Source organism: Pristiophorus japonicus, chromosome 26 (assembly GCF_044704955.1).
Source record: "Pristiophorus japonicus isolate sPriJap1 chromosome 26, sPriJap1.hap1, whole genome shotgun sequence".
NCBI lineage: Eukaryota > Metazoa > Chordata > Chondrichthyes > Pristiophoridae > Pristiophorus > Pristiophorus japonicus.
The window spans coordinates 22,793,992-22,866,080 of NC_092002.1; the positions used below are offsets into that span (position 1 = coordinate 22,793,992).

General features: G+C 48.6%; 1 protein-coding gene across 1 annotated transcript; it reads left to right on the forward strand.

Moving 5' to 3' along the window:
• The first annotated feature begins 18,757 nt into the window (after positions 1-18,757).
• On the forward strand, positions 18,758-52,850 carry LOC139239244 (cdc42 effector protein 2). Its single transcript, XM_070867939.1, has 2 exons — positions 18,758-18,979; positions 47,129-52,850. Exon 2 carries the CDS (start codon positions 47,376-47,378, stop codon positions 48,120-48,122), a length of 747 nt encoding a protein of 248 aa, XP_070724040.1. The 5' UTR covers positions 18,758-18,979; positions 47,129-47,375; the 3' UTR covers positions 48,123-52,850.
• The last annotated feature ends 19,239 nt before the right edge of the window (positions 52,851-72,089 follow it).

Consider the following 72,089-nt stretch of genomic DNA (forward strand, 5'->3'; position numbering starts at 1 on the left):
AGATGGGGGATGATCCACTGTTCAGTGAGGAGCAGGCAGAAGAAGATGAGGGGTTGGGACTGTATACGTGCACCGACGATTCGCTCCCAGTGATAATTGAAGTAAAAATTGACGGAGTCCCAGTGAGTATGGCAGTGGATACGGGATCGGGTCCGTCGTTGATGAGTCAGAGAACTTTTGAGAAACTGTGGGGTAACCCGGCTGCACGACCCGAGCTGGTCCCGGTCACGGTGAAGCTGCGTACCTACACCAAGGAACTGATACCTGTTCTCGGCAGAGCGGATGTGCAGGTATCTCACGGGGGCGAGACGCACGGTTTACCCTTATGGGTCATTGCAGGCGATGGGCCAACACTCCTCGGCAGAAGATGGACGGGAAAGGTCCGTGGGAGCTGGGAAGACTTCTTCACTCCTCCACAGACTGATGCACCCCGGGTTCCCAAAGAGCAGCGCCAACCGAGCTGGAGCTGCAGCCTAGATCCACACACAGGCGATAGCAGCCCAGAACTCCTGACCCCAAGCAATCCTGCAGCCTCAGCCTCCACAGACGAGCAGATCCTGGAAGAACAGGTTTGCAGGTCAGCCTCCACTCAAAGGTGCGGGCCTATTGCTGGGGTGCGGGCTGGCGGGGAGCTGCGGGCGAGAAGCGGGAGGCCCTTTGATGGCCGGCGGATCCGGGGGGCCCAAGCAGCGGAATAGTTGGGCGGCGACAGCGGCTGTGATGGTGGCGGCCACGGTGGCCGCAGGAGAGGCGGCCACGGCGGGAGCGGAGGTTGCGGCGGGCGCAACTCGGAGGGACGTGAGGCAGAGCGGCGGATGCGGCAGCAAGCACGGAGCGACTCACTGTGACTGATCGAGTCCAGGGAGCCATTGCTGCAAAAGGGATGGATCTGGGCCGTTTTGCTTTTGCCCTTTCCCTCCTTCCTTGTTTCTTCTTCTTTCTAGGCCAGCAGAACTCCTAAGATGGCGGCGCCCAAAGGAAGTCTCGTGGGAGCCACAAGATGGCGTCTTAAAAGGGAAATTCTCCCGGGAGTCTTACAAGGGCCTCACACCACCTCGGTCCCCACATAAAGACTTTTGGACTTTTGTAAGGCTAGAGCGAGTCTAAGTGTGCTATGTGAATGTAGGATGATGGATTTATGACAAGAAATAATATTTTAATGCTGGGTGGTCACTGTGTTTAAAATAATGGACATGAATTGCGAATTACGACAAGAGTTAATATTTCAATGCTGAATGGTCACTGTGTTTAAATTCAGGGATGTGGATCCGTGACCAACATTACCAATGGGTTAATGCGTTTTTCGATTTAGGGGATTCAAGCAACGGCTTTTTGAACTGAGGGGGTAGTGATGTTGTGTATTGCTCTGGTACATTAAATGTATGATAAGTACAATGGTGCACCACAGAGGGCGCTGTGGTGGGAGACCTGAAAGTACCTGCACGACGCAGTATAAAAGGCTACCCACCACACCTGTGGAGCACTCTGGAGCTGTTCAATAAAGGACTAAGGTCACAGCAGTTAGATCAACACCAGACTGTGTGGAGTCAGTGATTTGTATGTTACATACACGACAGGTTTTATGGAGCGTCTTGAAGGAGGAAAGAGAGGTAGAGAGGCGGAGAGGTTTAGTCAGAGAGTTCCAGAGCTTGGGGCCCAGGCAACAGAAGGCACGGCCACCGATGGTTGAGTGATTATAATCAGGGATGCTCAAGAGGGCAGAATTAGAGGAGTGCAGACATCTCAGGGGGGTTGTGGGGCTGGAGGAGATTACAGAGATAGGGAGGGGCAAGGCCATCGAGGGACTTGAAAACAAGGAATGAGAATTTTGAAATCGAGGCGCTTAACCGGGGAGCCAATGTAGGTCAGCGAGCACAGGGGTGATGGGTGAACGGAACTTGGTGCAAGTTAGGACACGGGCAGCCAAGTTATGGATCACCTCTAGTTTACGTAGGATAGAATGTGGGAGGCCAGCCAGGATTACGTTGGAATAGTCAAGTGTAGAGGTAACAAAGGCATGGATGAGGACTTGAGCAGTGGATGAGCTGAGGCAAAGGCGGAGACAGGCGATGTTATGGATATTATGATATAATTGGGATTACAGAGACATGGCTCCAGGGTGACCAAGGCTGGGAACTCAACATCCAGGGGTATTCAACATTGAGGAAGGATAGAAAGAAAGACAGAAAGGAAAAGGAGGTGAGGTAGCGTTGCTGGTTAAAGAGAAAATTAACACAATAGTAAGGAAGAACATTAGCTTGGATGATGTGGAATCTGTATGGGTTGAGCTGCAGAATATCAAAGGGCAGAAAACGCTAGTGGGAGTTGTGTACAGACCACCAAACAGTAGTAGTGAGGTTGGGGACAACATCAAATAAGAAATTAGGGATGCGTGCAATAAAGGTACAGCAGTTATCATGGGCGACTTTAATCTACATATTGATTGGGTTAACCAAACTGGTAGCAATACGATGGAGGAGGATTTCCTGGAGTGTATTAGTGATGGTTTTCTAGACTATTATGTCGAGGAACCAACTAGAGGGCTGGCCATCCTAGACTGGGTGATGTGTAATGAGAAAGGATTAATTAGCAATCTTGGTGTGTGAGGCCCCTTGGGGAAGAGTGACCATAATATGGTAGAATTCTTTATTAAGATGGAGAGTGACACAGTTAATTCAGAGACTAGGGTCCTGAACTTAAGGAAAGGTAACTTCGATGGTATGAGGCGTGAATTGGCTAAAATAGATTGGCGAATTATACTTAAAGGGTTGACAGTGGATAGGCAATGGCAGACATTTAAATATCACATGGATGAACTTCAACAATTGTACATCCCTCTCTGGAGTAAAAATAAAATGGGGAAGGTGGCTCAACCATGGCTAACAAGGGAAATTAGGGATAATGTTAAATCCAAGGAGAGGCATATAAATTGGCCAGAAAAAATGGCAAACCTGAGGACTGGGAGAAATTTAGAATCCAGCAGAGGAGGACAAAGTGTTTAATTAGGAGGGGGAAAATAGAGTATGAGAGGAAGCTTGCTGGCAACATTAAAAACTGACTGGAAAAGCTTCTATAGATATGTGAAGAGAAAGAGATTAGTGGAGACAAACATAGGTTCCATGCAGTCAGAATCAGGTGAATTTATAATGGAGAACAGAGAAATGGCAGACCAATTGAACAAATACTTTGGTTCTGTCTTCACGAAGGAAGAAACGAATAACCTTCCAGAAATACTAAGGGACAGAGGATCAAGCGAGAAGGAAGAACTGAAGGAAATCCTTATTAGTCAGGAAATTGGGTTAGGGAAATTGATGGGATTGAAGGCCAATAAATCCCCAGGGCCTGATAGTCTGCATCCCAGAGTATTTAAGGAAGTGGCCCTAGAAATAGTGAATGCATTGGTGATCATTTTCCAACAGTCTATTGACTCTGGATCAGTTCCTATGGACTGGAGGGTAGCTAATGTAACTCCACTTTTTAAAAAAGGAGGGAGAGAGAAAATGGGGAACTATAGACTGGTTAGCCTGACATTGGTAGTGGGGAAAATGTTGTAATCAATTATTAAAGATGCAATAGCAGCGCATTTGGAAAGCAGTGACAGGATCGGTCCAAGTCAGCATGGATTTATGAAAGAGAAATCATTCTTGATAAATCTTCTAGAATTTTTTGAGGATGTAACTAGTAGAGTGGACAAGGGAGAACCAGTGTATGTGGTGTATTTGGACTTTCAAAAAGCTTTTGACAAGGTCCCACACAAGAGATTGTTGTGCAAAATTAAAGCACATGGTATTGGGGGTAATGTATTGACGTGGACAGAAAACTGGTTGGCAGACAGGAAGCAGAGAGTCGGGATAAACGGGTCCTTTTCAGAATGGCAGGCAGTGATTAGTGGGGTGCCGCAGGGCTCAGACAATTACAATATACATTAACGATTTAGATGAAGGAATTGAATGTAATATCTCCAAGTTTGCAGATGACACTAAGCTGGGTGGTGGTGTGAGCTGTGAGGAGGATGCTAAGAGACTGCAGGTTAACTTGGACAGGTTAGGTGAGTGGGCAAATGCATAGCAGATGCACTATAATGTGGATAAATGTGAGGTTATCCACTTTGGTGGCAAAAACAGGAAGGCAGAATATTATCTGAATGGCGGCAGATTAGGAAAAGGGGAGGTGCAACGAGACCTGGGTGTCATGGTTCATCAGTCATTGAAGGTTGGCATGCAGGTACAGCAGGCAGTGAAGAAGGCAAATGACATGTTGGCCTTCATAACTAGGGGATTTGAGTATAGGAGCAGGGAGGTCTTACTGCAGTTGTACAGGGCCTTGGTGAGGCCTCACCTGGAATATTGTGTTAGTTTTGGTATCCTAATCTGAGGAAGGACGTTCTTGCTATTGAGGGAGTGCAGCGAAGGTTCACCAGACTGATTCCCGGGATGGCAGGACTGACATATAAGGAGAGACTGGGCCTGTATTCACTGGAGTTTAGAAGAATGAGAGGGGATCTCATAGAAACAAATACAATTCTGACGGGACTGGACAGGTTAGGTACAGGAAGAATGTTCCCAATGTTGGGGAAGTCCAGAACCAGGGGTCACAGTCTAAGGGTAAAGGCTAAGCCATTTAGGACTGAGATGAGGAGAAACTTCTTCACTCAGAGAGTTGTGAACCTGTGGAATTCCCTGCCACAGAAAGTTGTTGATGCCAGTTCATTTGCATATATTCAAGAGGGAGTTAGATATGGCTCTTATGGCTAAAGGGATCAAGGGGTATGGAGAGAAAGCAGGAAAGGGGTACTGAGGTGAATGATCAGCCATTATCTTATTGAATGGTGGTGCAGTTTCGAAGGGCCAAATGGCCTACTCCTGCACCTATTTTCTATGTTTCTATGTTTCTAGGTTGAAATAGGCGGTCTTAGTTATGCTGTGGAGCTCCATTTACAAGGTCAATGATAGATGCTATTTTAAAATGGGCATCTCGTAATAACGTATAGTTATGCAAAAGAACCAGAGGGGCCATGAGGAATTTTTTTAAGATAATGAGTTGTTATGATGTGGAATGTAAAATTGGATAGCTCTTTCAAAGGAGCTGACATAGGTACGATGGGCTGAATGGTCTGCTCCTGTGGTGTATGATTCTATGATTCTATGATAGAGGTTTTGCACCACAACCCATTCTGTTTGGCTTCTCTATATTAAATGAAAGATATATTTTTGTTCTGAATGTGCTTTGCATTTACTATTTTATATAAATTATGAAACTATTTCTACTTATCACAACCGTCAATTACAATATGCTGTAATGTATTTGCTTCATGGATTCTTTGCTTAAGAAATCATAGGAACACATTGTTATTACGAGCTCGTTGGTTTATTAGTAACAGGTTTAGCAATCACATGACACATTACAAGTTCCTCCACTGGGCTCACAACTGCATACCTCATCATGGATGACCCAACTGGCTGGGGTTTTATTGAGTCTTGTGAACATCGCGTGACTGGCTAAGCCACTCTCACTAACCTGTGAGCATACATTACATATGCCTTCTCACCAGACTCACTCTCAGCTTATTCTCGTACTCAGTATATTGCACACTGCTGTGATCTCATCGCAAAGCTCGGGATAGATTAGGACCCATTGAACTTATCCTTCCGTCGAAACCGCAGGTCCACACAACGCAGCATCGTTAGAATTGCCCCAAAGTATTAGCTTTAATTGCCTCCGCAGGTATTAATCACGTTGGCCCTGTGCTTCCTGGCGTCAATCCTGACTTTGCTTGTGACTAATTTCTAACAACCGGCCCTTGTCCCGCAGCGATGGTTTAATTTAAAACAGCTCTCTGGATAACTTTTTCCCGTTTTGCTACTTGTCTTGTGAGCCTTTTATAAAGCCCCCTCTTGGGTGGGCAGCATGTACCAAGGAATGGACCTGAGATTCTCCAATCATCCAGCTACTTATGGCTTGCTGAGCCATTGGGGGAGAGGGTTCTGACACTCAGCTGTGGCTCAGTGGGTAGCACACTTGCCTCTGAGCCAGAAGGCTATGGGTTCTAGGCTGACACTCTCATCATCAACATAGGCAGTCCCTCGAAATCGAGGAAGACTTGCTTCCACTCTAAAAGTGAGTTCTCAGGTGACTGAACAGTCCAATACGGGAATTACAGTCTCTGTCACAGGTGGGGCAGATAGTCGTTGAAGGAAAAGGTGGGTGGGGAGTCTGGTTGGCCGCACGCTCCTTGCGCTGCCTGTGCTTGCTTTCTGCATGCTCTCGGTGATGAGACTCGAGGTGCTCAGCATCCTCCCGGATGCTCTTCCTCCACTTAAGGCGGTCTTTGGCCATGGACTCCCAGGTGTCAGTGGGGATGTTGCACTTTATCAGGGAGGCTTTGAGGGTGCCCTTGAAATGTTTCCTCTGCCCACCTGGGGCTCGTTTGCTGTGTAGGAGTTCCGAGTAGAGTGCTTGCTTTGGGAGTCTTGTGCCAGGCATGCAAACAATGTGGCCTGCCCAATGGAGCAGGTCAAGTGTGGTCAGTGCTTCGATGCTAGGGATGTTGGCCGGATCGAGAACACTGATGTTGGTGCGTCTATCCTCCCAGGGGATTTGCAGGATCTTGTGGAGATGTCGTTGCCGGTATTTCTCCAGTGATTTGGGGTGTCTACGTCTCTGAGCCATATAGGAGGGTGGGTATCACTATAGCCCTGTAGACCATAAGCTTGGTGCGAGATTTGAGGTCCTGGTCTTCGAACACTCTCTTCCTCAGGCATTCTAGTGCAGGACTGAGGGAGTGCTGCACTATCGGAAGTGCCGTCTTTTGGATGAGACATTAAACTGAGACCCTGTCTGCTCTCTCAGGTGGACGTAAAAGATTCCATGGCACTATTTTTGAAGAAGAGCAGGGGAGTTATCCCCAGTGTCCTGGGGCCAATATTTATCCCTCAATCAACATAACAAAAACAGATTATCTGGTCATTATCACATTGCTGTTTGTGGGAGCTTGCTGTGCGCAAATTGGCTGCCACGTTTCCCACATTACAACAGCGACTACACACCAAAAGTACTTCATTGGCTGTAAGATGCTTTGCGACGTCCAGTGGTCATGAAAGGCGCTATAGAAATCTAAGTCTTTCTTTCTACAGGCCCCACAAGCCAGTTGTTTGTGTCTCTGGGCGTCTTGAAACCCACTCTCGTGGTGCTGATTAATATTGAACTGTATTAACAAGGGGCAATTGCGAAGTGTGGGGGAGGATAGTGTGTAAATCGGCCAGCTACATGTCTCAGTAAGCTTGGCCATTGTGTCCAACCTGTGGGCAGGGAGATGTTGGCATTACACACTGGCCCAGAATTTGCTGCCAAAATAACGGCGAGTTTAACGGTAAATCGTCCAGCAGCATGTGGCGAGGGGGCGATCCCCAGTGAATTGCGAATCGCCTCAAGCAGCTCGTTGATTCGTGTCGCTCCTCCGTTAGCCACGCGAGAACGGCACCTTGCCCTCGAACTGCTCGGGAACTTCAAGAAATTGCTGAATTCGTGTTTTGATTACCAATTCAACTGGCCGGAGAAAGTCAAGTCTAGTAATTATCAGTGTAAGTACTCTGTTAATGATGGCGTTAATGACTGCCAATCAACCCCTCTGGTCCAGAAAATGAACAACTATAAGTGAGTCTCATTCTTTCAGCTTGTGAATTGATTTAGGAAATTTTTAAATATCAAATTTTAAATTAATATTTTTTCTTACTTTTCCTTTCTCTCCCTTAATCTTTCCCTCTCTTTATTTCTCTTTCAGTTCCTGATTTGACTCTAATTCACTCTCCTTCTCAGTCCTTCCTCTGTTTATTTCCAAATTCATTAATCTCATTGGTCATGGAGATACCTGCTTTGTCCCATCATTCACGCAGGTCTCAGGTGCCCCGTTGCCCTCGCAGCGCCGTTACCAGTTTGCACATCCAGCAACTTTGTAATTTGTGTCAGCCGTGGCTCAGTGGGCAGCACTCTCGCCTCTGAGTCAGAAGGTTGTGGGTTCAAGTCCCACTCCAGAGACATGAACACAAAAATCTCGGCTGACACTCCCAGTGCAGTGCTGAGGGAGTGCTACACTGTCGGAGGTGCTGTCTTTCAGATGAGATGTTAAATCGAGGCCCTGTCTGCCCTCTCAGTTGGATGTAAAAGATCCCATGGCACTATTTTGAAGAAGAGCAGGGGAGTTATCCCTCGTGTCCTGGACCAATATTTATCCCTCAATCAACATAACAAAAACAGATTATCTGGTCATTATCATATTGCTGTGCGCACATTGGCTGCCGCGTTTCCCACATTACAACAGTGACTACACTCCAAAGAGTACTTCATTGGCTGTAAAGCGCTTTGGGCTGTGTGCTGGCTCTGAAAAGTGCTATATAAATGCAAGACTTCCTTTTTTTCTTTTTACGATTTAGGATGCTTTAGTACTACACATCGTAGAAAGAAAGCAACATATCTGTTATGTATGTAACCCTTGGCAACCTGTATCACACCACCAGCAGAGGGCCCACCTGTTGGAGTCCCAAGGGATCCCAGCATCCCTTGGGAGCACTATATATAAACAGGCCACTCATGCGGTACCTGCACTCTGGAGTCTAACTAAAGGAGCTAAGGTCACACTTACTCATTGCTCACAGTACTCAGTTTCATTCTTTATATATGAGCATAATAATTGGCGATGAGGTAACGAACAACCACGCGAAAATGAAAAGAACTGTTGGTATCCTGGAGAAGTTCTCAGAAGGAGACGATTGGGAGGCCTTCATGGAGAGATTCGACCAATACTTCGTGGCCAACGAGCTGGAAGGGGACGAGAAAGCTGCCAAACGAAGGGCGATCCTCCTTACCGTCTGTGGGGCAACAAACTATGGCCTCGTGAAGAATCTTCTACCTCCGGTAAAACCAACAACCAAATCCTATGAAGAATTGTGTACGCTGGTCTGGGAGCACCTAAATCCGAAGGAAAGCGTTTTGATGGTGAGGTATCGATTCTATACGTGTCAACGGTCAGAGGGCCAGGAAATGGCGAGCTACGTCGCCGAACTAAGGCGCCTTGCAGGACATTGAGAATTTGATGGATTCCTTGAACAAATGCTCAGAGACTTTTTTGAGCTTGCCTTGGCCATGAGGTAATCCTTCGCAAACTATTGACTGTTGAAACACCGAATCTGAGCAAAGACATAATGATAGCCAAGGCATTTATGTCCACCAGCGATAACACCAAACAAATTTCGCAGCATAAAGAGGTTTCGGCTAGTACTGTGCACAAAGTAACGTCATTTTCGAATATACATGGCAGAACGTACACGCCGGCTGCTGCATGACCTCAGATGACCTAGAGTCTGCCATCAATCGTTAATGCGAGGCAGTTAACACCTTGTTGGCGTTGTGGAAGTGATCACCGGGCCTATCAATGCCGCTTCAAGCACTATGTGTGCAACTGCTGCAGAACATTGGGACACCGCCAGCGAATGTGCAGGCGAGCTGCAAATCCTGCAAACCACCGTGTTGCAGAGGAAAATCGATCCATGCTGGATCAGGCTGAACTAGAGACTCGAACCGAGGAGACAGAAGTGTACACACCTTCACCACGAAATGTCCACCGATTATGTTAAAAGTTGAACTGAACGGATTTCCAGTATCTATGGAACTGGACACAGTGCGAGTCAGTCCATAATGAGCAAAAAGGCCTTTGACAGGCTGTGGTGCAACAAGGCACTCAGGCCCAAGCTCAGCCCCATTCACACCAAGCTCCGAACTTACACCAAAGAGCTGATCCCTGTAATTGGCAGTGCAAAAATCAAAGTCTCCTATGATGGAGCAGTGCATGAACTCCCACTATGGATTGCGCCAGGGGATGGCCCCACACTGTTCGGCAGAAGCTGGCTGGGAAAAATCCGTTGGAACTGGGACGACATCCGAGCGCTTTTGTTCATCGGCGATGCCTCATGTACCCAGGTTCTGAGCAGATTTCCATCATTGTTCGAGCCAGGCATCAGCAGTTTCTCGAGGGCGAAAGTGCACGGTACACGACCCATCCACCACAAGGCACGGGCGGTACCGTACATGATGCGTGAGAAAGTGGAAATTGAGCTGGACAGGCTGCAGTGAGAAGGCATCATCGCGCCGGTGGAATTCAATGAGTGGGCCAGTCCGATTGTCCCGGTACTCAAAGGTGATGGCATGGTCAGAATTTATGGGGACTATAAAGTAACGATTAACCGTTTTTCGCTACAGGACCAGTACCCGCTACCCAAGGCAGAAGACCTATTTGCAACCCTGGCTGGAGGAAAGACGATCACCAAGTTGGACCTGACCTTGTCCTACATGACGCAGGAGCTGGAGGAAAGCCTCACCTGCATCAACACGCACAAAGGTCTGTTCATCTATAACAGATGCCCGTTCGGGATTCGTTCAGCCGCGGCAATTTTCCAACGGAACATGAAGAGCCTACTAAAGTCGGTTCCACACACCGTGGTTTTCCAGGACAACATATTGATCACAGGTTGGGACACCATCGAACACTTGCAGAACCTGGAAGAGGTTCCAAGTCAGCTAGATCGCGTGGAACTCAGGTTGAAACGCTCAAAGTGTGGTTTCCTGGCGCCAGAGGTCGAGTTCTTGGGAAGAAGAATCGCAGCAGACGGCATCAGACCCACCGACGCCAAGACGGAGGCCATCAAGAATGTGCCGAGATCACAGAACGTGATGGAGCTGCGGTTGTTCCTGGGACTCCTCAACTATTTTGGTAATTTCCTACCGGGGTTAAGCACCTTGCTAGAACCCCTACATGTGCTACTGCACAAGGGAGACGACTGGGTATGGGGGAATTCACAAGAGGCTGCCTTTGAGAAAGACAAAAATCTGTTATGTCCAAACTGCTTGTTCTGTATAACCCATGTAAACAATAAGTGTTAGCTTGCAATGCATTGTCATACGGGGTTGGGTGTGTGTTACAACAGGCTAACGAATCGGGGATTTTGCAACAGGTCGCCTATACATCCAGGAGTCTGTCCAAGGCCGAAAGAGCCTACAGCATGATTGAAAAAGAAGCTCTGGCGTGCGTTTACGGGGTGAAAAAAATGCACCAGTATTTGTTTGGTCTCAAGTTTGAGCTAGAAACTGACCATAAACCACTCATATCGCTATTCTCAGAGAGCAAAAGAATTAACTCATATGCCTCTGCCCGCATCCAAAGATGGGCGCTCATGCTGTTGGCATGCAACTATGTAATCCGCCACAGACCGGGCACAGAGAACTTCGTTGATGCTCTCAGTCGACTACCATTGCCCACCACCGGGGTGGAAATGGCACAGCCTGCAGACTTGCTCTTGGTGATTGATGCATTCAAAAACGAAAAGTCACCCATTACGGCCCGCCAGAACAGGACCAGCCAGGATCCTTTACTGTCCCTGGTAAAAAAACTGTGTCCTCCATGGGAGCTGGTCCAATGTTATAGCGGAGATGCAGGAAGAGATTAAGCCATTCCACAGGCGCAAAGATGAAATGTCCTTACAGCCGGACTGTCTTTTGTGGGGTAATCGCGTGGTCTTGCCTAAGAAAGGCAGAGAAACGTTCATACGCGACCTACACATCACCCACCCAAGCATTGTAATGATGAAAGCCATAGCCAGATCCCATGTGTGGTGGCCCGGCATCGACTCAGATTTAGAGTCATGCGTGCACCAGTGCAACACTTGCTCTCAGCTGAGCAATGCACCCAGAGAGGCACCGCTAAGTTTGTGGTCATGGCCTCCAAACCGTGGTCTAGGAGCCACGTTGACTATGAGGGCCCATTTCTCGGCAAAATGTTCTTGGTTGTTGTGGATGCTTATTCAAAATGGATTGAATGTGTAATAATGTCTGTAAGCACATCCATGGCCACCATTGAAAGCCTACGAGCCATGTTTGCCACACATGGCCTGCCTGATGTCCTGGTGAATCGGCCGTGTTTCACCAGTGCTGAATTCAAGGAATTCATGACCCGCAATGGGATCAAGCACATCACATCTGCCCCGTTCAAGCCCGCATCCAACGGCCAGGCAGAACAGGCAGTTCAAACCATCAAGCAAAGCTTGAAATGCATGCCGGAAGGCTCCCTGCAGACCTGACTGTCCCGAGTCCTGCTCAGCTACCACACCAGACCCCACTTGCTCATCGGGTTTCCTCCAGCTGAGCTGCTCATGAAAAGGGCACTCAAAACAAGGCTCTCTCTTGTCCACCCTGACCTCCATGATCACGTCGAGGGCAGGCGGCATCGACAAAGCATGTACCCTAATCGTGCAAACTTGTCACGCGATACTGAGGTCAATGGCCCTGTGCTTGTACTCACTTATGGACATGGTCCCAAATGGCTTGCTGGCACGGTCATAGCCAAAGAAGGGAGTAGGGTGTTTCAGGCCAAATTGGCCAATGGATTAACGTGCAGAAAGCATTTGGACCAAACCAAGTTGTGGTTCACTAACAGCTACGAACAACCTGAAGAGGACACCGCCAACTTTGACCCTCCAACACACACACAAGTGGCAACCGACATTACGGTTGACCACGAAGCCGAACTCATCACCCCCAGCAGCCTGGCAAGGCCGGTGGCCAGCAGCCCAGTGAAGAACCAAACAACTCACCCACACCCGCATTTGTATCGAGACGATCGACAAGGGAGCGAAAAGCCCCAGATCGTCTCACCCTGTAAATAAGTGTACTATTGACTTTATGAGGGAGTGAGGTTATGTATGTAACCCTTGGCAACCTGTATCACATCACCACCAGAGGGCCTACCTGTTGGAGTCCCAAGGGGTCCCAGCATCCCTTGGGAGGACTGTATATTAGCAGGCCTCCCACGCTGTACTTGCACTCTGGAGTCTAATTAAAGGAGTTAAGGTCACACTTACTCATTGCATACAGTACTCAGTTTCATCCTTGAGATATGAGCATAATAATATCAATCTATGAAATTTATACTGTTGCTTTAAAGGTTGAAAGAGAGATTTGTTTGTAGGTGAGATTCCTTCTAAAGTACTTTATTTCCTGCCTGTGATAAGCAGCAATGTGATAATGACCACCTCATCTGGCTTAGTGAGGTGGGTTGAGGGATAAATATTGTCCCAGGATACCGGGGAGAACTCCCTTGCTCTTTTCCCAATTTGACGTTCACCTCGCTTTAACTTCTCATCCGAAAGATGGTGCAGCGCTCCCTCAGTACTGCACTGGAGTGTCAGCCTAGATTATGTGCTCAAGTTCCTATGAACCCACAGCCTGCTCAGAGGCGAGAGTGCTGTCCACTGAGTCAAGGCTGACACCTCCCAGTACCAGAGCTGGCTCCAAGCAGCATTTGGCAAAGTCAGGACACACTACTGCTGCCAAGTCTCTCCGCCCAGGGTAGCTGAAGAGAAAAGATAATCACCACACATTAATCACAGTGATTCCCCACTGCGCAATATTGTTTGTTTTTTACCCCCAAGGGATCTGTTCCCTTAATGGACCTTCTACATTTTTTCTTCAATTTCTGAGTGAGCTTGTTGAGCTGAATAGGAGTGCTCATCAGACTTGCTTATGAAAGCAGTAAAAAAGGGAATTCTGAACAGGGGAAATACAATCTTGTCAGGATAGTTGTATTATTCGATTGGAGTGATCTGGGGCCAGACTAAAGGCTCTCAACGCCCGATTGCCCGCTAAGAAGCAGGGCTAACGTTCGGCACAAAAAGCTGGCGAGAATTTCCATTTTAAAGGTAAAAGTAAGTAGAACTAATCAGCAGGCGAGAAAATGGGCATTGCACACTCATTGTCGGTGGTTTTCTCGACGGGTAAGTGCAAAGTTAGACAAATGGGCGGTCATTACCGGAAATTTAGTCCGAGGCTGCAGTTGGGCCTATGGGGGAAAACTTTAAAGTTTTCATTAAAAAAAAACATAAACACGTACAAAGCATTCCCAAGACAGTTTTAACCCTAATCGCCATGTTAAAGTTAAAAAATATATAATTAAAGAACCTTTCACTTACCTTTCATTGCAGGGCCCCACCTCACCGCCCTGTTTAAGCAGCGTTTACAGGGCGGGTCTCTCGGCGATCTGGACGTCGGCAGTTGAGGCCATACTCACGCCCTGGCGGTTGTTCTCGGCATTGCATGTGGGCGGTTTGGTCCCGGCGGGCGACTTCAGATGTGGGCGCTAACGTTCAAAAACTTACGTGGAAACTCTCACCAGCTGTAAATGCCGAGAAAATCGCCGACAATGAAGCCGAAAGTCTGGCCCCTGGTGTCGCAGCCGGAGACAGATGTTATGCACCCTCACCTCTGAGTCAGAAGGTTGTGGGTTCAAGTCCCACTCCAGGGACTTGAGCACAAAATCCAGGCTGACACTCCCAGTGTAGTACTGAGGGAGTGCTGCACTGTCAGAGGTGCCGTCTTTCAGATGAGACGTTAAACTGAGGCCCCGTCTGCTCTCTCAGGTGGACTTGAAGGATCCCATGGCACTATTTCAAAGAAGCGCAGAGGAGTTATTCCCGGTTTTCTGGCCAATAGCAACATCAACATCTGTGAAACAGATTATCTGGGTCATTATCACATTGCTGTTTGTGGGAACTTGCTGTGCGCAAACTGGCTGCCACGTTTCCCACATTACAACAGTGTCTACACTCCTTATTGACTAAGGTGTTTTGGGATGTCCTGAGGCCGTGAAAGGCGCTATAAAAATGCAAGTCTTTTTGATTTGCGAACCTCAGAAATCCAAAATACACAGCAGCTTCTGAAAAGGTTAACAATTCAGACCATAGTCACTTCCTCCGAACTCAACTAAATGAACTTTACGTTAAGATAAACTTCCTGAATAAGTTGGGGTGTTGTAGCACTGAGAAGATTACAGAGATAGGGCCATAGAGCGAATTAAACACAGGGGAGCCAAAATTGCCCCTCTATAAGGAGAGGCCTTATAGACCAGGAACGGGTTTCCGCACTGCCCGTTTTCCCGCTGTGTCGGGCATACGCCGACCCCTTACCGACCAGCATCGACCCGCTTGGGAAATTGCCCCGCCGGAGCGGTGTCGCCGGTCAGTACCGCTGACAGCTTTCCCCAGCAGGGAGCCGTGTGTGGCTGGGCACTGCGTCCGCCCTTAAAGGGGAGGTCGCACTGCCGGCGAGTCCATGTTATTTTTTATTGTCGGCCGACTGCCAGGTCGGGCAGACAGTTATGCCCACGGGTTCTGCTGGGCCGCCAACAGGCAGCCTGGCACCCTCTCTTGGGTGCCGCTGGCCCGGCCGAAACCCTCCCTGATGGCCCAGTGGACCGAACTTAAAAACTTTGCAGAATTCGCAGCGGCTCTCCCCTTTAACTGAGGGACGTTGTGACGTGTCAGTGCAGCGCTGATGATTGTTCGCAGCGGTTGGCCCGCTGCAAGGGCACTTCTGCCCCTCAGCCGCCCGTGACACCGCCCCGACCAAAAAAAACCCAAAGGGGTGAATTTCTCCGGAAACTCCGCCCCATGAATTGGGGCAGAGCAAAACTTCTAAAACCGGTAAGTGCACCCCGTTTGGGGCGGAGCTCAATTTCGGCCCCAAGGATAGCAAACTTAAATTTGAAGCATTGGGGAACAGGGAGCTAAAGTAAGAATATAATTAGGTGCAGAAGTAGGCTATTCGACTCCTCGATTCAATAAGATTATGACTGATCTTCTACCTCAACTCTACTTTCCTGCACTGTCCCCATATCCCTTGATTCCCTTAATAGCCAAAAATCTATCGAGTTAACGACTGAGCCTCCACAGCCCTCTGGGGTAGAGAATTCCAAAGATTCACCACCCTCTGAGTGATGGGTGGATGGGACTTGGTGCGGGATACTACACAGAGAGCGGAGTTTTGGATGAGCGAAAGTTTACAGAGCGTGGGAGGCTAACCAGGAAAGCATAGTTGATGGTGGAGGTATGGAAGCGGTTTTTAACAGCAGGTGAGTTGAGGTAGGGGTGGAGGTGGGGAATGACATGGAAGTGAAAGTAGATGCTTTTAGTGACAGAGAGGATATGGGGTCAGACACTGTGCTCTGGGTTGAACAGGATGACAACGTTGTGAACATTCTGGATTAACCTGAGTCAATGGTGACGGATTTGGTGGTGAATGAACAGAGGATACAGCAACAACAACAACTTTTATTTATGTAGCGCCTTTAACGTAGTAAAATGTCCCAAGGCACTTCACAAGAGTATTATAAGACAAAACAAATACATTTGACACCGAGCCACATAAGAAGAAATTACAGCAGGTGACCAAAAGTTTGGTCAAAGAGGTAGATTTTAAGGAGCATCTTAAAGGAGGAAAGGGAGGTAGAGAGGCGGAGAGGTTTAGGGGAGGGAGTTCCAGAATTTAGGGCTAAGGCTGCTGAAGGCACAGTCACCAATGGTGGACCGATTATAATCAGGGATGTTGAAGAGGGCAGAATTTGAGGAGTGCAAACATCTCGGGGGTGTTGTGAGGTTGGAGGAGATTACAGAGATAGGGAGGGGCAAGGCCATGGAGGAATTTTTAAACAAGGATGAGAATTTTGAAATTGAGACGTTGTTTAACCGGCAGCCAATGCAGATCAACAAGCACAGGGGCGATGGGTAGACAATGGCTTTGGTCTGCCTAATCTTCAGACGGCGGCAATTACGGCCCAACCAAGATTGGATGTTGGGTGAACAGTCCGACACGATAGAGGCAGTGAACGGGATGAGAGACGTGGTGGACAGGAAGAGTTGAGCGTTATCAGCATACACGTGGAAGCTGACCTTGCGCCCATGGCGTTAAGGAAGAGCCAAGGGTGAAACCTTGGGGGATTTCCCAAGGTAATGATGCTGAGGTGAGGAGAGAAGTATTGGTAGAGAAGTTCTGGTAAGGATTGGAAATGTCAGAGTGGAACCAGCCAGAGGGCAGTCCCACCAAACTGGACAATGGAGGAGACGGGTTGGAGGAGAGTGATGTGGTTGACCATGTCAAAGGCTGTGTTTAATCAAGGGGGATGAGGAACATAGGAACAGGAGGAGGCCATTCAGCCCCTCGAGCCTGTTCCGCCATTCAATGAGATCATGGCTGATCTGCGACCTAACTCTATATACCTTCCTTTGTCCCATATCCCTAAATACCTTTGGTTAATAGAAAGCTGTCAATCTCCGATTGAAAATCAACAATTGATCTAGCATCAATTGCTGTTTGTGGAAGAGAGTTCCAAATTTCTACCACCCTTTGTGCATAGAAGTGTTTCCTAATTTCACTCCTGAAAGGTCTGGCTCTAATTTTCAGATGATGCCCCCTAGTCCTAGACTCCCCAACCAGCGGGAATAGTTTCTCTCTATCTGTTCCCCTTAATATCCTGAAGACTTCGATCAGATCACTCCTTAACCTAAATTCTAGGGAACTCAACCCTTATTTGTGTAATCTCTCCTCGTAACTTAACCTTTGGAGTCCAGGTATCATTCTGGTAAACCTACGCTGCACTCCCGCCAAGGCCAATATATCCTCCTTAAGGTGTGGTGCCCAGAACGGCTCACTGTGCTCCAGGTGTGGTCTAACCAGGGCTTTGTACAGATGCAGCATAACTTCTACCCCCTTGTATTTACTAATCTTTAACACCTTTCCACAATAACGGGATTACACATTCTAGTTAGATAAAAATAATGCCGATTGAGCTATTGTATTGATTATTCATAGATTTATTGACGGATGGATTCACTGATTGGCAGATTTATTGATAGGTTCATTCCAACATCTTCAATCAGAAAAGCCAAGCATTTATAATGGTGCAGTCACTCCTAACCTGAAATATACCTGTTCCTCCTCTATTTTATATAGTTACATATAGAGACCCACTTTCTCCCCTCCCCACCCCGCAGGGACATGTTGAAGCTCCGCCTGATTGTGTCGTCCCCCCCCCCCCCCCCCCCAAGTACAGATTACGGTCAGTGGGTCAAGTAATAGCTTATTGCCCACAAGAAACAAGCATGTTCTCCTGCCTCTGCCAGTGACACTGAGAAGGTCGCCTATCCTCATATCTATGAGTGTTGTAAATATAACACCAAAAAGAAAGAAAGATTTACATTTATATAGCACCCATCACGACCAACAGAGGTCCCAAAGGGCTTTACAGCCAATGAAGTACTTTTGGAGTGTAGTCACTGTTGTAATGTGAGAAACGCAGTAGCCAATTTGTGCACAGCAAGCTCCCACAAACAGTAATGTGATAATGACCCAGATAATCTGTTTTAGTGATATTGATTGAGGGATAAATATTGGCCCAGGACACTGGGATAACTCCCCTGCTCTTCTTCGAAATAGTGTCATGGGAACTGTTACGTCCAATTGAGAGGGCAGACGGGGCCTCAGTTTAACGTCTCATCCAAAAGACGGCATCTGTGACAGTACAGTGCTCCCTCAGCACCGCCAGCCTAGATTTATTTTGCACTCAAGCTCCTGGAGTGGGACTTGAACTCACGACTTTCTAACTCAGAGGAGAGCGTGCTGCCCGCTGAGCTACAGCTGACACTGTGAGAAAGGAAGGGAAGGGTGATTTGCTCAGCCAGCAGTGCTGGGATTTTAATCCGAATGTGAGATAGCATTTTCCTTCCTGAGTCTCAGGAAGGGACAGCTGTGGAGAGGCTTAAGCAATGTTGGCTGTACCGACGTCAGCTTCCTGAGCCTGAGGCTGAAGCAACAGACTGTCAGCCCACTCACTCCCCACCCCCCTTCCCCTCCCCTCCCCATCTCCCTGCACACAGTCTCACACTTCAAGGCATGCGGCGGAGTGACCCACACTGCTTCTTGAGGTTAGAAACCGATGCGATTCTCCAGCTGTGTGCTGCCTGGTCGGGATTCGGTGAGGGCCAGGACACATCGTGCTGACACACGCACACACACACCGCCTTGAGTCCTGCTTTTCTTCTCATCATTGTGTTAAAAAAAAAATCCATTTAGAAACTGAATGAAGAGCAGATAACAGCTTATCCGGGTAAGCAATTTTCAATTATCCGTATAACGTCTAGGATAATGATTTTTTTACATTCACTGGGTGTTGCTCCTCTTCCCCTTTAGCAAATACTTGACATTTTTCTTTTCAAAAAAACTTTGTGTTGGATGCATGAATTTAGCTTTAAATTTCTGTTCAATGGATTCTCTCCCCACCCCCTCGTTGAGATGCGGAAAGCTAATAAGTATTTTCCTATCACAGTTCTGCCAGTATTCTGGTTTACGAGTTGCAGTTGTGGGGAGGCTAGGCTCTGATCGGTGAAAGTCTTTTTGTAATGTCGCTCGTTGCCAACTTAGGAAGAAGCTGGCACCCTTCCGTCTCCCTCCAGCTCCCAAGTTGCTTAAATACTGGCCCAGGTTTTGCTGGAGTGGGGCATCTCTAGGTGTGTCCTGTTTGATTTCGTCCCTCCTTTCTTCTTCCCTAACCCTTACCATCCGCACGGAAAACAAGAGAAACAAAATCCATTTAGAAACTGAATGAAGAGCAAATTGCCGGAAGTGTGAGCTGACGACATGGGCCAACGGGGCATCTGAGCCTTGGGTGTAAGACACAACCGACAGTCTATCTCCTAACTAATGAGATTTAAGGATTGAGAAAGAAACAGAGGGACAACGGGTAAATTAGAGTCAAAATCAGATGCAGAAAGAGAAAAAAAAGAGAGGGCAAGATTGGATTTAGAGAGAGAGAAAAAAGTGACAGAAAGGAAAAGTAAGAAAAAATCAAGATTAGAAAAATTCTCTAAGAACAATTTGCTATTTCTGTCAGCTGTGGCTCAGCATACTCGCCTCTGGGTCAGAAGGTTGTGGGTTCAAGTCCCACTCCAGAGACTTGAGCACATAAATCCAGGCTGACTCTATAGTGCAGTGCTGAGGGAGCGCGCACTGTCAGAGGTGTCGCCTTTCGGATGAGACGTTAAACCGAGGCCCCGTCAGCTCTCTCAGGTGGATGTAAAAGATCCCACGGCACTATTCCGAAGAAGAGCAGGGGGAGTTCTCCCCAGTGTCCTGGGGCCAATATTTATCCCTCAGTCAACATCACTAAAACAGATTATCTGGTCATTGTCATATTACTGTTTGTGGGAGCTTGCTGTGGGAAATTGGCTGCCGTGTTTCCCACATTACAACAGTGACTACACTCCAAAAATACTTCATTGGCTGTAAAGCGCTTTGAGACGTCCAGTGGTTGAGAAAGGCGCTATATAAATGCAAGTCTTTCTTTCTGTACCTGTAGGAAAGAGACTCCACGGTTTAAATCATTCCCTTTCTGGGCGGAGGGGCTGGGTATCATTGCAGGAACAATAATCTTGTCATTGAAATGGTCCTTACGCTGTTAAGTACCAGCCCTAACTTTCTATGGTGAGATTAATTGGTGATCAAAGCATAAGTGCAGCAACTTCTTGAGGCTCACATGGAGGTCGAGGGCGAGGTGCCATTCTCACGAGGCTAACAGGAGGACCGGCTCTTCACAGTAATTCACGGGCGATCAGTCCCACGCCACATGTTGCTTTGTTATTTAGACACTAATAACGGCGTGCCCCCATTAAACATGAATTATTCTGCAGCAAATTTTGGGCCGCTGTGTTTCGCGACGTGTAATGCCAATGTCTCCCTGCACACAGGTTATAAGAACATAAGAAATAGAAGCAGGAGTAGGAGCAGCCTGCTCCGCCATTTAATAAGATCATCATCATAGGCAGTCCCTCGGAATCGAGGAAGACTTGCTTCCACTCTAAAAATGAGTCCTTAGGTGGTTGAACAGTTCAATATGGGAATTACAGTCTCTGTCACAGGTGGGGCAGACAGACATTGAAGGAAAGGGTGGTTGGGTTGTCTGGTTTGCCGCACACTCCTTCCGCTGCCTGCGCTTGGTTTCTGCATGCTCTAGGCGATGAGACTCGAGGTGCTTAGCGCCCTCCCGGATGCACTTCCTCCACTTAGGGCAGTCTTTGGCCAGGGACTCCCAGGTGTTGGTGGGGATGTTGCACTTTATCAGGGAGGCTTTGAGGGTGTCCTTGTAATGTTCCCTCTGCTCACCTTTGGCTCGTTTGCAGTGAAGGAGTTCCGACTAGAGCGCTTGCTTTGGGAGTCTCGTGTCTGGCATGTGAACAATGTGGCCTGCCCAGCGAAGCTGATCAAGTGTGGTCAGTGTTTTGATGCTGGGGATGTTGGCCTGGTCAAGGACTCTGATGTTGGTGCATCTGTCCTCCCAGGAGATTTGCAGGATCTTGCGGAGACATTGTTGGTGATAGATCATGGCTGATCTGTTGGACATGACGGCCAGGCATACTGAGACTGGCAGGCAGAGCGGCATTTTGTTTTAACCAGGTCCTGCTGGGACATCGAGTGTTGGCAAGCTCGGCAAGTGGGAGACCCCCGTCTCACTAAACCTAATAGAAAAGCAGTTCTGGGCGAGCCAACACTGAGACAGGCAGAATTAATCGAAGGCCAGTTGCTTGAAAGAAACAATTTGCATTTACATAGCGCCTTCATGATCTCAGGACGTCTCAAAACTCTTCGCAGCCAATCAAGTCCTTTTCAAGCGTAGTCACTGTTGTAATGATGGAAGTTAGCAGGGGTGGTCTCTCCAGTGTTGAGGCCAATCAGCATCATTATAAAAACAGATTATCTGGTCATTTACTTTGTTGCTGTTTGCGGGATCCTGCTGTGCACAAATTGGCTGCCGTGTTTCCTACATTACACCAGTGACTACACTTCCAAGATACTTCATTAAAGGTTATTCCTGCCTACATAGTGCCCTGCGTCCCAAAGCAATTCGCTGTACAGGAAGCACATTGAGGCGTTTCTGAAGGAAAAAAATTACATTAAGGAATCAAAGTATTTTCTCAAATTAGAAATGCCTGATATTTAGCTGGTGCTTAAATACGTGCCTGGGTTTAAAACCCAGCTGACTGAATTTTTACGCAATCCATGCTGACATTCCCAGCACAGTACTGCAGGAGTGCTGCACTGTTGGAGGTGCCGTCTTTTGGATGGGACATTAAACCGAGGCCCCGTCTGCCCTCTTAGTGGATGTAAAAGATCCGATGGTACTCCAGCGGCAGAGTTCTCCCGGTGGAGGCCCCGACATGCGAGGAAACATCAGCAGCAGGTCGGGGCCACAAAAGGAGCGGCGAGCGGTGTCCACGGGCAGCGCGGATTGGGGCCACTGCAAGGTACAGCTGGTGCAGGAGGGCGACGGCTGTGAAGAGTGACGTCATCAAGATCTAGGTCGGTGATTGGAGCGTGGGAAGATACAGCAGGAGTGGTGAGGTCGGGGCGAAGGAGCTGCGAGAGATTGCAGAGGGACGTGATCGTAGCCCAGCGGAGGCGAGAGTTCGGGGCCAGGGGCAGTACGGACCAGCCCACATATGTGTGCGCACTAGGTCCGTGCAGCAGAGCTGGTCTCCAGTTGTCCTGGTTAATCCTTGCCACTAGACCAAGACCTAGCTCTGTCAAGCCCCGTGTGGTGGCTGGGGTGCAACAGCAACCACACGTTAAAAAAATCCACGCACAGGCATCTTCCACCCTTCAGGATATAGTTCGGGTCCTTCATTGAAACACCTGTGAATTCGTCCTTTTTTTGGCATGGAAGCAAGTCATCCTCGTTTCGAGGGACTGCCTATGATGATGGTGTCCTAGCCAATCCCTCAACCAACACCCAAAACAGATTACCTGGACCTTTATTTCATTGCTATTTGTGGGAGCTTGCTGTGTGCAGATAGTCTGCCGCGTTTCTCACATTACAACAGTGACTACACTTCAAAAGTACTTCAATGGCTGTAAAGTGGTGTGGGACGTCCTGAGGTTGTGAAAGGTGCTATATAAATGCAAGTCTGTCTTTTTTTAAAGGATGTTCATGTTTGATGCTGTGGTCAGTGATGCCCTCTTCTTGGAAGTTCAATGATAAACGTACGCTAATAAATATCTGAGAGCGAGCGTGACCTAAGGAAGGAGATTCTGTCTGTCTGTCTCTCTCTGTCTCTCTGTCTGGCTGTCTATGTCTCCCTCTGTCTGTCTGTCTCTCTGTCTGTCTCTCTGTCTCTCTGTCTGTTTGTCTGTCTGTCTCTCTGTCTGTTTGTCTATCTGTCTCTCTGTCTGTCTATCTATCTATCTGGCTGTCTATGTCTCCATCTGTCTGTCTGTCTGTCTCTCTGTCTATCTATGTCTCTCTCTCTGTTTATCAATTTGTCTGTCTCTCTGTTTATCTATCTATCTATCTATCTATCTATCTATCTATCTATCTATCTATCTATCTATCTATCTATCTATCTATCTATAGACTGAGTTATAGGCTAGAATCTAATTAAACGGCTGAGATAACTACATAAAATTTGAATTTGATCAACAAAATGTGGAATGCATTATCCCTTTGGCACCGGTTACTATGACCAGGCTGAAGGAATGTATTTAGTTTGGGTGATTGGATCTCTGCCCATAGTGTGTTGAAAAGGTGGCCTTCCAGCAGATACTTGGGGGTGGGAGCGTGGTTTCCGGTGACACCACCCACCCAGCCAATGTTGTCCCTTTGGGAACCTACCTTTCTTTCTTTCTTTCTTTCTTTTTTTTCTCTCTTTCTTCCTCTCTCTCTTTCTCTCTTTCTTCCTCGCTCTCTTTCTCTCTCTCTTGCTCTCTTTCTTCCTCTCTTTCTCTCTTTCTTTCTTTCTTTTTATCAGTTGAAAATGTAAACCTCTTCAGAGCAATGTCAATAATTTGAATTGAAGGTTGAGACATACTTGAGGCAAACGTTCCCCAATCTCACCTGAGTTGAGGTGTGAGAATGGGTGAACAGTGAAAGCAAAATCACAAATCATATCCTTAATTGGATTTAGCACTAAATCCCAAATGTAGTCAAGGTGAACTTGAAGTGGAGACAAATGTATAATGATGGCAGCATGCTCCATACCCATAGTCTCTGTAAGGTCCTAGAGAGAGTTGCTGTCTCTTGCCTTATCTTATTGATATCACTATGGCCAATGTTTCTCGAAACCTTTCCCGCTTGTCCCTGATAAGTTAAAAATACATTGTTCCACATGTTCCTCACTTTGTTCTTATTACCTTCAGTGGGCAGCACCCTCGCCTCTGAGTCAGAAGGTTGTGGGTTCGAGTCCCACTCCAGGGACTTGAGCACAAAATCTAGGCTGACACTCCCAGTGCAGTGCCGAGGGAGTGCTGCACTGTCGGAGATGCCATCTTTCGGATGAGACGTTAAACCAAGGCCCCGTCTGCTCTCTCAGGTGGATGTAAAAGATCCCACGGCACTATTTCGAAGAAGAGCAGGGGAGTTATCCCCAGTGTCCTGGGACCAATTTTTATCCCTCAATCAATAGAACAAAAAAAATAGATTATCTGGGTCATTATCACATTGCTGTTTGTGGGAGCTTGCTGTGCTCAAATTGGCTTTCCTACATTACAGCATTGACTACACTCCAAAAGTAGTGTAGCTACTGTAAAGCGCTTTGGGATCTCCCAAGGCCGTGAAAGGCGCTATACAAATGCAAGTTCTTTCTTGATCTTTCTCTGCACTGAAACGAAAGGAGTTGGAATCAAGCTGTGTGACATTCCGTAGTCCAGTCTGTAAGCAGAAGCGTTAGCCCGTTTATTTTAACATGGTTATTACTTCAGTAAAGTAGCGGACAGAAGAATTTCATACAAAGATGTTAATCCACATGTTACTGATTTATCTCTCTACGTTTTTGTCCGGTACCATTTAATGCACTGCCTCGTGCTTTAACTCATTCTTTCCCAGGCCCAGAGATCTGTAGAGCTCTGTACCTGCCTTAATCTTCCCTTCCTGTTACAAACCTCAAGTATAGAATCATAGATTAGTACAGCACAGAAGAAGGCCATTCGGCCCATCGAGTCTGCACCGGCTCTTTCGAAGAGCAATCCAGTTAGTCCCATATCCCTGCAACACTTTTTCCTTCAGGCATTGACCCAATTCCCCTTTTAAAGGCTACTGTTGAATCTGTATCCACTACGCTGTCAGGCAGTGCGCTCCCGATCCTAACCACTCCTTGCATAAAAACGATCTGCCTCATGTTGCCTCTGGTTCTTTTCCCAAACACCCTTGCGTCATTGGAAACAGTTTCTCTTTATTTACTCTATCTAGACCATCTGACCGCCGCTTCACATTCAGCTCATCTTCTGCTCTCTGCAGCTTTGCTGTTATTCTGCATAATGGGCCTTGACCCATCACCTAGAGTTTCTCAATATTAATAAGAGCAAGTGTTACACATGGAAAAAGCTCGATAAAAATACAGCGAGAAAATCTCTCTCACACAGCTTTAAAAAAAATTTCATTTACATGATGTGGGCATCGCTGACAAGGCCGGCATTTATTGCCCGTCACTAATTGCCCTCGAGAAGGTGGTGGTGAGCCGCCTTTTTGAACCATGTGGTGAAGGAGTATACTTCCTTATAGCAGTTTGGCACAACTGAGTGGCTTGCTAGGCCGTTTCAACTGGTGACTGCCTGTAAATTTGAAAGTCTCTGGTTAGTTAATTTAATTAGTGTCAGCCGTGGCTCAGTGGGTAGCACCCTTGCCTCTGAGTCAGAAGTTTGTGGGTTCAGGTCCCACTCTAGGGACTTGAGCACAAAAATCTAGGCTGACACTCCAGTGCAGTGCTGAGGGAGTGCCGCACTGTCAGAGGTGCCGTCTTTCGGATGAGACATTAAACTGAGTCTGCTCTCTCAGGTGGACTTAAAAGATCCCAAGGCACTATTTCAAAGAAGAGCAGGGGAGTTCTCCCTGGTGTCCTGGGCCAATATTTATCCCTCAATCAACATCACTAAAAACAGATGATCTGGTCAGGTTAGTGGGAGCTTGCTGTGTGCAAATTGGCTGCTGCATTTCCCACATTACAACAGTGACTATACTCCAAAAATACCTCACTGGCTGTAAAGCATTTTGAGACATCCGTTGGTCGTGAAAGGCACTATATAAATGCAAGTCTTTGTTTCCCAATCTATGACCCTTGCAACAGGATAATAAACCCCCCTGAAAAGCAGGATCTAGCCTTTATTTATATAGTGCCTTTCATATTCTTTGGAACTTTCCAAAATGCTTTGCAACCAACGAAGTGTCATCATCATATCATAGGCAGTCCCTCGGAATCAAGGAAGACTTGCTTCCACTCCCAAAGTGAATTATTTGGTGGCTGAACAGTCCAATACGAGAGCCACAGATCCTGTTACAGGTGGGACAGACATTAGCCGAGGGAAGGAGTGGGTGGGGCTGGTTTGCCGCACGCTCCTTCCGCTGCCTGCGCTTGACCTCTTCATGCTCTTTGCATTGAGACTCGAAGAGCTCAACGTCCTCCTGGATACACTATCTCCACCTCGGGTGGTCTTCGGCCAGGGTCTCCCAGGTGTCAGTGGTGATGTCGCACTTTACCAGGGAGGCTTTGAGGATATTCTTGTAACGCTTCCACTGAAGTTATGGTTGAAATGTAGGCAGACATGGCAGTCAATTGGCCACAACAAGGATTCAGAAATACCAATGAGAGAGATGACCAAATCTTGCTGGAGATGGGCATCTGGCAGAGTGCCCCATTAGTTCGTTAGTTAGACAGTTTCCCTCACACTTCAGCTCAAATAGAATTTTTGCTGCGTAACGTGCTGGAAGCACGAGCAGGTAATGGTGCGGGGAGGGCGATGGGGAATCAGGGATCTCTGGGAACGGTGGGACCAACCGTCTATCTTCTTAGCCCATGAGATTTACTGATTGAGAAAGAAGTAGGAATGACGGAGAAGGAGGGTGAATTCGAGTCAAATCAGTCACAGAAAGAGAAATAAAGAGAGGGAAAGAAAGATTGGATTAAGAGACAGAAAGAAAGAAAGACTTGAATTTATATAGCGCCTTTCACGACCACCGGATGTCTCAAAGCACTTTACAGCCAATGAAGTACTTTTGAAGTATAGTCACTGTTGTAATGTGGGAAGAGAGAGAAAAAAGAGAGAGAGAGAGGAAAAGTAAGATGGCTCTCGTATTGGACTGTTCAGCCACCAAATAATTCACTTTGGGAGTGGAAGCAAGTCTTCCTTGATTCCGAGGGACTGCCTATGATATGATGATGACACTTCGTTGGTTGCAAAGCATTTTGGAAAGTTCCAAAGAATATAAAAGGCACTATATAAATAAAGGCTAGATCCTGCTTTTCAGGGGGGTTTATTATCCCGTTGCAAGTGTCTTGGATTGAGAAACAAAGACTTGCATTTATATAGTGCCTTTCACGACCAACGGATGTTTCAAAACGCTTTACAGCCAGTGAGGTACTTTTGGAGTATAGTCACTGTTGTAATGTGGGAAAGGCAGCAGCCAATTTGCACACAGCAAGCTCCCACTAACCTGACCAGATCATCTGTTTTTAGTGATGTTGATTGTATTTTTTGTATTTTGAATGTTTTTTAAATCTCTAAGAAGAATTTACTACATGCAAGAATGAGACTCAGCAGTTTAAATTGTTCCCTTTCTGAGCTGGAGAGATTGATTAGCATTGCATTAACAATTATCGCATCGATAAAAGGGTCCTTGTTGTTAATTACCAGACCTAACTTTCTGTGGCGAGGCCATCATTTTTCCAGGGAGATTTGGCCCATTGTGTTTTTGATGGTGCAGGTTGAGGGATGAGAACAGGCCAGGTCACCAGGAGAACCTCTTTCAAATAGTGCCATGGGAACATAAGAACATAAGAAATAGGAGCAGGAGTAGGCCATACGGTCCCTCGAGCCTGATTCGCCATTTAATACGATTATGGCTGATCTGATCATGGACTCAGGTCCACTTCCCATAACGACTTATCGTTTAAGAAACTGTCTATCCCTGTCTTAAATTTATTCAATGACCCAGCTTCCACAGCTCTCTGAGGCAGTGAGTTCCACAGATTTATAACTTTCTGAGAGAAGAAATTCCTCCTTATCTCAGTTTTAAATGGGCAGCCCCTTATTCTAAAATTATGCCCCCTAGATCTAGTCTCCCTCATCAGTGGAAACATCCTCTCTGCATCCACCTTGTCAAACATTTACATCCATCTGAAAAGGCAGACGGGACCTCGGTTTAACGTCTCATCCAAAAGACGGCACCTCCGACAGCGCAGCACACCCTCGATTGAAGTGTTAGGCAGGGCAGTAGGTGGGTCTTGAACCTATGCCCTTCGGACACAGAGGTGAGAGTGTTACCTGGAAGTCAAAACTTGAAGCTTCGAATTTGTTCGTGCAATCCTTGAACATTTATTCTGTAAAACAGAAATGAATCTAAATCAGTGCATCCTATTGCGAAGGCATAGTTGCTGTGAATAATCATTTTCCGCACTGTTCCCAATGCTTATTGTGAAACTACCCCTCCAAGGTTTGTGACCTGTGTGAGTTTAAGATCTGCAGATGGGGTTTTTCAATGCCATTCCTAGTTCATGATGTTAGTCCCGGGGAATTTCCAGACTAGTTCTGAGGAACAGTTTTACAACATAAAAAAGTGGGAATATCTTTTGACAAGTTATCTCAGGAAGCACAAATGCACGAATAATTACCAGGTGATCTTTGATGTCATTGCTCACAGAATCTCTGTGTAACTGTGTTTTATCCCCAACTCTCGCATTCTCTGTGTCCCTCTCTCTTTCTCGGTTACTTTTTCGTGTTTATTCTCATTGTGATGTCTGACTTTCCGAATCTTTATCACTCTTTTTGTAAATCTCTCTGTCTTCTATATCTCTCCCAATCTCTCTGTATGCCTCACCCTGTCCCGTGGTAAGATTCAGTTACTGAAATGGAACTATTTCATTGAACAGTAGCATAGTAGTTATGTTACTGGGCTAGTGATCCTGGACTAATGATCCAAGAGGCATGAGCTCAAATCCCACCATGGTAGCTGGTGAATTTGAATTCAGTTAATTAAATTAATCTGGAATAAAAAGCCAGTGTCAATAATGGTGACCATGAAACTATCAGATTGTCAGAAAAAAGCCATCGGGTTCACTAATGGCCTTCAGGGAAGGAAATCTGCTGACCTTACCCGGTCTGGCCTATATGTGACTCCAGACCCACAACAATGTGGTTGACTCTTAACTGCCCTCTGAAATGGCCCAGCGAGACATTCAGTTGTATCAAACCGCTACGACAAAGTCAGCACTGTGGGAGCAGCTTCACTACACGGACTGCAGCGGTTCAAGAAGGTGGCTCACCACATTGGTTCAAGGGCAATTAGGGACAGGCAATAAGTGCCGGATGTGCCAGAAATGCCCACATCCCATGAATGAATAAAAGAAAAAGATAGTGTAAAATAGGAGAATATACCCCAAAGTGTTTTGCCTAAACCTCAACTCTGACATGGGGGGGAGAGAAATTGCGTAGCGCCTGTTTGGGGCGATAACTTTTACGGTAGCGCCAAAGTATTAGCGGGCACTAAGCGACTGACTCCGAGGCGAACTTCTGGTTTAGTGCTCCAGGAAGGAAGTGGAGCACTCAATCAAGCATTTCCACTTCCCTTGTAGCGCTAAAGCCGACAGGAAGAGCGGTAGCGGGCAGCGCTGCCCAATGTCGAGGGGACACTGGCGGGAATGGAGGCTCCTTCCTTCCCTTAAAGGGAAGGGCCATTGCTGCTGGCTCTGCATGGAGCCGAGGTCTCTCCTCGCCGACGGCAGCCGCGATCCGCCACGATCAGCCCCAAACACTCTCACAGAGCGCAGCGCTGATCGCTCGCAGCCGAAGAAAATCATGAAGGCTAGGCAACGCTCAAAAAGGTTACTGCCCTGCAAACATCATCCCCTTTAAACGGCACTCGCGAAATTCCCTGCCTCCCCAACAAACGCAGCTGTCGGTGTTGTCGCCCGGCGGTGCCGCAGCGGGCGTAACTGAAGTTCGGTGCCGGGGCGCTATCGGGGCAATGCGCGGGACAATGACGTCACGATCTCCGGACGCAGGAGATGGGGGCGCTAGGGCTTACCGACACCGCAAAGCTCCAGGGGAATTTAGCGGGAGTCATTTCTATCGCTGCGCCTGGTTGGTAAGTCGTTAGCGCCCTGCTATCGCCCCCCGGAGGCGCTAGCGGGACGTGCAAAGGAGGCGAATTTCTGGGCTTAGAATTTGAATTGACCAACATTCAGCGACTTTCCTTGGTGACCCTCTGAAGTTTGTCTGTGGTGCAATTGCCTGGAGTTTTGTAAATGAAATGGTGGGAACTCAGAACGTTTTTCTTTCTTTTTGGTTAAGCTCTCCTCAGGAATTAAGGCAAAAACAACTTTCGCCCATATCTTCAAGGCTGATCATGAACTACGGAATGTTTTCAGGGACTAAAACTGGCAACTGATGTTTTGTATTTGAATTCCACTGAGCCCTCAACGCATGATCCGGAGTCGAATGTAAATCAAGTCAAGTATGGGAATTGCTGCAGTGTTTTTACTCAAGAAGTTAGCTATTGGATGTTTCAAGTTCAGCAGCAATGTATTACAAGGAGCCATTCATAAATTTCAACATAGACAAGAGCAATGTGGGAGGAAGCTTTATGGAGCGTTAGTTCAATTAAGCCCGAGGGGAGAAGGTCAAGCTGGTTCTCCGAGGGAGAAAGAGATTATGAATTAATCTGCATTTCTCTTTTCGCCTGCCTTTTTCCAACTGACCTTTTGCTGGGAGAGTTAAGGATTTAACCGTGGTTTTTTATCTTTGACTTTTGACAGCAATAGTGCTTTGTGGAGATTAGGAATTCTACCCAGAGCCAATTTCTGAGAGTCAAGAATCTGATCACCAGAGAGACCAGGTGTGACTGGAGAGACCAGGTGTCCCAGAGAGACCAGGTGTCCCAGAGAGACCAGGTGTGACTGGAGAGACTAGTTGTCCCAGAGAGACCAGTTGTCCCAGAGAGACCAGGTGTGACTGGAGAGACCAGGTGTGACTGGAGAGACCAGTTGTCCCAGAGAGACCAGTTGTCCCAGAGAGACCAGGTGTGACTGGAGAGACCAGGTGTGACCGGAGAGACCAGGTGTCCCAGAGAGACCAGGTGTCTCAGAGAAACCAGGTGTGACTGGAGAGACCAGGTGTGACCGGAGAGACCAGGTGTGACTGGAGAGACCAGGTGTCCCAGAGAGACCAGGTATCCTAGAGAGACCAGGTATCCCAGAGAGACCAGGTGTGACTGGAGAGACCAGGTGTGACCGGAGAGACCAGGTGTCCCGAAGTGACCAGATGTGACTGGAGAGACCATGTGTCCCAGAAAGACCAGGTGTCCCAGAAAGAACAGGTGTGACCCGAGAGACCAGGTGTCTCAGAGAGACCAGGTGTCAGAGAGACCAGATGTCCCAGAGTGACCAGGTGTGACCGGAGAGACCAGGTGTCTCAGAGAGACCAGGTGTCAGAGAGACCAGATGTCCCAGAGTGACCAGGTGTGACCTGAGAGACCAGGTGTGACCGGAGAGACCAGGTGTGACCGGAGAGACCAGATGTCCCAGAGAGACCAGATGTCTCAGAGAGACCAGGTGTGACCAGAGAGACCAGGTGTCCCAGAGAGACCAGGTGTGATTGGAGAGACCAGGTGTCTCAGAGAGACCAGGTGTCCCAGAGAGACCAGGTGTGACTGGAGAGACCAGGTGTCTCAGAGAGACCAGGTGTCCCAGAGAGACCATGTGTCCCAGAGAGACCAGGTGTCCCAGAGAGACCAGGTGTGACTGGAGAGACCAGGTGTCCCAGAGAGACCAGGTGTGACTGGAGAGACCAGGTGTGACCAGAGAGACCAGGTGTGACCAGAGAGACCAGGTGTGACCAGAGAGACCAGGTGTCCCAGAGAGACCAGGTGTCCCAGAGAGACCAGGTGTCCCTGGAGAGACCAGGTGTGACTGGAGAGACCAGGTGTCCCAGAGAGACCAGGTGTCCCAGAGAGACCAGATGTCCCAGAGAGACCAGGTGTCCCAGAGAGACCAGGTGTGACTGGAGAGACCAGGTGTCTCAGAGTGACCAGGGGCTAGAACCTCCACTTTTTTTTGCATGCTTAACACCCAATTTACCCTGAAATGACGTATAATGCCCATATATCATCCATTTTGGCACAAAATGGAAACTGATGCCCATTTTTTGGAAACTTATCGGCGAGCGTTACTTTCCCCATGTGCTTAACGCCAGGAAAAAATATTACTGCCCGCCCACTTTTTTTGTGCGGAATCATCAGAATGGGCTAAATCAACGCCCGTAATATCGCCCAGCGTTACTTTCCGCACTGATTTAACGCTGAGATTCACTATTAATACCCGCCCACTTTTCTTTGACATAAAAAGCATATTTACCGAAACTAGTGGCCATGAGATCGCCCAGCGTCACTTTCACCACCTCGCACAATTATCGGCCACAATATCACTTGCCCAAAAAATCGGTCAGAAAAAATGGAACTGTTCTGAACGAACGCCAGCGGTGTGGCTAGAATTTGTAAAATCCCACTCTTATGTGAGGAGCTGACATCTGAACGATTTGCCTGAAAGAACGTTGCTGTGAGTGACAACGCTGACACACTGCTGTGGTGTGCAGCTCAGACATCAATGGTGCCCATCATCTTAGTGCCAGTTAAAGTTTACGTTGATTGATGTTAAGTTGTATTTAACCCTTTCATGATAAGGAATCACCAGTGTGTAACGGTGCAGCTATCTGAGACAATGCGCAACAAGGTTATGTTCAATAACAAAAATTTTATACCAACATTGGTCTGAAATCATAAGTATCACAGGCAATAACACCCAAACCCCGCCCACACCCCACTTTTTCCACCATTGACATAAATCACATGTTCAACATGTCCAGCAACACAGAATACAAAGGCAAAGCAGGAGCGTGGTCCCCAGCCCCCATACATTACAACAAATTGCATACACCCAGATGGAGATATAACACAGCCATCACCTGGGGACATGCACCTCATTTTCCTTCCCCCCTCCCCTTCTTCTCTCCTTCCCTCCTCGCTCCACGGCGCCTGGCCGAGGAGCTCCTCAGGCGGTGCCTCATTGGGGGGGATGAAGATAGAGGCGGTGGTTGCACGGGTACGGGAGCAGGGGGATGCCGAGGGGCAACATTCTCTGATGCTGAAGCAGGATCTTGGTCCTTGCTCTCATCATCGTTCGCAGTGGTGGTGCGGAACCTAGGGGTGGAGTGCCGTGCTCGGGGATCACTGGGAGGCCTGTGGCAGCCGTGTTCCTGGCTATTGCATCCAAGGACTCTGCCATCCGCGGAATGTACTCGGTCATGGTGCCAGAGATGGTGGCCAGCTGTCGGGATATGCCCCCCAATGCTTCGATGAGCTGGTCACCAATGTCTACAGTCCTCCTGGATAACTGTACTATCTCTCCGCTGTCATGTGGCGCTCGTGGAACAGACCTGTCGCGTCCACGAGGAGGCCGTCCTGGGGACAAATGGGGTGCCCTGTGGCAAGGTGCTTGGGCCCGGTACCTCCAGAGTGGAGACGGGAATGACCGGAGGAGCACTAGATGGCCTTGGGGTGGAATGGCTTCTGGTGCGTGGTGATGCAGGTTCATCGAAGTCCGCGCTCTCATCCGTGGAGAACAGACCCAGCGGATTGACGGGCGAGAATCGGACCTCCTCAGCACCAATGTAGAAGGATTGTCCGCCAACTCCTGCCCCGCACTCCCACCTTTTGGCCTCTGTGGTCTTGCCTTGGGACGCGCTGCTGGCTGAGCTGCAAAACACAAATGAGGTTATTAAAGGAGAAGGGGGTGCTAGGGTGACAAGGTGAGTCCAGCGCTACACACAGCATATGCACGACAAAAGCACCACCACTATCAACATCATCACAGGCATCACGTTTCATGGCCATCAACACATTGTGCATTGCAATGATTTTCATTAGGCCATCATTATTTATATGACAATTTAAAAAAATCATCTATCATATATGATTGTTCGGATATGAGTAGGTGTGGCATCTATTGACTTTACATCACGCAATGGTGTAAGCCTTACTCACGTGGCATCACTTCAGGGTCTGCAGATGCGTCCGTGGGTGTCCGGGTGTGCTTCCCCACGAGTGTGAGCACTCGCTCCTCCATGTCAGTGATGTCGCTGGGACTGGTGGCCCCCCACCCGTTCGCCTCTGCACGGACCTCATCGTCAATAGCTTCTTCTGTAAAAGGTGACAAGGCGACATGGCATGAGATCATTGCGTGATATCATTGCTAGGTACTGTCACAGAGACTGATACAACACATAACTGACAGATGTAATCATGATTATTATGATAATTAGCATTCTTTACCTAAAGACGTACACCGTGACTGCAGGCTTTGAGTAAAACATTCCCAGTAAAAGTGAAAGACTTCACATCTGCTGACTGTTACAAATCAAATTATATAAATACATAAGTACATGGAAATCAATGTAATACTTACTCTTGCGGATATCACAAAGTCGTTCCATCGTTTGTGGCATTGGTTGCCCTCACGCACTTCGTTGGTCGCTGACGAGACCACCTCAGCTATCTCGGTCCATATCTTCTAGTATGCCTTTGGGGTGGGCTTCCCACGCCCTCCCCGTGTCAAATCACCCCAGCGTGACTCGACCTCCTGCAGGAGGGAGGCATTTGCCTCGTCCGAGTACCTCCTGACTCTTTTGCGCCGTCCAATGTGCTCCTCTCCCACCTCACTGCTCTCTCCACAGCGTGCTGTGATGCCTCCTCCTCTCTCTCCATTATAGGCCAAATTCGGTCAAATATGTGGCTGGTAATAGCTACTTTTTGTTTGCCTACTTGCTGTGAAGCTCTAAAGTCTCCCTCCTTTCTCCCAAAGCAGCCACAACACACCCAGACACGCCTTCAGTCCCTCTGAGCTCCCTCTCTCTCTGTCTCCTCTTTTGCGCATGTCATGGTGATCCTTGACCTCCTGAATCGTGGGAATTGAGCGTTGCCATGCCGTTGCTAAGGATGGCCACACTTTACGGCAGAAGGTCAAAAAAACTTAACGCTACCGCCCATTTTATATCGCTCGCGGTAACGCCCATTTTCAAAAATGGAGACTAGGCGGTTTGAGAATGGGTGAGAAGCCGGTGATCTGAAAACCATTTTTTACCACCCACGCCGGAAGTAATGCCCATTTTTAGGCGATAACCACAAAAGTGGAAGTTCTAGCCCCAGGTGTCCCTGAGTGACCGGAGAGACCAGGTGCCCCGGAGTGACCAGGTTTAATCGGAGAGACCAGGGGCTAGACTTTCCATTATTTTTGCATGCATACCGCTCACTTAATGCCCATTTTAATGCTGAAATGAGGTAGAACGCCCATATATCGCCCATTTAGTCACAAAATGGAAAGTAATGCCCATTTCTCGGTCACTTATTGGCGAGTGTTAGTTTCGGCATGAACTTAATGCCGATAAAAAATAATACCGGCACCCACATTTTTTGGGCTCAAAAATCAGAATGGGCGAACCCAACGCCCATAATATTGTCCAGCATTACTTTCGGCACGTAATTAATGCCGACATTTAATAATACCGCCCGGCCACTGTTTTTTGTCGTAAAGATCACATTTGCCGAAACTAATGCCCAGACAATCGCTCAGCGTTATTTTCGGCACCTCGCACACATCTCGCCGACAATATCGCTCGCCGAAAAAACCGTTGTGAAAAAGTTGAACTGACCTGAACTAATCACAGCGGTATAGACGGCATTTTGTAAATCGTAGGTCGCATCATTTAAAAGGCTGCTCTGCTTCAACTTCGGGGGAGTTTGAATGTACTCTGGAGGTCTTTTAAGGTGATGTGAACATCTGAACAAACATCTTTTCATAGTGTGGACGATTGGAATTTACTTTAGGTGTCTTAGTGGGGACATTTATTATTTGTGAACAATCGGTGTAATACTGATAGCTATTGGAATGGGGCCTGTCATTTCTCAGCCTCTCTTGATGACCACACACATGCTGCAGACTCAAGATGGCAGAAGGTATCTTCAACAGCATTATGTGCCCAATGTAAGACGTGTCAGACTGACGAGGAGGACCAGACGTTACACTCCCCTCACTTAGAGGGAGAAGCAGTCCTACCTCAACTTGTCCGACAACACATGCCTTAGGAGACTGCGCTTCCACAAAGAGGTTATCAGTGAGATATGCCAGCTCATCAGGGGAGATGTGCAGCCTGCCAGCACCATCAGGACCGCACTGTCTGTCGAGGTCAACGTCACTGCGACACTTTCGTTCTACGCGTCGGGTTCCTTTCACCCTCAGCTGGAGACATTTGCGATATATCTCAGCATGCCACACATTGCTGCATTAGACAGGTCACTGAAGCCCTTTATGCACGCAGGATGGACTTTATCAGCTTCCCTATGACCAGGGAGGCTCAGACTGAGAGGGCTTTAGAATTCTACTGAATTGCTAACTTCCCCAAGGTGCAGGGAGCAATAGACTGTATGCACATCGTCGTGAGGGCAATAAGGTGGATGAATTAACTGTGCAAATAGATGTTAACAAATATGATGTGATTGGGATTACGGAGACGTGGCTCCAGGATGATCAGGGCTGGGAACGCAACATCCAGGGGTATTCAACATTCAGGAAGAATAGAATAAAAGGAAAAGGAAGTGGGGTAGCATTGCTGGTTAAAGAGGAGATTAATGCAATAGTTAGGAAAGACATTAGCTTGGATGATGTGGAATCTATATGGGTAGAGCTGCAGAACACCAAAGGGCAAAAAACGTTAGTGGGAGTTGTGTACAGACCTCCAAACAGTAGTAGTGATGTTGGGGAGGGCATCAAACAGGAAATTAGGAGTGCATGCAATAAAGGTGCAGCAGTTATAATGGGTGACTTTAATATGCACATAGATTGGGCTAGCCAAACTGGAAGCAATACGGTGGAGGAGGATTTCCTGGAGTGCATAAGGGATGGTTTTCTAGACCAATATGTCGAGGAACCAACTAGGAGGGAGGCCATCTTAGACTGGGTGTTGTGTAATGAGAGAGGATTAATTAGCAATCTCATTGTGCGAGGCCCCTTGGGGAAGAGTGACCATAATATGGTGGAATTCTTCATTAGGATGGAGAATGAAACAGTTAATTCAGAGACCATGGTCCAGAACTTAAAGAAGGGTAACTTTGAAGGTATGAGGCGTGAATTGGCTAGGATAGAGATTGGCGAATGATACTTAAGGGGTTGACTGTGGATGGGCAATGGCAGACATTTAGAGACCGCAATGGATGAAATACAACAATTGTACATTCCTGTCTGGCGTAAAAATAAAAAAGGGAAGGTGACTCAACCGTGGCTATCAAGGGAAATCAGGGATAGTATTAAAGCCAAGGAAGTGGCATATAAATTGGCCAGAAATAGCAGCGAACCTGGGGACTGGGAGAAATGTAGAACTCAGCAGAGGAGGACAAAGGGTTTGATTAGGGCAGGGAAAATGGAGTACGAGAAGCAGCTTGCAGGGAACATTAAGGCGGATTGCAAAAGTTTCTATAGATATGTAAAGAGAAAAAGGTTAGTAAAGACAAACGTAGGTCCCCTGCAGTCAGAATCAGGGGAAGTCATAACGGGGAACAAAGAAATAGCAGACCAATTGAACAAGTACTTTGGTTCGGTATTCACTAAGGAGGACACAAACAACCTTCCGGATATAAAAGGGGTCAGAGGGTCTAGTAAGGAGGAGGAACGGAGGGAAATCTTTATTAGTCGGGAAATTGTGTTGGGGAAATTGATGGGATTGAAGGCCGATAAATCCCCAGGGCCTGATGGACTGCATCCCAGAGTACTTAAGGAGGTGGCCTTGGAAATAGCGGATGCATTGACAGTCATTTTCCAACATTCCATTGACTCTGGATCAGTTCCTATGGAGTGGAGGGTAGCCAATGTAACCCCACTTTTTAAAAAGGAGGGAGAGAGAAAACAGGGAATTATAGACCGGTCAGCCTGACCTCAGTAGTGGGTAAAATGATGGAATCAATTATTAAGGATGTCATAGCAGTGCATTTGGAAAGAGGTGACATGATAGGTCCAAGTCAGCATGGATTTGTGAAAGGGAAATCATGCTTGACAAATCTTCTGGAATTTTTTGAGGATGTTTCCAGTAAAGTGGACAAGGGAGAACCAGTTGATGTGGTATATTTGGACTTTCAGAAGACTTTCGACAAGGTCCCACACAAGAGATTAATGTGCAAAGTTAAAGCACATGGGATTGGGGGTAGTGTGCTGACGTGGATTGAGAACTGGTTGTCAGACAGGAAGCAAAGAGTAGGAGTAAATGGGTACTTTTCAGAATGGCATGCAGTGACTAGTAGGGTACCACAAGGTTCTGTGCTGGGGCCCCAGCTGTTTACATTGTACGTTAATGATTTAGACGAGGGGATTAAATGTAGTATCTCCAAATTTGCGGATGACACTAAGTTGGGTGGCAGTGTGAGCTGCGAGGAGGATGCTATGAGGCTGCAGAGTGACTTGGATAGGTTAGGTGAGTGGGCAAATGCATGGCAGATGAAGTATAATGTGGATAAATGTGAGGTTATCCACTTTGGTGGTAAAAACAGAGAGACAGACTATTATCTGAATGGTGACAGATTAGGAAATGGGGAGATGCAACGAGACCTGGGTGTTATGGTATATCAGTTGAAGGTTGGCATGCAGGTACAGCAGGCAGTTAAGAAAGCAAATGGCATGTTGGCCTTCATAGCGAGGGGATTTGAGTACAGGGGCAGAGAGGTGTTGCTACAGTTGTATAGTGCCTTGGTGAGGCCACACCTGGAGTATTGTGTACAGTTTTGGTCTCCTAACTTGAGGAAGGACATTCTTGCTATTGAGGGAGTGCAGCGAAGATTCACCAGACTGATTCCTGGGATGGTGGGACTGACCTATCAAGAAAGACTGGATCAACTGGGTTGTATTCACTGGAGTTCAGAAGAATGAGAGGGGACCTCATAGAAACGTTTAAAATTCTGATGGGTTTAGACAGGTTAGATGCAGGAAGAATGTTCCCAATGTTGGGGAAGTCCAGAACCAGGGGTCACAGTCTAAGGATAAGGGGTAAGCCATTTAGGACCGAGATGAGAAACTTCTTCACCCAGAGAGTGGTGAACCTGTGGAATTCTCTACCACAGAAATTTGTTGAGGCCAATTCACTAAATATATTCAAAAGGGAGTTAGATGAAGTCCTTACTACTAGGGGGATCAAGGGGTATGGCGAGAAAGCAGGAAGGGGGTACTGAAGTTGCATGTTCAGCCATGAACTCATTGAATGGTGGTGCAGGCTAGAAGGGCTGAATGGCCTACGCTTGCACCTATTTTCTATGTTTCTATGTTTCTATGTTTTCACGATGCAGAGGTTTTTAGGAATCGAAAGGGATTCCACTCCTTGAATGTGCAACTCGTTGTCGACCACCAGCAAATTATTATGGCAGTGAATGCTAAATTTCCGGGCAGCATCCTGCGTGAGAGCGCTGTATCTGGCATGTTTACTAGTCAGCCAGAAGATCAATGCTTGATGCTTGGTGGCAAAGGATATGGCCTCGTCACCTGCTGATGACCCCCCTGCATGATACCCACACCGAAGCCGAGAAGCGATACAACGAGAGCCACAGATCCACTCGCAATATCGTCGAGAAAACCATCGGAGTGCTTAAGCAGCGCTTTAGATGCCTGGACCACTCAGGAGGTGAGCTATAATATCACCCTGAGCAGATAGCTCAATTCGTGGTGGTGTGCTCCATGCTGCAAGCTGGCTATCAGGAGGGGACAAGAATTGCCAGAAAGGTCTGACGGTCCTCCTCTTCCTCTCGCTCCTGAGGCAGCAGACGCTGATCTCGGGCCAGACAATCCATGCCCCGGCCCCCCTCTAGACTGCAGGAAAGGGCCCGTGGTGGCTACTTAGCTGCAAGACTCTTATGTCAGCAGCTCATAAATGAGCGCTTTGCTTGAAAGAATGTTGGTGGCATTTTCAAAGCTGCAACACTGCTGGGTGTGCAGGTCTTACATCAATAGTGTGCATCACCTTGGTGACAATTAAAGTTTAAGTTGATTCAAGTTAAGTGTAATTATCCCCTTTCATTTTAAGGAATCACCAGTGTGTAACAGTGCAGCTATCTGAGACAAGGTTATTTTAAATAAAAAACATTTAATCCGACCATTTGGCTGAAATCATAAGTATAACTGTAAAAAAGACCCCACCGCACCACAACAAATTTATCACATTTACATCATTACAATGGTCCCCCCATTTCCAGCAAACCAGAACACAAATGCAAACCAACAAGGTAGCCCCTTGCCCCGACCCTCCCATCAAAATAACAGCAGCAACCTAAAAATATGCCCCAGACAACACCTGCGGCCATGCACCTCACTTTCCTTCCCCCCCGCCCTTCTCCTCCCCACCTCTACCCCTTCCCCTCCTGACTCCAAGCCACCTGGCTGAGGAGCTCCTCAGGCACTGCTTCATTGGGAGGGATGATGGCAGAACCGCTGCTTGGACAGATACGAGAGAGGACGGTCCTGAGGTGGGAACGTGCTCCGAGCCAGAAGCAAGATCTTCCTCCTGGCTATCATGTGTCATTGGCAACGGGGATGCGGCACCTTGGGGTGCAGTGCCGTGCTCTGGGACCACTGGGAGCCCTCTGCCACCAGTGTTCCTGGCTAACAGCTCAAGGGCCTCCTCCATCCCTTCCATGTTATATATTATTTATTGGACAAAAACTCAGTGCCAGCTACCTTCTTGCTGCTGGTGAATCTCCCTCCTGCCTCCCACAACAGCCAAACGTTGGAATCAATTATTAAAGATGAAATAGCAGCGCATTTGGAAAGCAGTGACAGGATCGGTCCAAGTCAGCATGGATTTATGAAAGGGAAATCATGCTTGACAAATCTTCTAGAATTTTTTTAGGACGTAACTAGTAGAGTGGACAAGGGAGAACCAGTGGATGTGTTGTATTTGGACTTTCAAAAGGCTTTTGACAAGGTCCCATACAAGAGATTGGTGTGCAAAATTAAAGCACATGATATTGGGGGTAATGTATTGACGTGGATAGAGAACTGGTTGGCAGGCAGGAAGCAGAGAGTCGGGATAAATGGGTCCTTTTCAGAATGGCAGGCAGTGATTAGTGGGGTGCCGCAGGGCTCAGTGCTGGGACCCCAGCTATTTACAACATACATCAATGATTTAGATGAAGAAATTGAGAGTAATATCTCTAAATTTGCAGATGACACTGAGCTGGGTGGCGGTGTGAGCTGTGAGGAGGATGCTAAGAGGCTGCAGGTTGACTTGGACAGGTTAGGTGAGTGGGCAAATGCATGGCAGATGCAGTATAATGTGGATAAATATGAGGTTATCCACTTTGGTGGTAAAAATAGGAAGGCAGAATATTATCTGAATGGTGGCAGATTAGGAAAAGGGGAGGTGCAATGAGACCTGGGTGTCATGGTACATCAGTCATTGAAGGTTGGCATGCAGATGCAGCAGGCGGTGAAGAAGGCAAATGGTATGTTGGCCTTCATAGCTAGGGGATTTGAGTATAGGAGCAGGGAGGTCTTACTGCAGTTGTACAGGGCCTTGGTGAGGCCTCACCTGAAATATTGTGTCCAGTTTTGATCTCCTGATCTGAGGAACGACGTTCTGCGATTGAGGGAGTGCAGCGAAGGTTCACCAGACTGATTCCCGGGATGGCAGGACTGACATATGAGGAGAGACTGGATCGACTAGGCCTGTATTCACTGGAGTTTAGAAGAATGAGAGGGGATCTCATAGAAACATATAAAATTCTGACAGGATTGGAAAGGTTAGATGCAGGAAGAATGTTCCCAATGTTGGGAAGTCCAGAACCAGGGGTCATAGTCTAAGGATAAGGGGTAAGCCATTTAGGATCGAGATGAGGAAAAACTTCTTCTTTCAGAGAGTTGTTAACTTGTGGAATTCTCTTCCGCAGAGAGTCGTTGATGCCAGTTCATTAGATATATTCAAGAGGGAGTTGGATATGGCCCTTACGGCTAAAGGGATCAAGGGGTATGGAGAGAAAGCAGGAAAGGGGTACTGAGGTGAATGATCAGCCATGATCATATTGAATGGTGGTGCAGGCTCGAAGGGCCAAATGGCCTACTTCTGCACCTATTTTCTATGTTTCTATGGTTCTATGTTTCAAACAAGCACACCCATACACGCTTTCATTCCCTCTCTACTCCCTCTCTCTCTGTCTCCTCTTCTGCGCATGTAATGATGACCCCTGACCTTCTGAAACGCGGAAAACGAGCATTGCCATGCCGTTGGTATGGTTGGCGACACTTTACGGCAGAAGGTCAGAAATTATTAACGATAACACCCATTTCAGATCGTTCGCGGTAACGCACATTTAAAAAAATGGAAAGTTAGAGTTTTGGAAATGGCCGATGTCAAAACCCATATTTACCACCCACGCTGGAAATAACGCCCATTTTTAGCCGATTTGCATAAAAGTGGAAAGTCTAGCCCCAGGTGTCCCGGAGTAACCAGGTGTCCTGGAGAGACCAGGTGTCCTGGAGAGACCAGGTGTGACCGGAGTGACCAGGTGTCGTGGAGTGACCAGGTGTCGTGGAGTGACCAGGTGTGACCGGAGTGACCAGGTGTCGTGGAGTGACCAGGTGTCCCAGAGTGACCAGGTGTCCCAGAGTGACCAGGTGTCGTGGAGTGACCAGGTGTCCTGGAGTGACCAGGTGTGACCGGAGTGACCAGGTGTCCCGGAGTGACCAGGTGTCCCGGAGTGACCAGGTGTCCCAGAGAGACCACGTGTCCCGGAGTGACCAGGAGTGACCGGAGGGACCAGGTGTCCCGGACTGACCAGGAGTGACCGAAGGGACCAGGTGTGACTGGATCTGAAACTTTTTAACCTGCTCCTCCTCCAATGCTCCCACCTGGAGGCCCGAATTGTGCTGGAATACTACTTTTAAGGGCAGTTGCTGCATTTCAGATAGCTTACCCAAATGGGCATTTATCCACTTGAGTGTTGACAGCAAGCCATCAAGGTGGGTGGGTGGGTGGCGGGGGGGGGGGGGGGGCGGGGTGGCGGAGGACAGAAGAAATCACGTGCGCGCCATGTACTATTCAGAATGAGACCATCTGCAGCAGAGATCACTGGCAAAAAAAGACTTACTTTTCTATAGCAAAGTTCAGAGCCTCAGGTTGTCCCAAAGCGCTTTACAGCCAATGAAGTACTTTTGGAGTGTAGTCACTGTTGTAATGTGGGAAACATGGCAGCCAATTTGTGCACAGCAAGCTCTCACAAACAGCAATGCGATAATTAACGGATAATCTGTTTTTAGTGATGTTGGTTGAGGGGTAAATATTGGTGCAGGACACCGGGAAGAACTCCCCTGCTCTTCTACCATTTTTATGCGCACTTGCAAGAGCAGATGGGGCCTCGGTTTAACGTCTCATCTGAAAGACGGCATCTCTGACCATGCAGCACTCCCTCAGTACTGCACTGGAGCATCAGCCTAGATCATTGGCCCAAATCTCTGGAGTGGGACTTAAACCCACAACCTTCTGACTCAGGGGTGAGGGTGCTACCCACTGAGCCATGGCTGACTGAATAGCAAAAGTGATAGGAGTGATATTTTTTACCTCCTCCATTTAGGTGCACTGACTATTGCTCAAACTGAGATTCTCTGGCCTAGAAATCCATCTCGGCCTGATAATTGTTTTAATTTATTCGTTCATGGGATGTGGGCAAGGCCAGCATTTATTGCCCATCCCTAACTGTCCTCCATTTCAGAGTGCAGGTTGGAGTCAACCACATTGCTGTGGGTCTGGAGTCATGTAGGGGCCAGACCGGGTAAAGGCGGCAGATTTCCTTCCCTAAAGGACATTAGTGAACCAGATGGGTTTTTTATGACAATCCGATAGTTTCATGGTTACCATTACTGACATTGGCTTTTTAATTCCAGATTTATTTATTAACTGAATTTAAATTCCCCAGCTGCCGTGGTGGGATTTGAACACATGTCTCCGGATTATTAGTCGAGGCCTCTGGATTACTGGCCCAGTAACATTACCACTTTGCTACTGTTCCCTTTATTGCAGTTGATGGGACTTGATACCGGGCATCGGGCTCAATTTTCCACATGGGTGATCTTTGGCGCAGTTGAAGAGATACGTACGATTTTTTTAGTGGCCCAAATGTGCCCAAAAAAATCCAAGTTTCGCCAGAAGTAACTTAGAATTTGGAGCGGTGCAGATTGGCCTTAAGCTTGGTGGGTGGAGCTTAAGGCCTGCGCCAAAAACTGATGTTGCTAGGGTAACGAGGGACGCTCAGAAGGGCTGAGGTTAGAAACTGAAAAAGGCTGAGGCTGAGCTGGAAACTGAAGCCGCTGCCATCCCGAGCCGAAAGGACCCCTGCCGGTGAGGGATGGCAGCGGGCCGGTGCGTGCGGGGTCCTTTCGGCCGGGAAGGCAGCGGGCCGACCTGCACCTATCCCAAGCCGAAATGACCCACCCCCTCCACCTACCTGCCCTGTCTTCAGCCTCCCAGTCTGCTCCCCCACCCCTAGCCCTGGCTGAAGGGCTTGCTGGTGCATTCTCCCGCCCTTAGCCCAGGCCGAGTGGCCTCCCGTTCCACTCCCCCGCCCTTAGCCCAGGTCGAGTGATCTCCCCCCCCATCCACCTCCCGGACCCCGCACCTAACTACACCCGAAAGGCTTCCCCCACTCCCTCTCCCTCCCTCCACCTCTCTCTTCCTCCCACACCTCTCTCTCTCCCCCTCTCTCTTACCTTTCCTGCTGCTGGTGTCTGGGCATCTGCTGCACTTACCTGCGCCGGTTTCCTTACCTGCGCCGGTTTCTTTAACTCTCCGCATGGGTTTTCTCGAGTGGCCACATACGCTGACGTAAGTAAGAAATGGAGTAACTATTAGCTGGCCAAAGTTTCCTAACTGGCCAGAATTGGCGTAGGTGGGTAACACCCCCTTTTGAGCATAAAAAACTGTACCTAAAAGAACTGTAACTAAGTCAGTTACGCTGGTGCAAATTGATTGGGGAAACTGGGAATTTTTAAGTTAGGACAGAAAAAGCAGCCTACTCCAAAAAAAACGGAGCAAATTCTGGGGAAAATCGAGCCCATTGTGTGTAATGCACGGCCGTTTTGCATCACTTCCCGGGACAAATTTCTAGTCCTCTAACTTTTACAAGCTGGAGATTTTGCTTTCCAATATTCATTTAAAACATAATACAACCTGCTACCCTTCAACCTACTGAAAATTCATCCAGATTGAAACCTGTACACGGCAGGCTGTGAGTCGAGATGTTATTCGAAATTCGAATATAAGAACACAAGAATTAGGAACAGGAGTAGGCCATTTTGCCCCTCGAGCCTGCTCCGCCATTCAATAAGATCATGGCCGATCTTCCCACACTATCCCCATATCCCTTACTTCCCTTAGTTCTCAAAACTTTATCGACCTCCGTCTTGAATATACCCAATAACTGAGCATGCACAGCTCTCTGGGATAGAGAATTCCAAAGACCCACAACCCTTTGAGTGAAGAAATTTCTCCTCATAAGAACATAAGAAATAGGAGCAGGAGTAGGCCGCACAGCCTCTCGAGCCTGCTCCACCATTCAATAAGATCATGGCCCAGAAATTGCGGTCGGAGGCTTCCCGCAGGCAATCGCCTCCGACCTGAAACATTTTTACGAAAGTACCTGGTGGTCCGGGAGGAGCGTGGGATTCCGGTGGGGGGGGGGGCCTTCTCTTCCCGCGCTACAGAGCGCGCTCCCGTCCTCCAGGTTCCCGCGGAGACGGTGCAGTCACGTGTGACTGCTCAGCCAATCAGGGACAGTATTCCACAGCTTTCTCATTAATAGCAGTGGGAACACCATATCTACACGCTCATTGCCATTAATGAGAAAAAAAACCCAAACACACTAAACACCATAATAAAAAATAAAAAACACACCTCACATAATTTAAATTAATTGAAATTAAACTTAATAAATGCCTTAGAAAAAAATACTTTTCCAATTTTTAAAAAAGTTTTGTAATTAGGGTTAAAAATAAACTTGAGTTTTTAACAATAAAATGTTTTTTTAATTTAATTATATTTTTGTATGTTTTTAAACTCTTACGCCTGTAACAGTAGGCTATGCTTTTATCAGGCACAAGAGTTTTGAGGACATTTGCGGGATATGGGTAAATCCCACAATCTTGCCCGTGCGAATGTCCTTGCTCCCGAGATACGGAGGCTCTGTCGAGCTGGAGCTGGAGCCTGACAGATCGGAAAAGCCGGTTTTCGGTTCATGCGCATTGTGCGCCGAAAACCTGCTTTTGCGATGCCTTCCCGGGTCCGTACACGCCCCGTACACACTCCGTACACATCCCGTACACATCCCGTCGTACACACCCCGTATAATCTCTGTATACAACCCGTACACGCTCTGTACACACTCCGTACACACTCCGTACACGCCCCATACACGCCCCGTACACACCCCGTACGGACTCCATACACACCCCGTACACACCCCGTACACACTCCGTACGGACCCCATACACAGCCTGTACACACCCCGTACATACTCTGTACACGCCCCTTACACACCCCGTACGTGCCCCTTATGCACCCCGCACGCACCCCGTACACACTCCATACACGCCCCGTACACGCTCAGTACGGACCCGGGCAGGCCAGAATTTCAATGTCTGAGCATCGACCTTAACTCCACCTTCCCGCCATATCTCATGATTCCCCCAGAGTCTAAAAATCTATCTACTTCAGCCTTGAATATATTCAGAACCCTCTGAATGAAGAAGTTCTTCCTCATCTCAGTTTTAAATGGCCAACCCCTTATCCTGAGACTATGCCCCCTGGTTCTAGACACTCCAGCCCGGGGGAAACAACCTCTCAGCATCTACCCTGTCAATCCCCCTCAGATTCTTCTAAACTCCAGAGAGAATGGCCCAATCTACACAATCTCTCATCATACGACAGCCCCCTCATCCCAGGAATGAATCTAGTGAACCTCGGTTACACCGCCTCCAAGGCAAGCATATCTTTCCTTAGACAAGGAGACCAGAACTGTGCACAGTGCTCCAGGTGTGGTCGCATCAAGGCCCTTTACGATAACATTTTATACCTAAAAGGGATGAAACGGGCCCAGTTGTCTGTGTGAAACTGCAGCAATGAACATTCAGTGCTTATGTTGTTTGTGTGTTTTCAGGCGTGAGGAGGCGACAGATTCCGCAGAGTGCTGGCGTGTGCTGTTTTACCTGTGGAATCTGAGGCATAACCTAGACCAGCGGCGCCGCTGTCAAAGTGCGACGTCAAGCCGTTGGTAAACCGGGACCTACCGGTGAGGGAAATGCTTCACTGAAGAGAAATCAAGAAGTGTTTTCCAGTAATTGTCTTTTTGTTGCTGTTTCTATCGATCGCGGACCAGCTCAGCCTTGAGGAACCTGGTACAAAACATGCCCGCCAAAACCCCCATGTACCTAAAGACATCGACCCCCAAACGGGGCAAGAAACTGAGGCTGCGCGACGTTCTGTCTGGGGACATGATCAGCCCGCCACTGGGCGACTTCCGCCACAGTGCCCACATCGGGACGGGCGGCGAAGGCGACATGTTCGGGGACATCTCCTTCCTGCAGGGCAAGTATGACCTTCTTCCCAACCTCAGCCGGCGGCCAACATCCCAGAGCACCGAGCGAGGGCTGGATGGCGGCTACAGCTACCAGCGACCTTTCAGCAACGGCGCAGGGGGCTACCCAACCCTGCTGAAGAACGCCGTCTCCCTCCCGGCGTTCGGTGGCGTGCACGACAGCCAAGGTCAGGAGCAAGCGCCTCCAAAGCCTCCCAGACTGCACCTGGAGGAAGTCGCGGGTCAGAGGCCAATGTCGGTCAGCTGCACGGCAGAGTGCTTCCACAGCCGCAACGACATGTCCGCCATTCCGGCATTCGGCAAAACAGCCGGCTCATCCGCTTCCTTATTGGCTGAATCAAACACCTCCTCGGAATGTTCGGTGGTGGGCATTGGGCAGGTAGACGGGAAGAGAGCCTTAATCTTCAGCAGCGACATGTCCCTCAACAACGAGAGCCTTTTCCCTTCCGACTCCTACCTGAGTGGTTCCGAATCCTCCCTTGGGTTGGATCTCGACCTGGGACCTTCAATACTGGACGATGTCCTCAGAATTATGGACGGGTACAAGATGCAGTAAGATAAGGAAATCTGGGCATCTCTGAGATGTCTGCCAGTCGTAGGAAAATATCGGAGGACAGAAGACCTTCGGTCCAAACTGAATCCTGTCATTGGCTGGTGACAGACCAAAGCAATCCTGACTTGACTCTCAGTCTGAGAGCAAACATAGAAACGTCACATTTTGTATCTACACGACTTTATCGCTTTCTAAACTGGAACTCCATCCACACATTGGAGTATGGAAGAAGTTCATTGGACACAGAAAATAAGCTGTTACCTGTTGTTCGATAACTTCAGTAAACTCCCTTCCTTCAATCCTGGATGATATCAGGATTGCGTACGATACTGTGAGCTGGAAATACTGAACGATTGCAAAAAAACCCTGTTAAACTCTTGAACTTGCAACTTAAAAAATAAAATGGTTGCTCGATACATTCTCAGTAGGATAGCATATTAGTGCAGAATTCAGAAATACGCGCGGTGTGAGGATTGCAATATGTCTGGAATCATTAGTAAACCAGGTGAGCCTCATGGTCTCCATTACTGATACTGGCTTTTTATTCCAGATTTAAAAAGCTCAATAAAACTAGCAGAAATTAGCTCCCAGCCCTGGATACTGGATGCCTCGCTATCACAGTTTATCTTCTCCAGGCCTATAGCCCTCCAAAATCTCTGTAACCTCCTCCAGCCCTGTAACCCAACCAAATCTCTGTAACCTCCTCCAGCCCTGTAACCCAACCAAATTTCTGCAACCTCCTCCAGCCCTGTAACCCAACCAAATCTCTGTAACCTCCTCCAGCCCTGTAACCCAACCAAATCTCTGTAACCTCCTCCAGCCCTGTAACCCAACCAAATCTCTGTAACCTTCTCCAGCCCTGTAACCCAACCAAATCTCTGTAACCTTCTCCAGCCCTGTAACCCAACCAAATCTCTGTAACCTTCTCCAGCCCTGTAACCCAACCAAATCTCTGTAACCTCCTCCAGCCCTGTAACCCAACCAAATCTCTGTAACCTCCTCCAGCCCTGTAACCCAACCAAATCTCTGTAACCTCCTCCAGCCCTGTAACCCAACCAAATCTCTGTAACCTCCTCCAGCCCTGTAACCCAACCAAATCTCTGTAACCTCCTCCAGCCCTGTAACCCAACCAAATCTTTGTAACCTTCTCCAGCCCTGTAACCCAACCAAATCTCTGTAACCTTCTCCAGCCCTGTAACCCAACCAAATCTCTGTAACCTCCTCCAGCCCTGTAACCCAACCAAATCTCTGTAACCTCCTCCAGCCCTGTAACCCAACCAAATCTCTGTAGCCTCCTCCAGCCCTGTAACCCAACCAAATCTCTGTAGCCTCCTCCAGCCTTACAACCTTCTGAAATCTCTGCATTCCTCCAATTCTGGCCTCTTGTGCATCTCCGATTCCCTCCATGCACCATCGGCAGGCCTGCCTTCAGTTGCCTCTGCCTCAGCTCTGGAGTTCCCTCTCTGAACCTCCTCACCTCTCCTCATCTCTCTCGTCCTTTAAGACACTCCTTAAAATCTCCCTCTTTGACCAAGCTTTCAGCCACCTGTCCTGATGTCTCCTTATGCGGCTCAGTGTCACATTTGGTCTGGTAAGGCTCCCGTGAAGCACCTTAGGACGTTTTGCTATGTTAAAGGCGCTAAATAAATGCAAGGTGATATAGTTGCTGATCCCAAGTATGACCAGGGCCTATTCCAGACTGGGAGTAGGATCGGGCCAAGGCAGGATGCTGGCATTGTGGCTTTAATTCTGATGTTTCCCGTCGTGATGATGAGAATGAATTGAAATCATTGCTAACGTGCCTTCACATCATGAGACAGGAAGGGGGAGGAAAAGGCATTGAAAAAAAGCACTCGCTGTTCAGTTATTAGGTTAGAAATATCTTGGCAGCCCCATTCCAAACTAGAACTGTCTGGTCATGGGAGATGGATCAGAGCAGTGACGGGGGCCTCCCAGCATATGGTTCTTGTCTTCGTGCCTCCTGTTACTGTGTGACGATTAACGCACTCTAACTGACAGTCGGACCAGGCAGATCCAGCATGCTGTATCGGAGCATCTTTCACTGTCTCGGGAATGTGGGGAGCAGAAATATCTCTGGCAATGGAATGTGAGAATGTGGTGTCCTTGGTCCTGCTGAACTGACCCTTTCAATGAGGATCGGTTATCAGCACGTGTCCTCGAGTAAGATATATCACAGAGCTGCCATCACTATGCCAGGAATGCAACGTGCAAACTAACAGCAGTATTCTTAAGCTCAGCAGCTTTCTGAGGAATGGAATGTAACCTTTTATCGTTCTAGTGTTTGAAAACTAGAGGGCTGGATACTCGGCTTTTTGGATTTCGGGGCGTTAATGCCGGCGGGGCGATCCTGATACGGCCTGGCAAAGGTTTGTGCCTCAGTCAGAAAAATTGGGCCGCTGGGCCCTGAGTGTGGGGCGGGGTGCTAAGGGGGCACCTCTCTCAGGGCGCTAGGCCAGCTGAGCATGGGAAAATCCCAAGTTATACAGTCGGCCTCGGAGCGCTCCGAGAGAGGCCTCGGGGGCAAATAAACCCTGAAACCCCCCCCCGCCACCCCCCACCACCAAAAACATCCCCAATACATAGTCCACTCCATCACTACATAAATAGCAACAAAAAAAATAAAGAGAAACCAACCACACGTACCCGAGGTGGACATTACTGACCTCACTGCGGCCGGTATAGGTTGGAGCGCCCGCTGTCACAGGCGGTCCCAGCAGGGGGCGCTACGGGTCGGGCAGGAGGCAAGGATCGAGCCGGTGTTGCAACTCGGGGCGTTAAGACACCGGCTCGCCTCTCCCGGGCGGTAATGCTCCACGCCCTGCCCAAACCGGCCCCGAGAACCCCCCGCGGGACGCTGGGAGCTGGCCGCCTGCCCGAAACAGCTCACCGCTGCCATTGCCCCCACTCCGGGGCGCTAACAGGGGAGGACAGGCCCAGAAAATCCAGCCCAGAGTGTTTGAAACCGGGTACCATTTCTTCTGAAATGACTGTTGCAGAATGTGTTGCGATTTACTGAGCTGTATAGAACCCACTTTTTCTCAAGGTGATGATCTACCCATCATCCTTTGTTGTGCTGGGGTGGCAAAGCAACGGCTGTGATGGTAGCTAGCATTGTTCGCTGTGTTGCAGGGATCCGGAGGCTGTATCGCCCACTGTCTACATTGTCTGTTGCTGTCCCTCACTGTGTCCACACTGTCTCTCAGTGTCTCTCACTGTGTCCACACTGTCTCTCAGTGTCTCTCACTGTGTATCTCTGGCCGCCGATTGTTCTCAAGCCCCACCCATCCCAACTGCTCCACCGGCCCCCGATCTGCTCCTCTGACCGCTGATAGTTCTATAACCACCCCTGCCCCCCCACCCCCCCCCTCATTCCTCCGGCCCCCCCTCGTTCCTCCGGTCCCTGATCCTCACCCGACCCCCCCCCCCTCCCATGTTGGTCCCGCCCCCGATCCTCATCGACTCCTTCCCCGTGCTCCACCCACCACCACCCCTACCTCCCTGGTCCCCATGAAATACCCCCCTCCCTATCTCCTCCCCGAGGCCTAGTGCCTCAGGCCTCTCCATCTGGCTGGCTGCGGGCGGGGAACAGGCCGTGCCGAATTTAACAGGAAATGCACCTTCCTCCCCACCAACCACTCTCTTGCACCTCCAGCAACCTGCAACTCCCAGCCGCACATTGCTCCTTTAAACACCTGAGCGTGATGGCACCACGCCCGCCAATTGGTCGGGAAGCCTGGGAGTCAGCTTCGATTGCTGTGGCTTCCTTAAAAAGCCACTGCGTAAACGCACCACCTTCAACCTCCGGGTTCCCAACGCGATCCGGGGCTCCCCCGCTGTCAGCGTGTCGCAATGGTAAAACTTCCGACCTGTGCGTCTCTACATTTATAGAATCACAGAACGGTTACAGCATGGAAGGAGGCCATTCGACCTGTCGAGACCGTGCCGGCTCTCTGCAAGAGCACCTCAGCCAGTCCCACTCCCCCGCCCTTTCCCCGTAGCCCTGCAATTTTTATTTCCTTATCCAATTCCCTTTTGAAAGCCACAGTTGGGTCTGCCTCCACCACCCTCTCAGGCAGCGCATTCCAGATCCTAACCACTCGCTGCGTAAATAAGTTTTCCCTCATGTCGCCTTTGGTTCTTCTGCCAATCACCTTAAATCTGTGCCCTCTGGTTCTCGACCCTTCTGCCAATGGGAACAGTTTCTCGCGATCTACTCTGTCCAGACCCCTCATGATTCTGAACCTTGATTTATGGTCTGTATCCCTCACTGTCTCTACAGTTACCGGCTTCTCGATATTTCACATCCTACACCACACTTGCTGATTTACCGCCATGCCTGTGGTTACGGCCCCACTACGCAACGGCTCATAGAAGGCTGGTGCAGTTCATTTGCACACTGGCTCTCTGTTCAGTGGCGTTATTATACTTAAGCTGTACAATAAGATGTTAATCAGTTGATAGAGGAAAAGCTTATTATATCTGCACAACCGGTCATGCTCAGTGCTTTAACACTTTCAGCCCCAATCTCTAGCGGAGAGACCTGCGTCTTGGATTTTAAAATTGTAAATACATTTTTAGAAACTGTACGGATAAACTGAAGTTTTTGCATCATATTGTGTTTAAAAAATATCTGTTTTTTTAAAAATGTCTGTTGAATTATTGTTTAATCGTCTGTCAATATCTTGTGTTGTAATAAATGAAAACAGATCTTCAACAAACAGTGTTAACAATGAAAAGGGCAGATATTTTCAGTCGATGTATTTCAGTGCGGGAGCTTGGGGTTATGTTAGTAATCCAGAGGCCTGGGCTAATGATCCAGAGACATGAGTTCAAATCCCACCGTGGCAGCTGGGGAATTTAAATTCAGTTAATTAAATAAATCTGGAATAAAAAAACTAGTATCAGTAATGGTGACCATGAAACTACCAGATTGACCATCTGGTTCACTAATGTCCTTTTGGGAAGGAAATCTGCCGCCCTTACCCGGTCTGGCCCATATTTGACTCCAGACCCACAGCAATGTGGTTGACTCTTAACTGCCCTCTGAAATGGCCCAGCGACACACTCAGTTGTATTTAAGGAGGTGGCTCAACACCACCTTCTCAAGGAGGCAGACAAAAAGTAGGAAACTATAGACCAATTAGCCTAACATCTGTGGTTGGGAAAATGTTGGAGTCCATTATTAAAGAAGCAGTAGCAGGACATTTGGAGAAGCAAAATTTGGTCAGGCAGAGTCAGCATGGATTTATGAAGGGGAAGTCATGTTTGACAAATTTGATGGAATTCTTTGAGGATGTAACGAACAGGATGGATAAAGGGGAACCAGTAGATGTGGTGTATTTGGACTTCCAGAAGGCATTTGACAAGGTGCCACATAAAAAGTTACTGCACAAGATAAAAGTTCACTGGGTTGGGGATAATATATTAGCATGGGTAACTAACAGAAAACAGAGAGTCGGGATAAATGGTTCATTCTCTGGTTGGCAATCAGTAACTAGTGGGGTGCCGCAGGGATCAGTGCTGGGACCCCAACTATTTATAATCTATATTAACAACTTGGAAGAAGGGACTGAGTGTAACGTAGCCAGGTTTGGTGATGATACAAGAATGGGAGGAAAAGCAATGTGTGAAGAGGACACAAAAAATCTGAAAAAGGACATTGACAGGCTAAGTGAGTGGGCAAAAATTTGGCAGATGGAGTATAATGTTGGAAAGTGTGAGGTCATGCACTTTGGCAGAAAAAATCAAAGAGCAAGTTATTATTTAAATGGAGAAAGATTGTAATGTGCTGCAGTACAGCGGGACCTGGGGGTACTTGTGCATGAAACGCAAAACGTTTGTATGCAGGTACAGCAAGTGATCAGGATGGCCAATGGAATCTTGGCCTTTATTGCAAAGGGGATGGAGTATAAAAGCAGGGAAGTCTTGCTACAGTTATACAGGGTAATGGTGAGGCCACACCTGGAATACTGCGTGCAGTTTTGGTTTCCATATTTACGAAAGGATATACTTGCTTTGGAGACAGTTCAGAGAAGGTTCACTCGGTTGATTCCGGAGATGAGGGGATTGATTTATGAGGAAAGATTGAGTAGGTTGGGCCTCTACTTATTGGAATCCAGAAGAATGAGAGGTGGTCTTATCGAAACGTATAAGATTATGAGGGAGCTTGACAAGGTGGATGCGGAGAGGATATTTCCACTGATGGGGGAGACTAGAACTAGGGGGCATGATCTTAGAATAAGGGATCGCCCATTTAAAACTGAGATGAGGAGAAATTTCTTCTCTCAGAGGGTTGTAAATCTGTGAATTCGCTGCTTCAGAGAACTGTGGAAGCTGGGACATTGAATAAATTTAAGACAGAAATACAGTTTCTTAAATAATGAGGGAATAAGGGGTTATGGGGAGCAGGCAGGGAAGTGGACCTGAGTCCATGATCAGATCAGCCATGATCGTATTAAATGGCGGAGCAGGCTCGAGGGGCCGTATGGCCGACTCCTGCTCCTATTTCTTATGTTCTTAATTAGGGATAGACAATAAATGCTGGCCTTGCCAGCGAAGCCCACCTCCCATGAACGAATAGAAAACAAGTATGAAGGGTTTTGATAGAATAAATGAGAAGCTGTTGCCACTGGCTGGAGGGTCACAGAGGTCACAGATGGAAGGTCGTTGGAAACGGGACCAGAGGCGAGATTATTTTTATAACACAGTGAGTTGTTGTGCCAGAAAGGGCGGTGGGAGCAGATTCAATCGCAACTTTCAAAATGGAATTGGATAAATTTAAAGGGAAGCATTTGCGGGGCTATAGGGAAAGAGCAGGGGGGACTGGGACTAATTGGCGAGCTCTACCAAAGAGCCGGCACAGGCATGATGGGCCGAATGGCCTCCTTCGGTGTGGTATGATTCGATGGGCCCGATCTTGGGGAAGCCAATGTCCGCCCAAGTGCCGCCCAAAGTACCGCCAATGGCCGTCAATCTGGGCGGCAGCTCTCAATCTCGGCGGCAAATGCGATCCTTGCCAAAGTGCCGCCGAGGATTGACTCAGGCCCAGGGAGGGGGCAACTGATAAAATAAAAATATCCACAATAAAAAAACACCATACACCTTTGGGGACCCCATCCAGGTAAAACGCTGAAAGAAAAAAAATTAAAAGATGTTCACCAACCTTTTTTTGCAGGTCTTCGTACTTAGCGTCTGGGTTAGACCTGCCTCCACGCAGTGGTTCTTCCCTCTGCTGCCACCGACTCCTGCCTGCACCAATCCGGCAGCTCGATGGGTGGGAGGTCACTTCGGCGACTCAGCCGTCAGTGGGCGGTTCCCGGTGGTACTCTCCTCTTGCCGCCATCAGACCGAGAGAAATCTGTCACCGAGGGGAGAGCGGAGGAAAAAACTCGGCGGCAGTCGGTGGCAGCGGGCGGCAGTGGGCGGCAGTCGGCGGTATGGCCACCAATTTCGGGCCCGGTGATTCTATCTCGGCCTGCATGGTGAAGTACGATGCCGGTCATGGCTGAGTTGCAGCACCACGTAAGAGGTAAAGACTGTTGGGAGTAAAGGTTTTGGCCTCCTGCGCGAATCATCTGAACACACGGTCCCCGTGAAGGAAGAGGAGGAAAAGTGACCCACAGTCCTTCACATTGATCACAGATAACTGCTGCCACCGAGTAAAATGTGGCCACCCGTGGCGAATTGCCAAATTTCTCCCCTCCTTTTCCTGCAGGACATCTGGGCATCTGGGCAGTTAGTGGGCAACGGGGGAACCATTGCTGAACCCAACCCAACCCTGGGCCACTATCTCTACACACGGTTCCTGCCAGGGCTCACGGGACATGACCATGTTGCCGATCCTGCCTGATTTTCCCCTCGTTGCCTGCAGCCAATCACAGCAGCCCAACTGCCAGCGGAAAGAGGCCATCAACCGTTCTTCATCTGATAACGCGAGTGGGATCTCTGAAAGAGGATAATAAGAAAGAGAGACTTGCATTTGCGCAGCACTTTTCATGACCTTCCCAACATGCTTCACAGCCAATGAGGTGCAGTCACTGTTCTGAGGTGGGACCAGTACAAACCGGACGGTCTGCACCTGGGCAGGACCGGAACCAATGTCCTCGGGAGAGTGTTTGCTAGTGCTGTTTGGGAGGGGTTAAACTAATATGGCAGGGGGATGGGAACCTATGCAGGGAGACAGAGGGAAGTAGAATGGGGGCAGAAGCAAAAGATAGAAAGAAGAAAAGTAAAAGTGGAGGGCAGAGAAACCTAAGGCAAAAAGCAAAAAGTGCCACATTACAGCAAAATTCTAAAGGGGCAAAGTGTGTTAGAAAGACAAGCCTGAAGGCTCTGTGCCTCAATGCGAGAAGTATTCGGAATAAGGTGGACGAATTAACTGCGCAGATAGCAGTTAACGGATATGATGTAATTGGCATCACGGAGACATGGCTCCAGGGTGACCAAGGCTGGGAACTTAACATCCAGGGGTATTCAACATTTAGGAAGGATAGACAGAAAGGAAAAGGAGGCGGGGTGGCATTGCTGGTTAAAGAGGAAATTAATGCAATAGTAAGAAAGGACATTAGCTTGGATGATGTAGAATCGGTATGGGTGGAGCTACGGAATATCAAGGGGCAGAAAACACTAGTGTGAGTTGTGTACAGACCACCAAACATTGGTAGTGAGGTTTGGGACAGCATCAAACAAGAAATTAGGGATGCATGCAAGAAAGGTACAGCAGTTATCATGGGTGATTTTAATCTACATATTGATTGGGCTAACCAAACTGGTAGCAATGCGGTGGCGGAAGATTTCCTGGTGTGTATTAGGGATGGTTTTCTGGACCAATATGTCGAGGAACCAACCAGGGAGCTGGCCATCCTAGACTGGGTGATGTGTAATGAGAAAGGACTAATAGCAATCTTTTTGTGCGAGACCCCTTGGGGAAGAGTGACCATAACATGGTAGAATTCTTTATTAAGATGGAGAGTGACACAGTTAATTCAGATTCTAGGGTCCTGAACTTAAGGAAATGTAACTTCGATGGTTTGAGGCGTGAATTGACTAGGATAGACTGGAAAATGATACTTAAAGGGTTGACAGTGGATAGGCAATGGCAAACATTTAAAGATCACATGGATGAACTTCAGCAATTGTACATCCCTGCCTGGAGTAAAAATAAAACTGGGAAGGTGGCTCAACCGTGGCTAACAAGGGAAATTAAGGATAGTGTTAAATCCAAGGAAGAGGCATATAAATTGGTCAGAAAAAGCAGCAAATCTGAGGACTGGGAGAAATTTAGAATTCAGCAGAGGAGGACAAAGGGTTCAATTAAGAGGGGGAAAATAGAGTATGAGAAGAAGCTTTCCGGGAACATAAAAACTGACTGCAAAAGCTTCGATAGATATGGGAAGAGAAAAGGATTAGTGAAGAGAAACGTAGGTCCCTTGCAGTCGGATTCAGGTGAATTTATAATGGGGAACAAAGAAATGGCAGATCAATTGAACAAATATTTTGGTTCTGTCTTCACGAAGGAAGACACAAATAACCTTCCGGAAGTACTATGGGACCGAGGGTCGAGTGAGAAGGAGGAACTGAAGGATATCCTTATTAGGCAGGAAATTGTGTTAGGGAAATTCATGGGATTGAAGGCCGATGAATCCCCGCGGCCTGATAGTCTGCATCCCAGAGTACTTAAGGAATTGGCCTGAGAAATAGTGGATGCATTGGTGATCATTTTCCAACAGTCTATCGAATCTGGCTCAGTTCCTATGGGCTGGAGGGTAGCTAATCTAACACCACTTTTTAAAAAGGGAGGGAGAGAGAAAGCGGGTAATTTAATTATAGACCGGTTAGCCTGACATCAGTAGTGGGGAAAATATTGGAATCAATTATGAAGGATGAAATAGCAGCGCATTTGGAAAGGAGTGACAGGATCGGTCCAAGTCAGCATGGATTTTTGAAGGGGAAATCATGCTTGACAAATCTTCTGGAATTTTTTGAGGATGTAACTAGTAGAGTGGACAAGGGAGAACCAGTGGATATGGTGTTTTTGGACTTTTCAAAGGCTTTTGACAAGGTCCCACACAAGAGATTGGTGTGCAAAATCAAAGCACATGGTATTGTGGGTAATATATTGACCTGGTTGGCAGACAGGAAGCAGAGAGTTGGGATAAACGGATCCTTTTCAGAATGGCAGGCAGTGACTAGTGGAGTGCCGCAGGGCTCAGTGCTGGGACCCCAGCTCTTTACAATATACATCAATGATTTAGATGAAGGAATTGAGTGTAATATCTCCAAGTTTGCAGATGACACTAAACTGGGTGGCGGTGTGAGCTGTGAGGAGGATGCTAAGAGGCTGCAGGGTGATTTGGACAGGTTAAGGAGAGTGGGCAAATACATGGCAGATGCAGCATAATGTGGATAAATGAGAGGTTATTCACTTTGGGGGCAAAAACACGAAGAGAGAATATTATCTGAATGGCGGCAGATTAGGAAAAGGTGAGGTGCAACGAGACCTGGGTGTCATGGTTCATCAGTCCTTGAAAGTTGGCATGCAGGTACAACAGGTGTTGAAGAAGGCAAATGGTATGTTGGCCTTCAAAGCTAGGAGATTTGAGTATAGGAGCAGGGAGGTCTTACTGCAGTTGTACAGGGCCTTGGTGATGCCTCACCTGGAATATTGTGTTCAGTTTTGGTCTCCTAATCTGAGGAAGGACGTTCTTGCAATTGAGGGAGTGCAGCGAAGGTTCACCAGACTGATTCCAGAGATGGCTGGACTGACATATGAGGAGTGACTGGATCAACTGGGCCTTTATACATTGGAGTTTAGAAGGATGAGAGGGGATCCCATAGAAACATACAAGATTCTGATGTGACGGGACAGGTTAGATGCGGGTAGAATGTTCCCGATGTTGGGGAAGTCCAGAACCAGGGGACACAGTCGTAGGATAAGGGGTAGGCCATTTAGGACTGAGATGAGGAGAAACTTCTTCACTCGGAGAGTTGTTAACCTGTGGAATTCCGTGCCACAGAGAGTTGTTGATGCCAGTTCATTGGATATATTCAAGAGGGAGTTAGATGTGGCCCTTATGGCTAAAGGGATCAAGGGATATGAAGAGAAAGCAGGAAAGGGGTACTGAGGGAATGATCAGCCATGATCTTATTGAATGGTGGTGCAGGTTCGAAGGGCCGAATGGCCTACTCCTGCACCTATTTTCTATGTTTAATGTAGGACACACGGCAGCCAATTTGGGTACAGCAAGCTCCCACAAACAGCAATGAGACAATGATCAGATAATCTGTTTATGGTGCTGTTGGTCGTGGGATAAATATTGGTCAAGACACCAGGGAGAACAACTCATCCAAAGGACAGCACCTCCGGCAGGACAGCACTCCCTCAGCACTGCACTGGAGTGTCAGCCTGGAATTTTGTGCTCAAGTCTCTGGAGCGGGACTTGAACCCACAATCTCTGACTCGTTGCCCACTGAGCCACTCTCCTTCCTGCCAGCTGCAGCTCCAACCCAACCCAATCTCCCCTGCCAACGCCCCCTCTACCCATGCCTGCGATGCAGCTGGACTTTCTGGGAGGGAATTTCTGAGAGTGGGAGCTATGGGACGAAAGGCAGAGCCGCCAATAGTCGGGGGAAAGGAGGGCGGAGTGCAGGGAGAGTGCGGTCAGAGGGACAGAGTTGGGGAGCCGAGATATGGGGGTGGCATTATCCGTGTGGCTGGAGAAGGTTACAGAGATAGGGAAGGGACAGGCCATGGAGGGATTAAAAGACTGGGGTGAGTATTTCAATGTTGAAGCCTATCAAACCTAGACATTTATGATTAGAACTCGGATAACAACAAATAAAGTGCATGTTTATTTTCTTTAGTGATCAGATTGCTCTTGTACTGTTTTGGAACATTACATTTGTTTATTCTCTTTAAAAATGTTCTAAGAATGTTTTTTTGTTCAGTTCAATCAAGTAATTTTTCAGTCCAGTGAGAGAAAGGAAATGCTTTGCTCGGGGTGATTATCGTTACAGAGCCAGCAGCTAATCACTTCCATCGCTTGCCACACCACAGCCCACAGACTGCGTATATCTCCAACTCCTTGCTCTTGCCAACTTTCTCCCCTCTCCTTCTGAAGGAGCTGAATTTTGTCGGTATATAAAGAAAGACTTGCATTTATCATCATCATAGGCAGTCCCTCGAGTCGAGGGTGACTTGCTTCCACGCCAAAAAGTTCACAGGTGTTTCAATGAAGGACCTAATATTCCAGGTCCTGAACTACATCCTGAAGGGTGGAAGATTCCTGTGCGAGGATTTTAACGTGGGGTGACCATTGCACACCAGCCACCACACGGGCTCGACAGAGCTCGGTCTTGGTCCAGTGGCGAGGGTTAACCAGCACGACTGGAGACCTGCTCTGCTGCACGGACCTAGTGCGCACACATATCACCGTGTGGGCTGGGCCCGTGCTGTCCCTGGGCCCTCGCCTCTCCTGGGCTCCGGCCTCACTGCTCCTGCTGTACCTGCCCCACGCTCCAATCAGCGACCTGGATCTTGGTGACGTCCAATCCTGTCGCCCTCTTCGCTGCCATTGCTCTCCAGCTCCAGCACGTGCTGCTCCCTGGAGTGACGCACCGCCACGCTGCTCCTTCTGCTCCCAGGCCTGCTCCGACGGTGCATTTATATAGCGCCTTTCATGACCATCGGACCTCCCAAAGCACCTTACAGCCAATGAAGTACTTTTTGGAGTGTAGTCACTGTTGTAATGTGGGAAACGCGGCAGCCAATCTGCTCACAGCAAGCTCCCACCAACAGCAATGTGATAATGACCAGATAATCTGTTTTAGTGACGTTGATTGAGGGATAAATATTGGCCCCAGGACACCGGGGATAACTCCCCTGCTCTTCTTTGAAATTGTGCCATGGGATCTTTTACATCCACCTGAGAGAGCGGTCGGGGCCTCGGGTTAACGTTTCATCTAGAAAGACGGCACTTCCAACAGTGCAGCACTCCCTCAGCACTGCACTGGGAATGTCGGCCTGGATTTTGTGCTCAAGTCCCTGGAGTGGGACTCGAACCCACAACTTTCTGACCCAGAGGCGAGGGTGCTGCCCACTGAGTCAGCCCCAGCAGTGGTGCCCAGGCCTTGCCAGCGGCTGGGATCCCCGGAGAGAAAAATATATTCAACCCCCCCCGCCCCGGATCGGCCTCTTTGCTTGGAGGCTGGTTGAAGTGGTATTGCGGGGGGGGGGGAATCCCTGCCCCCACGAGTAGGAGACCATAGCCCATGAGAGTTTCCTGGTACTTGGGGCAGGTGGGCACCAACGATACCCCTGAAGGGTATTGCCCCTGCCCTGCCCCCAGGTAAATGAGGTGCCTGCTATTGGCCCTTCAGGCTCTAGAGGGGCAGTGGAGGAGGGGTCAGTGAGGGGAGGGGTTGGAGGGAGGGGCAGTGGGGGAGGGGTTGGTGAGGGAGGGACAGTGGGGGAGGGGCAGTGGGGGAGGGGTTGGTGAGGGAGGGACAGTGGTGGAGGGGCAGTGGGGGAGGGGTTGGTGAGGGAGGGACAGTAGGGGAGGGGCAGTGAGGGAGGGGCAGTGGGGGAGGGGCAGTGGGGGAGGGGCAGTGGGGGAGGGGTCGGTGGGGGAGGGGTCGGTGATAGATTGTGCCATTGGGCTCAATGATCAATAGGATCCCTGCCTTTGGAGTGATCCTGTTTTTACCACTGATCCAATTCTCGAGGTGAAACCACATTTTATTTGCACTGTGGGGTGTGTCAGTATTGGCAAGCGAAGGACCTTTATAACGTTTGACCCAGTGCCAGCACAGTGAGCTCTCGGACTAGGTCATCATCATCATCATCAACATCATAGGCTGTCCCTCGGAATTGAGGAAGACTTGTTTCCACTCCAAAGTGAGTTCTTTGATGGCTGAACAGTCCAATATGAGAGCCACAGACCCTGTTACAGGTGGGACAGACATTCGTCGAGGGAAGGGGTGGGTGGGACTGGTTTGTCGCGCGCTCCTTCCGCTGCCTGCGCTTGGCCTCTTCACGCTCTTTGCGTTGAGACTCGAGGTGCTCAACACCCTCCCGGATGAACTTTCTACACCTCGGCGGTCTTCGGCCAAGGTCTCCCAGGTGTCCGTGGTGATGTCGCACTTTACCAGGGAGGCTTTGAGGGTGTCCTTATAACGTTCCCGCTGTCCTCCTTTGGCTCGTTTACCATGAAGGAGCTCCGCATAAAGCATTTGCTTAGGGAGTCTCGTGTCTGGCATGCGAACTATGTGGCCTGTCCAGCGAAGCTGATCGAGTGTGGTCAGTGCTTCAATACTGGAGACCTTAGCCTGGTCAAGGACCAGGTACAGCAAGGTTCGAGTGTATGGTGACTCTCTCTCTAGGAATGCACGCCAAAATTCATTCCAGACATTAAGATAATGGTCTTGAAATTCCGAGGAGGGCTTCCCACGGGTAAACCCTGAAAAAATAGAAATAAACTGCGTGTTTACCTGGAGCTTCTGCATACGTTGAGACTTCCGATTCACAGCATGCACGTCAGGACATCCGCAGGAGTCACATAGGCCTGGACACCCAACCACAGGTAAGTAATTTCTCATTCATTGTAACAGGAGATTCATAAGTTACGAAGCTCCTATACTGTGAATGAGAAAAAACCCAAAATGCACAAACACGATACAAAACATTTAAAAAACACCTCACACAATAAACTAATAGAAATTAAAAATGTTACACATGAAACATGCCCGATTTTAAAAAAAAGTTAGGGTTAGGGTTTAAAATTAAATTATCTGAGTGGGCAGGGTTTTACCATAAATGTGTTTTTAAAATTTTTATTTTAATCATGTTTTTTCTATGTTTTTAAACTCTTACGCCTGTAAAAGTTAAGCTATACGGCCTGCTTTTTCAGGCGCCAGATTTTAAAGGACATTTGCCGGGCAAGCTATTCGTAAATATCGGAAATCTTGCCCTGTAAGTGTACGCGCTCCCGAGATACGGAGGATCTGTCGAGCCAGAAACTTGACAGATTGGAAATGCCGGTTTTCGGTGCATGCACATTGTGCGCTGAAAACCGGCTTTTCCGAAGCCTTCCCGGGTCTGTAGGAACTTCGTACGGACCCGGAACGTCGGAATTTCAGGGCCATTAAATCTTACAAAGCTAAAGCACAGAAGTCAATACAGACACTGCAGACTGAACGATCACCAGACACTGCATCATAGAAAAAGGGAATTTGGTTGGAAGCTAATTAGGGCGATAATGACGTCTGGACCCTGAGTGTGGGGCCGGGAGCTAGGGGAGGGGTTACATTCTCTCTCGGGACACTGGGGGGGGGGTTACATTCTCTCTCGGGACACTAGGGGAGGGGTTACATTCTCTCTCGGGACACTGGGGGAGGGGTTACATTCTCTCTCGGGACACTGGGGGAGGGGTTACATTCTCTCTCGGGACACTAGGGGAGGGGTTACATTCTCTCTCGGGACACTGGGGGAGGGGTTACACACCTCTCTCGGGACACTGGGGGAGGGGTTACATTCTCTCTCGGGACACTAGGGGAGGGGTTACATTCTCTCTCGGGACACTGGGGGAGGGGTTACATTCTCTCTCAGGACACTAGGGGAGGGGTTACACACCTCTCTCGGGACACTGGGGGAGGGGTTACATTCTCTCTCGGGACACTAGGGGAGGGGTTACACACCTCTCTCGGGACACTGGGGGAGGGGTTACATTCTCTCTCGGGACACTGGGGGAGGGGTTACATTCTCTCTCGGGACACTGGGGGAGGGGTTACATTCTCTCTCGGGACACTGGGGGAGGGGTTACATTCTCTCTCGGGACACTGGGGGAGGGGTTACATTCTCTCTCGGGACACTAGGGGAGGGGTTACATTTTCTCTCGGGACACTGGGGGAGGGGTTACACACCTCTCTCGGGACACTGGGGGAGGGGTTACATTCTCTCTCGGGACACTAGGGGAGGGGTTACATTCTCTCTCGGGACACTGGGGGAGGGGTTACATTCTCTCTCGGGACACTGGGGGAGGGGTTACATTCTCTCTCGGGACACTAGGGGAGGGGTTACATTCTCTCTCGGGACACTAGGGGAGGGGTTACATTCTCTCTCGGGACACTGGGGGAGGGGTTACATTCTCTCTCGGGACACTAGGGGAGGGGTTACATTCTCTCCCGGGACACTGGGGGAGGGGTTACATTCTCTCCCGGGACACTGGGGGAGGGGTTACATTCTCTCTCGGGACACTGGGGGAGGGGTTACATTCTCTCTCGGGACACTGGGGGAGGGGTTACATTCTCTCTCGGGACACTGGGGGAGGGGTTACATTCTCTCTCGGGACACTGGGGGAGGGGTTACATTCTCTCTTGGGACACTGGGGGAGGGGTTACACACCTCTCTCGGGACACTGGGGGAGGGGTTACATTCTCTCTCGGGACACTGGGGGAGGGGTTACATTCTCTCTCGGGACACGAGGGGAGGGGTTACATTCTCTCTCGGAACACGAGGGGAGGGGTTACACACCTCTCTCGGGACACTAGGGGAGGGGTTACATTCTCTCTCGGGACACTAGGGGAGGGGTTACACACCTCTCTTGGGACACTAGCGGAGGGGTTACATTCTCTCTCGGGACACTAGGGGAGGGGTTACATTCTCTCTCGGGACACTGGGGGAGGGGTTACACACCTCTCTCGGGACACTAGGGGAGGGGTTACATTCTCTCTCGGGACACTAGGGGAGGGGTTACACACCTCTCTTGGGACACTAGCGGAGGGGTTACATTCTCTCTCGGGACACTAGGGGAGGGGTTACATTCTCTCTCGGGATACTAGGGGAGGGGTTACACACCTCTCTCGGGACACTAGGGGAGGGGTTACATTCTCTCTCGGGACACTAGGGGAGGGGTTACACACCTCTCTCGGGACACTAGGGGAGGGGTTACATTCTTTCTCGGGACACTAGGGGAGGGGTTACACACCTCTCTCGGGACACTAGGGGAGGGGTTACACACCTCTCTCGGGACACTGGGGGAGGGGTTACACACCTCTCTCGGGACACTAGGGGAGGGGTTACATTCTCTCTCGGGACACTAGGGGAGGGGTTACATTCTCTCTCGGGACACTAGCGGAGGGGTTACACACCTCTCTCGGGATACTAGGGGAGGGGTTACATTCTCTCTCGGGACACTAGCGGAGGGGTTACACACCTCTCTCGGGACACTAGGGGAGGGGTTACACACCTCTCTCGGGTCACTGGGGGAGGGGTTACACACCTCTCTCGGGACACTAGGGGAGGGGTTACATTCTCTCTCGGGACACTAGGGGAGGGGTTACATTCTCTCTCGGGACACTAGCGGAGGGGTTACACACCTCTCTCGGGATACTAGGGGAGGGGCTACATTCTCTCTCGGGACACTAGCGGAGGGGTTACACACCTCTCTCTCGACACTAGGCCGGCTGAGTAACTGAAAATCCCGAGCTAATGAGCCGGTCTCGGACGCCCTGAGCGAGGCCTCCCTGTGAAAATAAAAACCGTCAAAAAACACACCCAAAATATTCCCAATACCTTGCTCACCCCCCATAAACATAAATCGCTACCACCCCCCCCCCCCACCCCCCCGCGCCCCTCCCAAAAAACAATCACACTTACCTCGGATAGACATTCCTGCCCTCACTGCCACCGGTATAGTTCGGACCGCACGCTTTCCCAGACGGTCCCACTAGGGGGCGCTGCGGGGTGCTATGGGTCCCGCTACAGACACATTTCCGGAGGCGTTGCACATCGCCGTGACGCTCCCGGATGGTACTGCTCCGCGCCTTCGCTAAACCGGCACCAAAAGTCCCGGCGGGGCACCGGAAGCTGGCTACCCGCACGGAGATCCTGACCACCACCATTACCGCCCTCTGGGGTGTGATCTGCGATGGCAACAGACTGAATTTCAATCCCAAAGTGTCATGTCACAGCTCAGAGAACAAACTCCACGCAAAGTACTTCTGAAGATCTTTGGCCAAACGTGGCAGCCAATCTTTCACATCGGAGGTTGATCAGGTGATTTATGTTGTGGTGAGGCTGCTGGAGACATATCGGCCGGGCCATGAGCAGACCTCCCTGCCCTTCTTCACATCATCTGATCGGGTCTTTAGCATCCACCTCAACCACCACAACAGGAAGATGGTGCTTTGGGACGATGGTACGTCTGAACATACAGCATTCCCTCAATGTGGCATGCCACTGTCAGTTCTGTAACATCGCCCGTCTCCGCCCCTGCCTCAGCTCATCTGCTGCTGAAACCCTCATCCATGCCTTTGTTACCTCTCGATTTGACTATTCCAACGCACTCCTGGCTGGCCTCCCATATTCTACCCTACGTAAACTAGAGGTCATCCAAAACTCGGCTGCCCGTGTCTTAACTCGCACCCAGTCCCGCTCACCCATCACCCCCTGTGCTCGCTGAACTTCATTGGCTCCCGGTCCGGCAACGCCTCGATTTCAAAATTCTCATCTTTATTTTCAAATCCCTCCATGGCCCTCGCCCCTCCCTATCTCTGTAATCTCCTCCGCCCCCCCCAAGATATCTGCGCTCCTCTAATTCTGCCCTCCTGAGCATCTCTGATTATAATCGCCCAACCATCGGTGGCCGTGCCTTTTGTTGCCTGGGCCCCAAGCTCTGGAACTCCCTCCCTAAACCTCTCCGCCTCTCTACCCTCCTTCAAGACACTCCTTAAAACCTAGCTCTTTGACCAAGCTTTTGGTCACCTGCCCTAATGTCTACTTATGTGGCTCGGTGTCAAATTATTTATCTCATAATCCCCCTGTGAAGGTGCTATGTAAATGCAAGTTGTTGTTGTTATTGTTGTTGTGCCCAAGTCCTGAATGAATATTTGAACCAGGGAGCACACAGACTTATAAATAGTATTATAGCGTGCAAAATGAAGGAAGTTATGCTGAATTTTTATAACTCACTGGTTAGGCCTATTCTGGGCTCCGCACTTTAGGGAAGGATGTGAAGGCCTTAGAGAGGGTGCGGAGGAGATTGACCAGATAGGTTCCAGGGATGAGGGACTTCAGTTGTGTGGAGAGACTGGAGAAGCTGGGGTTGTTCTCCTTGGGGCAGAGAAGGTTAAGTGAAGATTTTATTATGAAAGGGTTTGACAGAGAGTGGATAGGGGGAAACTGTTCCCAGTGGACAGATTTAAGGCGATTGGCAAAAGAACCAGGGGCAGATGAGAATGTGTTTACGCAGCGAGTTGTTGTGATCTGGAACGCGCTGCCTGAAAGGGCGGTGGGAGCAGATTAATAGTAACTTTCAAATGGGGAATTGGATAAATACTGGAAGGGGAAGCATTCCAGGGCTGTGGGGAAAGAGCAGGGGGGAGTGGGACTGATTGAAAGAAAGAAAGACTTGCATTTATATAGCGCCTTTCATGACCACTGGACGTCTCAAAGCGCTTTACAGCCAATGAAGTACTTTTGAAGTGACGTCACTGTTGGAATGTGGGAAACGCGGCAGCCAATTTGCGCACAGCAGGCTCCCACAAACAGCAATGTGATAATGTTTTTGTTACGTTGATTAAGGGAGAAATATTATCCAAGTTACTTTCTTTAATGCTGAGTAAAGCCAGCTTTTGACAGGGTTCATCTAACAATAGAAACAGCGGGTTGCGGAAAAAGCAAAACTAAAGCTGGGAAGAGTTGTGGATTAAAGCAGGAATCAGGCAGATGGCGATAGACCTCAGCGATGCCCTATCACACAAAAGGAACAACAGGATCCCAATGGCCCAATTATATCAGCTTAATATAGAAGTTTCAAATTAGGTCAAAGACTTCGAAGAGACCAGGGGCAGGAAGTTCCTATTTAGTAGCAAAGCTCATTGTTAACCTGGGCTGCAGGCATGGTCATTGTTATTTGAAATTGCATCCACCTGAGAGGGCAGAGGGGGCCTCGGTTTAATATCTCATCCGAAAGACGGCACCTCTGACAGTTCAGCACTGTCGGAGGTTTGAAAACGGCCCCGGCACGATGGGCTGAATGGCCTCATTCTCCTTCTTCTAATTCCTTTTAGATTCTCTCTGTGTCTTTTGAAAAGATACAAGATTTATAATTGATGTCCTTCTTTGGCCTGGTCTCCCTTGGGCTGCGACCCTCTGTACCACAGCACGGTGCTCTGTAGCGCATGTCGTGTGCCAGCTCAGAGGTGTTTTACTGCAATCAGAATGGTTGCTCCCAGTGAATCACTCATTCTCAAACAGCAGGACGAACAATGACCACGCCTGCAGCCCAGGTTAGCAATGAGCTTTGCTACTAAATAGGAACTTCCTGCCCCTGGTCTCTTTTAAGTCTTTGACCTAATTTGAAACTTCTATATTAAGCTGATATAATTGGGCCATTAGGATCCTGTTGTTCCTTTTGTGTGATAGGGCATCGCTCAGGTCTATCGCCATCTGCCTGATTCCTGCTTTAATTCGGAACTCTTCCCAGCTTTAGTTTTGCTTTTTCCGCATCCCGCTGTTTCTATTGTTAGATGAACCCTGTCAAAAGCTGGCTTTACTCAGCATTAAAGAAAGAAAGACTTGCATTTCTATAGCGCCTTTCATGACCACCGGACATCCCAAAGCGCTTTACACCCAACAAAGTAATTTTTCAAGTGTCCTTGTGATATCTTCTGTACGACCTCACAAACACACAGGCTTTAAGATGGCTGATAACGTCAGGAACATGTCAGGTGACCTGTTCCCTCGTTATTGTTATAAACAGCAATGGCTGCATTACCACAGTAGTTCACTAGATGGAGCGATATATATTACAGTAATCTCTGTTGTAATTTAGGAAACGCAGCAGCCAATAAGCGCACAGCAAGCTCCCACAAACAATAATGTGATAATGACCAGATAATCTGCTTTTTTGATGTTGATTGAGGGATAAATATTGGCCAGGACACCAGGGATAACTCCCCTGCTCTCCTTCAAAGTTGTGCCATCTTTTACATCCACCTGAGAGAGCAGACAGGGCTTCAGTTTAATGTCTCATCTGAAAGACGGCACCTCCAACAGAGCAGCACTCCCTCAGCACTGCACTGGGAGTGTCAGCTGAGATTTTTGTGCTCGAGTTCCTGGAGTGGGACTTGAACCCACAACCTGCTGACTCAGAGGTGAGTGTGCTGCCCACTGAGCCACGGGTGACATATTAGGACATGTATTCACACTCGGGGCAAACTCATTGGAAAGAATCATTTTAAGTTCATTGCTGCCTTTAGGCGATGGGTTGTGGGCTTTTAAAGTAATAATAATTAATGTTATTGGCTCTCCCGAAGCTGCAGCCAAGGGGTTTAGTTCTACAACCACTGCAAGATACGGAACCAGCAAAACACCGCTTACATCAGGTCTTGGGTGGTGTTAATATTACTTCTTCAGAATATCTCTCCTGCAGAGTTTCTCTATTCTTTATGCCATGATAGAGCCGAAAATGCAAAGTACGGAAGGTAAGTGTCTTTATAGATAACACTCGGTCCCAGCAATCTCCTGAACTGGTTTTGATCGCCTGAGAGTCCGGAGAGGAATTTTCCAGCGATTACATGGCTGCGGGCCGGAATGATGTCTAGTCACATCAAAGTCACAAACGACTGTGACAAAGGTAAACTAACCCTCCTTGTCCTTCTTGACCTGTCTGCAGCCTTTGACACAGTTGACCACTCCATCCTCCTCCAATGCCTCTCCACCATCATCCAGCGAGGAGGGACTGCACTCGCCTGGATCCATTCCTATCTATCTAATCGTAGCCAGAAAATCTCCTGCAATAGATTCGTTTCCCACTCCCACATTGTTAGAGTTAGATGTGGCCCTTACGGCTAAAGGGATCAGGGGGCATGGAGAGAAGTCAGGGGTAGCGTACTGAGGTTGAATGATCAACCATGATCATATTGAATGGTGGTGCAGACTCGAAGGGCCAAATGGCCTGCTCCTGCACCTATTTTCTATGTTTCTATGTTACCTCTGGTATCCCCCAAGGATCTATCTTTGGTCCCCTCCTATTTCTCACTTACATGTTGCCCCTTTGCGATATCATCCGAAAACACAGAGTTACTTTCCACATGTCCGCTGACGACACCCAGCTCTGCCTCTCCACCACGTCTCTCGACCCCTCCATGGCCTCTAAATTGTCAGATTGCTTGTCCGACATCCAGTACTGGATGAGTAGAAATTTTCTCCAATTAAATATTGGGAAGACCGAAGCCATTGTCTTTGGTCCCCGCCACAAACTGCGTTCCCGAGACACTGACTCCATCCCTCTCCCTAGCATCTATCTGAGGCTAAACCAAACTGTTCGCAACCTCAGCGTCATATTTGACCCTGAAATGAGCTTCCAGCCACATATCCGCGGCATAACTAGAAACATAGAAAATAGGTGCAAGAGTAGGCCATTCGGCCCTTCGAGCCTGCACCGCCATTCAATGAGTTCATGGCTGAACATGCAACTTCAGTACCCCATTCCTGCTTTCTCGCCATACCCCTTGATCCCCCTAGTAGTAAGGAATACATCTAACTCCTTTTTGAATATATTTAGTGAATTGGCCTCAACAACTTTCTGTGGTAGAGAATTCCACAGGTTCACCACTCTCTGGGTGAAGAAGTTTCTCCTCATCTCGGTCCTAAATGGCTTACCCCTTATCCTTAGACTGTGACCCCTGGTTCTGGACTTCCCCAACATTGGGAACATTCTTCCTGCATCTAACCTGTCTAAACCCGTCATCATTTTAAACTTTTCTCTGAGATCCCCTCTCATTCTTCTGAACTCCAGTGAATACAAGCCCAGTTGATCCAGTCTTTCTTGATATGTCAGTCCCACCATCCCAGGAATCAGTCTGGTGAACCTTCGCTGCACTCCCTCAATAGCAAGAATGTCCTTCCTCAGATTAGGAGACCAAAACTGTACACAATACTCCAGGTGTGGCCTCACCAAGGCCCTGTACAACTGTAGTAACACCTCCCTGCCCCTGTACTCAAATCCCCTCGCTATGAAGGCCAACATGCCATTTGCTTTCTTAACCGCCTGCTGTACCTACATGCCAACCTTCAATGACTGATGTACCATGACACCCAGGTCTCGTTGCACATATCCACGGCCTTTCTGAAACCATCTATTTCCACCTCATGACATTGCCCGCCTCTGCCCCTGCCTCAGCTCATCTGCTGCTGAAACCCTCATCCATGCCTCTGTTACCTCTGGACTTGACTACTCCAATGCACTCCTGGCTGGCCTCCCACATTCTACCCTACGTAAACTAGAGGTGATCCAAAACTCGGCTGCCCGTGTCCTAACTCGCACCGAGTCCCGATCACCCATCACCCCCTGTGCTCGTCGACCTACATTGGCTCCTGGTTAAGCAACGCCTCGATTTCAAAATTCTCATCCTTATTTTCAAATTCATCCATGGCCTCACCTACCGCTCCCCCCCCCCATCTCTGAAATCTCCTCCAGCCTCACAACCCCCCGAGATGTCTGCACTCCTCTAATTCTGCCCTCTTGAGCATCCCTGATTATAATCGCTCAACCATCGGTGGCCGTGCCTTCTGTTGCCTGGGCCCCAAGCTCTGGAACTCCCTCCCTAAACCTCTCCGCCTCTCTACCTCTCTTTCCTCCTTCAAGACGCTCCTGAAAACCGACTTCTTTGACCAAGCTTTTGGTCACCTGCGCTAATTTCTACTTATGTGGCTCGGTGTCACACTTTGTTTTATAACACTCCTGTGAAGCGCCTTGGGGCATTTTAGTATGCTATATAAATACAAGTTATTGTTGTGCTATTGCAGCCACCAAGCAAACACAGACTAGAATAGGTTCTGAACAGGGTATTGAACTCTAAAGGAAATCCATTGAACTCTTTCCCGTTGCATCTACTGACTAAATCTGATTGATTGGAGCCATTCATGTGTATTGGTCCCCAGAGTCA

Bases quoted from the DNA above. Each gene is read 5' to 3' on its own strand.
- LOC139239244 (XM_070867939.1), top strand. From the start codon at position 47,376: ATGCCCGCCAAAACCCCCATGTACCTAAAGACATCGACCCCCAAACGG.